This window comes from Thermobia domestica, chromosome 15, assembly GCF_964235325.1.
Source record: "Thermobia domestica chromosome 15, izTheDome1.hap1.1, whole genome shotgun sequence".
Classification (NCBI taxonomy): domain Eukaryota; kingdom Metazoa; phylum Arthropoda; class Insecta; order Zygentoma; family Lepismatidae; genus Thermobia; species Thermobia domestica.
The window spans coordinates 153245580-153317668 of NC_137468.1; the positions used below are offsets into that span (position 1 = coordinate 153245580).

Genomic DNA, 72089 nt, shown 5'->3' on the forward strand with positions numbered 1-72089 from the left:
GGCAGCAGTGTGACTGATGGTGTGTGACCTTGAAGTGTACCAAGTTTGAAGCTAGTGTGACGGTATTCTGGGAAACTACAGAGGTAAACATGACAGCATGTTTGGATATACGGTTAAAACAGCGGGCAGTGCTATAGTTTTTCACAGTAGAGGGTATTCTACCTATTGACATTCATCGTCGAATGGTACAAGTGTATGGTGCAGCATGTGTTGATGTGAGTACAATGAGGCGTTGGGCCTGAAAGGTCAAGGACGCAGATTCGAGCACCTCATCACTGAGCGATGAACCCCATATAGGAAGACCAGTGAGTGTGACAGATGATCATCGAATAATCGAACAATCACACAGTAGGAACAGTCCAATACTCTTTGGATCTCACGTGAAAAGATGGACACATTAGTCAATGTTTAGGGTACCGCAAGGTGTGTGCCCATTGGGTGCCTCATCTCTTGACAGAAGATGTTACACTTTTGACAACAACTTCTGCAGCATTACGAGGCTGAAGGTGTTGCATTTCTGCAGAGAATTCTCACAGGTGATTAGTCATATACCCATCATTATGACCCTGAAAACAAAAGACATGGAATTTCGCCACAGTGGTTCTCCAAGACCCAAAGAAAGCCAAGACAGTGCAATCAGAGGAAAGGTGTTCCTGATAGTGATCTGGGATAGCCGAGGTATTGTTCATTGTGAATTCTTGCACAGCAGAAAAAACGTAAACTCTGAGTCGTATGTGGCAACACTAAGAAGATTAAGGGCACAAGCCAACAGGGTTCAACAGGGAGTGGATGTTCTCCTACACCACGACAATGCAAGGCCATACACAAGCCACATGACTACAGCTGTTCTTGAAACCATGAAGTTCACTATCCTACCCCACTCATCTTACAGCCCTGATCATGCCCTTGATGTTTTTTTTTTTTTTTTAATTGAAAAAACATTTGAAGGACACACACTACACCTGTGATGCAGAAGTTGAGACTACTGTTCACTCTTGGATACGCTTACATGATCCTGAGCTCTACGCCGACGGAATGAAACGAGTTATTTATCGTTGGCCAAATGTATTGCAGTAAATGGCGACTATGTGGGAAAATAACTATATAATCTTGTAGAGAATTGTGTAAGCTTTCATTTGATAGTACATACTTGGCTCTGTGATATGTATACTTTTATGAACTTGGAGGCAAAAATTATCTGCATCTTCTCGTATTTTGCAAATATTACATTTTTTAAGACAAGAAAACTTAAACAGACACTAGAACCTTCTATGTCCACTGGAGATTTTTGCTTGTAGGGCCTACCTAAAACAAAGAAAAGACCAGAATACCAAGCCTGATATGTTGATTTATAGTTTACGGAATCAGATGACTTGACTTGCAACATGCCTTCAGTGGGATAGGGGTTGTAGCAAAATGAAAATTTGATTTGATTTGATTTTAGTTTAGCTTTCCTTTTCGTAGCGAGGCTATATGAGACGCTTACTTACAGCTTAACGTGAGATCCGAACCACATGAGCTTCTGGCGGGAATCGTACAAGGGTCTTCTTCTACCGCACAGGCGCGTACACTAACCGCTTAGCTACAAGGGAGCTTGGAATATTTTTAGCGGCCATTTTCACTTGACTCTCCAAATAACATTGCCACCTTTTCTCACTTATTACTTGTTACAGTTAATAGGACAAATACAATTTCAACGATATAAATCGGCTAGTCTCTTCGTCTTCACGTACAATTTTTCTGTTTTGATAACGTTTATTAATTGTAGTCTCCTTCGCCCCCTCCCTCTCTTTCCTACCATCATACCATAGTACGTTCCTAATCATACAGTTCCTTCTTAGCCAATGTCCAAATCCGTTTCTCTTCTTCTGCTTAATAATATCTAAAATTGTTTTTTCAACTCGACCCAGCTAATTTTTTTCCCATTATTCTCCACACCCACATTTTGAAAGCTTGTAATCGTTTTTCATCATTTTGCGTAATGTCCATGTTTCTGACCCATACAGTACAATACTCCACATGAAATAGTTTAAGAGTCTTTTCCTCAAATCTTTATTCAAGGTAACACAAAATAGTATTTTCTTCCTCCAAATCGCTTCTTTTGGCATTCCTATCCTTGCTTTTATTTCACGTTCACATTTCACATCATTAGACGTACTAATAATACTACTCAGGTATCGAAAACTAGCCGCCTGTTCTATTTTTTGCCCTCTTACTTCCATATTTGATACCGACTGCTTCGTTCCAATCACCATGGTTCTTGTCTCTCTAACATTTATTTTCATTTCATACTCTTCACAGTCCTTCCTCAAATTTTCTATCTTATTGGTTTTCTTTTCAGATTCTGTGACAAGCGTCATATCGCCTGCAAACCGAATTACACCTAATCATTCAATCGCCTACCGAAATACCCTTTTCACTCTCTGTTCTAGGTAGATATTAAATAATGTAGTCGAGAGACAGCATCCATATCAAACTCCCCTTCCAATTGCACTATCCTCTGTCATTACCTGTCCTATTCAACGCGTACGTAGTCCTTCCCCCCCTCACCATCACGCAATTCTTCGAAAACAATTTCAATCGTTTGTACTTCGTTTGCTCCCATTTGCTCCGCAGTTTCTGCGTTTGCTCCCCTACCGCTCCCGAGAAAATGGAAATTTAAACTGAGGGGCCAGAAAAAGGTAGTCCCAACCCTCGAATTAAAAACAGTCACACAGAGAAACAGATGGTCGCATTCGTTTGTACTTCGTTTGTCCCCATTTGCTTCGCAGTAGCTCCGTTTGCTCCCCTACCGTTCCCAAAAAAAATGAAATTTAAAGTGGGGGACCAGAACAACATGGTCCCAGACCCCCACCCAATAGCAGAGAGAAACGGATGGTGGCATTCGTTTGTACTTCATTTGCTCCCATTTGCTCCGCAGTTTCTACGTTTGCTTCCCTACCGCTCCCGAGAAAATGGAACCTTAATGTGTGTGTGTGGGGGGGGGGGAGCAACGTCGTCTCAGCCCCCACCCAACTAAAAATAATCGCTGAGGGGAACGGATGATGGCATTCATTTGTACTTCGTTTGCTCCCATTTGCTCCGCAGTTTGTCCGTTTGCTCCCCTACCATTCGCTAGAAAATAGAATTTCCAACTGGGGAAGCCAGAACAACATGGTTTAACCCCCCACCCACCCAATGGTAGAGAGGAACGGATAGTGGCATTCGCTTCTACTTCATTTGCTCCCATTTGCTTCGCAGTTTCTTAATTTGCTCTCCTGCTATTCCCGAGAAAATGGAACATTAAACTAGTGTTTTAGGAAAACGTAGTCCCAGCACCTCGAATTGAAAATAAATTCAAAGAGGAACGGGTGGCGACATTCGTTTGTTCTTGGTTTAGTTCGCGGTAGCTACGTTTACTCCCTTACCATTCCCGAGGAAATGGAACTTTAAAGTGGAGACTAGAACAAAATTGTCTCAGCATCCCACTCAAATAAACATAATAACATAGGGGAGCGGATGGTGGCATTATTTTTTCTTCGTTAACTTCGATTTGCTTCGCAGTTGCTCGGGTTGCTCTCCTAGTGTTCTCGAGTAAACAGAACTTAAACACGTGATCTCAGCCACCCACGAAATTGTTGTAAGAAATAATGGTTTGCGTGATTTGCCCCGAATTGCTCTGGAATTGTTTCACTTTCTTCCCTACTGTTCCCCGATTTTCAGGAGGTTGAGGACTGGGATCACATTTCCACACCAACCACTTCAAAATTCCTCTTTCTTAACAACAATTGGAGTAGACGAGCACTCAGAGCAATTGTGGAGCAAATATGAACCACCGAGATATAGCCAACATCCACTCTCCTGTACGATTACATACGTTGGGAGGGTGGCTGAGATCACGTGTTTAAGTTCTGTTTACTCGAGGACGCTAGGAGAGCAACCCGAGCAACTGCGAAGCAAATCGAAGTTAACGAAGTAAAAATAATGCCACCATCCGCTCCCCTATGTTATTATGTTTATTTGAGTGGGATGCTGAGACAATTTTGTTCTAGTCTCCACTTTAAAGTTCCATTTCCTCGGGAATGGTAAGGGAGTAAACGTAGCTACCGCGAACTAAATCAAGAACAAACGAATGTCGCCACCCGTTCCTCTTTGAATTTATTTTCAATTCGAGGTGCTGAGACTACGTTTTCCTAAAACACTAGTTTAATGTTCCATTTTCTCGGGAACAGCAGGAGAGCAAATTAAGAAACTGCGAAGCAAATGGGAGCAAATGAAGTAGAAGCGAATGCCACTATCCGTTCCTCTCTACCATTGGGTGGGTGGGGGGTTAAACCATGTTGTTCTGGCTCACCCAGTTTAAAATTCTACTTTCTTGCGAATGGGAGGGGAGCAACCGAACAAATTGCGGATCAAATGAGAGCAAAGGAAGTACAAACGAATATGACCACGTGTTCCTCTCTGTGATATTTTTTTTAATTCGAGGGGCTGGGATCATTTTCTTCTGGCCCCTCGAAGTTCATGGGCTCCTTTTTTTTGGTCCCTCACAGTTTAAAGTTCCATTTTCTTAGGAACGGTAAGGATGCAAACTTAGAAACTGCGGGGGAAATGGCAGCAAATGAAGTACAAGCGAATGCCACAATCCGTTCCTACCTCCTATTGATTGTGGGGCTGGAACCATGTTCTGGCCCCCCACATTAAATTTCTACTTTCTCGGGTACGGTAGGGGAGCAAACGGAGAAACTGCGGAGCAAATGGGAGAAAACGAAGTACAAACTAATGTCACCATCCGTTCCACTCACGATTATTTTTAGTACGGCGGGGGACTGGGACGACGTTGTTCTGCCCCCCCCCCCACTTTAAGATTCCATTTTCTCGGGAACGGTAAGGAAGCAAACGGAGTTACTGCGGAGCAAATGGGAACAAACGAAGTACAAACGAATGCGACCATCTGTTCCTCTCTGTGACTGTTTTTAATTCGAGGGTTTGGGACTACCTCTTTCTGGCCCCACTCAGTTTAAATTTCTATTTTCTCGGGAACGGTAGGGGAGCAAACGTAGAAACAGCGGAGCAAATGGGAGCAAACGAAGTACAACCGAATGTCACCATCCGTTTCTCTCTGCTATTGGGTGGGGGGCTGGTACCATGTTGTTCGGCTCCCCACTTTAAATTTCTATTTTTTCGGGAACGGTAGGGAAGCAAACGCAGAAACTGCGGAGCAAATGGGAGCAAACGAAGTACAAACGAATGCCATCATCCGTTTCCCTCAGCGATTACTTTTAGTTGGGTGGGAGGCTGGGAAGACGTTGTTCTGCCCCCCCACTTTAAGGTTCCATTTTCTCGGGAACGGTAAGGGAGCAAACGGAGCTACTGCGGAGCAAATGGGAGCAAACGAAGTACAAACGATTGAATTTGTTTTCGAAGAATTGGGTGATGGTGGGGGCAGGACTACGCACGCCTATTCAACACTTACTTGGGCCTGCGGTCTATCCATTCTAACCTAATTTTCTTTAGAATTTCCAACAACATTAGTCGAAAAATGTAAGAATCGCAACGCAATAAATAGAATAAGCAATTATGTTAATAATAATTATGTTTAGGGTTGTGTTGAACGTGTATGTCTGGTAGTTTTATTATTCAAAATGTGGTTATTTCGAGTGATGCCTGGCAATTATGAAGGGAGAATAGGAAAATAGTTGAAGAGCAAAAGCGTTATGTTTGTTTGTGTTAGTTCGATAGTGTTATTATATTTTTTAAAATAGCGAGGATAAGTTAAATAACGTTGAACTTTAAAATATAATGACTATCGAATAGAGACGATAGCCGAAACAATCAATATAATACATTTGAGAGTACTTTTAAGTAAGTAAGTTAAAATAAAGAAGGCTTTGCATGTATTCATTTCGATATTTTTCAATAAGAACATAGGCCATTATAGGTTTAATTTCATTTTTAGTAACGCGATTTACGATAGAGAAATGATGGTTCGAAGCGGTCATAATTCATATTTGTACCGTTCTTACATATATACAAAGATGTCAATTTCAATGTTTACGTATAAACTTTAAAGAAAAAAATACACGTGCAGATTAACAATGTGGGTGCTATGGTGTAGTGACTAAATATGGTGTTTTTTTCTTTTCTAATATCTTTCATAGTGGTTATGAATGTGTTATATGGCCGTATTTACATTTTTTCCACGCGGCACCCTGGTGCAGAATAAAAATAGCTGGCTATATTCCTGACTATATTTAATGTCATGTATACAACTTGGACTATTAATGCCTTAAAACATAATTCTTTTGGCAACTTCCGTGTAGGTTTACTTTTGGCGCACCACTCAAAATAATTGCTGAAAAAAAATATTCTTTCACTAATTTCCTCCTTATTGTCCCAGAAAAGATTTGCGATGGGCAACATGAAAATATTTCACTTGGCATAGATAGTATTCAAGGGGTCAACCAGAAGTAATTGTTGAAAAATTACAATTCTTTTACGATTTGTATATAAATATGGCTTCCGAATGAATGACATAAAAACTACAGTGCAAAAACACAAACCAACCTTTATTAGGTGGCTACCGGTACTATAAAATGGTCTTTAGAACGCACATTGTATTGGCGACTTTTGATTTTTTTATTAGATATGCTTGCATGATGGAATTTGTTAGAACAATAGTAGGCAAGTGGTATAGGAATAGGGTGTCAAAAGGCTCGTACCGATGGAATTTAAAATCTGTAGAGTGAAATACCGAGGGAGGGTGCATACGGAGAATTATGTAATAATGATGCTTACATTATGTTACTTCTCCCACATTACCTTAATTAGAGATAATAATGCATGTAGATACAACGCTTACTTTTTTTTAAGTTAGTGAATTTCACCCTATAAAGTTTCTACATATTGGCATCCAAGTTCTTTTGTTCTACTTGTAATATTACATAAAGTAAGCTTATTTACCCTAAAGTAAACTATCATAGCTTGAGCGAAAGTTTTAGTGTAGCTTTAATAGATTGTTTTCGTTTAGTGTAAATTACCTTAAATTTAGCAACATTACTTTAGTTTTTGCACTTTTAGTTATTTGTATCGTATGTTATATTATTTTTTTCTACTGCACAAAATTACGTGTCCAATATGTTACAAAGAACTGTAATCTTACTTTGTATCAAAATTATGATTCAAAATTTGCATTCCATCGTAGAGTAATAAAAATGAAACCTTATTTTTTTTTCTACATATATAGCTAACCAGCTTTATCAAAAGTTCTCATTCTAACTTTGAATCCTTGCACTAAAAGTGACTCGATCTTGATGTGTTGAAGAGGCAATAGCATAAGTTGCCGAAACCGTTCAGGATAACAGTTAGAAACGCATGTAAATATGAGACAATCATAGTACTTTACTTAACGTATTTGCAGTTTAACTATATTCTATTTAATTTCGATATCTATACATAACTGTTAACATTTTAAAGGTTCGTTCGGGTCACAGTACTTACAAAGAGTCTAAACCATGTTGCTTGATTTTTACATGCTTCTAATTTTCCACTTTCATCCAGAAATATAAATATTTTACGAAAAGCGTTGAACTTCCAAATCTGTTCAAACAATCAAATTTACTTCAAGTTTACACATTAGTAGCATATAATTAGTATCTAATTCTCGTGAAATTTAACTAGTAAATTTCAGTATTTGAACAGATTTGGAAGTCCAGTACTTTTGACGAAAATTTTAAAGCTCTGAAAGAAGGTGGAAAATCAAGCAGGCAACTTAGTTTAGACTCTTCGTACGTACTGTGGTCTAGACGAAGATGTCAACAGACAAGTATACATAGACATCGAAATTGATCGATCGGCACATAAATAAACCCTAATTATATTATGGTAAAATACTATAATTTTCTCATATTTATATAAATATAAACGTGTGTATTGTACAGGCTCTTAAACCTTAACAACTTACAGACGCAATCAATGGCGTAGTATATACGTGGCCATTGTGTTGTACATAATTATGTTTTTTTTTCTTTCTTTCTTTCTTTCTTAATAGTCAAGAGAGTTCTTTTGGTAGGAAACTGCAGTCATGGTTTAGGCTGGACTACTCTTCTGCGGTGAAACATGCATCAGCAACTAAGTCATTTGTGAAATTTTAAATTTTAGTAGAAGTTTTGATTCCACTATCGTGTGGTTACATTCTCTTAATTGTTTTGTTGACAAACAAAACAGTTCTTAAGTCTGTTTCAACCAATCTTGTGATTAATCCGTTAAAAAATTATTGATTAAATCAATCAGTTAAATATTTTGTGACTGTTTTAATGTAATTAATGTTGAATTTAAGGAGATAATTTTTAATCGGTAATCGTTAAAAAGAATCGTGATTAATCGTTAATTTCTTTCTCAGAAGCCATGTTAGATGAAAATTTATAATTTTTATTATGTTTTAGATTTATTGTTTATTTATTATAGTTATTAAATAATGAATAATTTAATTCAAACTAATAATTATGAGTTTTGTTTGAAAGAGCACGTTTTCATAATGGTAGACTAATTTTCCTATTCCTTTAAATTTATTCATTAACCCCTTGCGTTCCAGGTGCCATTTTACTATGTGCGTGCTATAATACCAGAGTTTCATTTACTGTTAAAAGACTGTCTAGACCGTTATACAGAGTATAGTTATTGTATCACGCGCACACACACATACACAGACATCCACACACACACACACACACACACAAATTGCATTGTAGAATATTTGGGTTGGAAAAGGGAAATTTTGATTTTCTGAAGGGATTTTATGCTGTTTCTGGTTGGCAACACTGACAGAAGATAAAAGGCTTTTTTTTTTCTTTCTTTCTTTTTTCGAATCGATCTCGAAATACGATCTTGAAGTTGCCAATTGTTTATCGTCAAAACAAACAATGTGTGTCGTAATTGAATGCTCCATTAGGACTGCCGTCTATTGAAACAAAAGTTTTTTTTTTTTTTTTCTGTCAGTAAGGTGCTGTTACCGAAGGAGAAATAGTAGAACTAAGTCGTGCTTTGCATCCGCTAAAAGATTTCATTATCTTCAATCTTAATATGACCCTTTTAAAGGATACATTTTCATGACATCCCCATGGATGTCACTCAGGGCCGTAACTTGTGTGTGGGGGGTTAGGGAGTAGGAGGGCAACTGCTCCCCAGGGAAGCTCCCCGCCGTTCGAAGGAGGCCTATTTTAAGACAAAATTTTCTTACTCCATATACTATACGAATATGAAACTATAAATGAAGCATCAAAGAAGTTCACTACATTACATAAACAAAACAGGACACAAAAGGCAAATGAAACAAAAATGAGTCGTGGGCCCATTTCAGAAAAAAAAAAAATGTCTAGTATTAGAAGCCCTAGAAATAATATTTATTCATATGGCTTTGAGATTTGTCAATATTGTCCCCTTAATTAATTTGTCATACATGGAACGGGCCGCATGATGTTAACAGACCTTATCGTGCGGGAGGGCCCACAGGCTCCGGGTCCTATAAAGAGTAAGAGAAGGATGGAAAGAGGGGGCTCGAGAATTAGAAAAACAACTTTTTCAAGGGGGTCCAAATACGTGTATTAATGCTTGCGCCTGCAGAAAAAAATCTAAGTTACGGCGCTGATGTCACTGGTATTTTGCAACGGAGTGTTTTATGACTTGCACATGATCGTCCAGTCAATAAAGGAAAAAATAGGCTTTTGTCGGGACTAATTAGTAACAAGCTGAAACTTTGCCAGTTATTAGAGCATCATAAGGGGAGTATTGCCTCAAAAGTCCCCAACTCTCCCACCTTTTGCTTTCCTCCCACGGCCATAAACATGCAAATTTACATACCTACATTGAAATGTCAATAACTCGATTACGCCAGCTCGTATTAATATGATTTTTTTAAAGTTAGTTTCCTCACATTACATTCTTTAAATTATGTCCTTATGTGTTTTTAGCTAAAGTAAGTATGTATGGCGCTATTGAAATGAATTGCTGAAAAAGTAGAATTTTCAATATAATGTTCAACATTTTTGTTATTCTTACTGAAAACCTGATAACGTTGCAACAAATTATTTAAAATAAAACTTTTTGCTTGTTTTATTAGCTTTAGTTTTATTAGCATACGTACTAATAGGTTTATGTGAGTGGGAACGATGTCCAGAGAGTTATTACCAAATAACGCAGGTGCGGAAAAGTCATCCTGCCGGGCCGGCTAGGCGCGCGCCATACCCCGGCTTTGACACTGTCTACCTTCATGCGTCAGTTTCAGTGCGAGATCTATAAAATCTGTATGTGCTAAGTGATTTTGTGCAGTGGAAGTGAGAAGTATTTAATGAGTATATAAGAGGTTCCTTTTTCTGTAAGGTTTTTAGTTTATAATTTGAAATGTAGGCATAGATTAGCATGCCCTTAGTATACTGTTTTGTTATCTTTAACTAGAACGTAACATTCTGATTTTTGTTTGTATACTCATAATCAATTTAGATTTTTATCTTTGAAAAAATTTACAGACAAATTTACGTTATGTTTAACTGCAAAATAGCAGTTTTCAAGTTCAATGCAAGCATTGAAAGGTTTAATTACTTCATGATTATTCACAGTCAATTTAAAAAATACGAGTAATATAAAATATGTAATATGGTTGGATAAAAACCCAACTGTGATTCATTTTAAACACTAAAATTCAATTTAAAATACTAACTCTTTATAACGTTTTGTGAATATACAATATTTAATCATTTTCGAGCTGGCAATATTACTATTTCTTTTTGTCAATATCACTTACCGTAATTAATAACAGGAAGTAGAAAGTATTGTTCCTAATTTTAAACGTGAATTTGCATATCATTTTAATTAATGAAACTTAACTGTCATTGACAAGAGGGTAGCAATAATTTCATATTGTTCCACTCTATTGTTCCACTGAGCAACATTAATAATAAAAAAAAAAAAAAAAAAACAAAGAATAATTTTGATTTCATTTGTATAATTTGTGGAAATGAAGTTAACGTGGAGACTGTAGTTGTAAAAATAGTGTACATTCTATTCATGAAGCTAGTGTACAAAGAAAAGCTGATGTGAATGAAAAGTTACGGAGAAGGAGTATTAAGAAGGTGTAAATTTTAAGAATACAATTAATTCAGGGGGCAGAAGGTCTTGACATTTTTACATCACAAGTTTCAAAAAATGAAACTTCAAGTGAATTCCAGAAAGTTGAAAATAAATGCATTGTTAAATCACGCTCTCGTATTTGCTGTAAGACCTAGATCGTTTGTGTCACCCATATGGACAAGCCTTGCTGTAAACCTACATCGATTATACGGTTCAAAACACTTCATAAACATATTTCATCGTTAGGAGTGTGAGCATCTTTACCATTAAGCCAGAATCTACCGAACATCGATCATTAACGCTAGCTCCTCAGCTATTCATTCAGATAGATTTCTCTAACATGTTTTTGATAATGTTGATGTAAATGTGTGAAGTCTTGATAGCAAAGGCACTTTCCGTACTATGAGAGGGATTCATTATGTTACGCCGGGTACCTGTGTCTAAACTTAGATAACAGTTTTACAGTTAAATCTTTTATTAACACCGCAACTATCTGAGAGTACTTATATCCAATGAAAAAGAGAAATACAAGTCTTTCTTCAATGGTCATTAAAGATTTCAGTGAGCTTCAACAAGTAAGATCTCTTACGGCTCAATCTATACAATATCTGTTTCCCCTCAACCTTAAATGACTTGTGGGATTACAGTCGTAGCCGGAATGGAGTGGATTTATGACTACTATAATGAGAAATTCGAAAAAAATATTGAACCACATATATTATGGCTGTATTGAAGTTGATCAAAGCAGAAAGTGAAACTAGTTGTAATGATTGATGGAGAATTTCTCATTTATTATATTCCTTGTACTTACGAAAATGTTATTCAAAACTGTAGCAACAGAAGACAGAATCGAGACCACCTAGCTAATAATTTTTTGGTCCACCTTTGCTCAGAGGACGGCCTGAACACGGCATGGGATGGATTCTGGTAGTTGCTGATATGTTTCCACGGAGATCTAACACCAAATATTCCTGATGGCATCCCACAATGAGCCCACAGATGTTGTTGCAGGAGTTATGGTACAAAGAGCTCATTCCGCAACATCCTATAAATGTTCTAAGGATTAAGATCCGGTGAGTTAGAAGGCCAATTCATATACTACAGCTCCGTGAAATGTTCCTTAAGCAAAGCAAGTGTAGTCCTGGCTTGGTGGCACCGTCCATTGCCTTCCTGGAAAATACTGTCTTCGTGTGGGAAAAAGGTCTTGCATTATAGAGTGTACGTGATTCTCTAACACCTGCAGGTACACATCGGGTGACTCACTGTGGTCCATACACAGCAACGCTCCCAGTCCATGCCAATAGAAGCATACCCAAACCATACAACGCCCCAACCTGCCCATACAATACGCACCATGCAATAAAATATAACTTTAATATAAATAAAATATTAACATATATGTTTATTACTAATATATACAGATACATGTATATATTTTAAAGCTAAAAGTTATATTTTCGTTCCGTTTGTCATATTTTCCTGGTATATTAGAAGGGTAAGAGTGCTGTTACTGGATTCGATTCTATTGTCAAACAGGAATGTTTCTCATTTCTATTGTCAAACAGGATTAAGAATTATTTTTTTCCCGTGATTCATCTAGATATTAAACAAAACTTATCACATACATTTGTATAGATAACAGTATTTCTCAAGGTAATTTATATTCAGGCATCTCTACCCGGTACCGCTTCAGGGGTTCCCGAATTTTAAAAAAGGGATTTTTGGAGGGAAATTTTTATATTTATCCCAAAATCCTTTTCTTCTGAACATTATGAACACATGCTCATGGTACCATTTAAAATCTTTTTTTTTTTTCATTCTGAAAAGAATGACGTATTAGTCATGATGCTGGGATGTATAGTACTTTGCTTGGAAACTTATCTTTTTATGTACGGTATGCCCCATTTTTCCGTATTGATATATCAAAATTCGGTATTGTCAAGCAGGATTGAGAAATATTTTTCCCTTTTAACTCTTCTAGATATTACTATCAAACTTGGAATACACATTACAAATAGATCAGTATTGTGCAAGGTAGATTATATTCAGGTACCTATAGCCAATGTTGCTCCAAAGAGCACCAAATTTCAAAAAAGGGATTTTTGGAGGGAAAATTCTCTATTTTACTCCGAATTTCCCTTCCCATGTACATAATGCAAACATGTGCGTGATACCACTTGAAAGCATGTTTTACTCTAAAGAGAATGATGCATAATCCATGATACTTGAACGAATAGTACTGAAGTAGTAGCTACTTAACTGAAAGTCAACATTTTCCTCAAAAAATGCAAGTTTAAAAGGGTTAAGGGGTAGAGAGGAAAGCAAGAGGGGAGGGGTGGGGACTTTTCAGAAAATACTCCTTATATCATGCTCTCACGTTCCTGAAAAATTCAGCTTGTTACTGATTTGTCCCGACACGAAACCTTTATTGACTGGACTATGAATGTCACTGGAACGCAAGGGGTTAACGTTCACAATTCTAGACCATTCTCACTAGATAGTATTGGAAATTATCACGTTAATTTTAATTTTAACCGTCCTTTTTTTTCTGACAGTAATTTTTAATTAAGCTGTTATATTTTCACAAGCTTATTTTTTAATTTCAATCCGTTATTATTTTTATTAATTTTTCTAGCTATGACATTATTGAAATCTGAACTTTTATTTGCTCTTTTAGTTCTAATCTCATGATTATATTCCTAGTATGATTTCGATATATTGCCTTTGACTGCCAAACTCTAAATGAAGAGCTTCTACTTTACTCATACTTTTATGTGTTATTTAACTTAGTCATTTTTCACTCAAAACACTAATATTAGCAACCATTTTTTAAAATGTTGGTGATACTACACACACACTAACTCACAACTGAGTGGTATCAACATAAACACAATCTAAGACGCTGCTGTTCACATAGGTTTCATACTATTTTAAAGGTTTCACTTCACTTCTCTTTCCTCTTTTTGATCTCCCTTTCCTTCTTTTCTAACCCATAGACAAATTGCTTCAATTTATAACCCATGTGTAAATGTGAAAAATCGTGTTACCTTAACAGTGTAAATTCATACAGGTTTGCATGTTGAATAAGGCTGTTTAGAACTAAGTCCCAGTCCTTTCCAAAGTCGCCTTCGCCCATTTTTAATGTTGTCTGTTTTGTTCTAATGTAATATGGCTCGTATAATTTTCTTTCTCCTGATGATAACGGTTTCTTAATAACTTTGACCTCCTTTAAACTATAAGTACTAATTGATTCTCTTGGATATATATTCAATAAAAATTCACTCACCTTGCACCATTTTATTTACAAATCTATTTCCTCTGTGTTTCGGTACATTCTAGAAACGTTCTGTCACTTTGAAAATAAAATACACTAGTTAAACATTATTTTCGTTCCTTTGTCTCCCCCCCCCCCTCCCTATAAGGCCATCGGTTTTTGGTTTTCAAATTTTCAGTTGCTAATATATATCTTCTTTGAGCAGTTTGTTTCATTCCTCCAGCAAGTTTATCATATTTATCTCTCGTAAGAATCTCTATACTCAGTACCCTCATTATCCACAAATCGCTACTTCTCTGTGTCATTTGATGATCAAGATATCTTTTTTCGGCCTGTATTTTGTTTCGCTCAGATTTAGCCAGTACTTTAGCACCCTATTTTTATGACTGAGTGAACTACGCTATTAGGTATCCCCATTATTTGTTTTGTGAATTTCTGAATTTCATTCGTGCTTTATTATCAGCGTAGCCCCAGACTTCATACTCATATAGAAATAAGGGCTACAGTAATGCATCAAATGTGCACATGGCCAGTTTCAGCGCAGGTTGTTGTGTCTGTTCAGGGTTTTGGGTGTTTGAATTTATTTATTTATTTTTGTGATAGCTGTTACTCTGCTCTGGTGGTCCCCCCAAGTCCAAGTGTGTGAGGCAATCTTTCGACTTCTGCCAGTTTATACCCCTTTTTAAATGCGATTACCTTGATTTGTCCGTATGTCTGCAGCGTATCACAATCGTATGTGTGCAGCGCAATAATCTATTGTTCTATACCGCTGCGTACTTAAATATATGAATTTGCTTTCCTTATCATCTTCTATTCTACCATTTACGTACCGGTACAATAACAAAATTACAGAGATTAATGAGTTTTTTTCTTTTTATTTAATTTTGAGTAACTATTTTATCTTAATTGCATCTCTTTAGTAGTGACGCAATATTATTTAGTTCTAATCTGTCATATGTATAGGTTATAACATTAGGTCCGTTATCTAGTTTCTTAGACCTAGCATTGAAATCACTCATGATTATTATATCTCTATTTCCCTCATCTTTCAAATTGTGAAATGCTTCTTTCTAACTCGTCAAAGGAATGTTCATTTGCAAATACGGAGTTTTGTGGGTGCTTATACTCGTATATAATTCCTAGCAATAAATTAATCAAATTTGACTGTTTTATCTACAACGCATCTGAACACTGTGCTATTGCAATACAAGTAACATCTTTAATTGAGCCCCTAATAGAAACTGTAATACCCGACGGCGCACGCCTACATTTGCTTACGTTCTACTTTATTTTATTGTATACTGTGTAACCTGGTAGCTGAAAGTCACTGTATTTTGTTCCTCATGTCTCCACACATGCAAAATTGTGGAATTGTCTTTTATAACGAGCGAAGTTTTTGTTTTCCATTTTCCCTGCTAATCCTTGAACATTTTTGACAGTATATCGTCAATGTTTTTGATTATGTATTATTTCTAGAATTGTATTTTTCCACTTACCTGCTGACTTTGGGATGATGACCACTCTAACCTGTGCCTTGTCCGTTGTCCCTTTGCCGCGCCGTGCTCCAGAATCCCTTGGTTCCCCTGAGACGTAACCAAGGTATTCGGATGCTGGCTGTCACCATTGGTGCTGACCTCATCCAAGTATTCACTTTTACCACTTTTAGTAACACCATTCACTTTGAAAACTACATTAAAAAAAAAAAAAAAAAAAAGCGTCATTGTTTCTCCGTCTATTTTCAGTTTGTTAAATACTAGTGTGGCAAAGTTTCCTTCTTTCCGTGTGTACACCTTGTCCGTTAATAGTTTCCGTTCCTGTGATATCCCTTGAGAAAACAGTTCGTGAATTATTGTTTTGCTGTGCTTCAACTGGATTTGGCAACCAACACTCCTTTTTTTTATGTATCTCAGAGATTTTACGACTCGACGGATAAAGTGTGGTCGCTCAGTGTCGTCATTATTTATATCAACACCTAATTTGTCCACTGTATCATTTCCTTCAAGCCTTTCCGCGATACTCTACCTTCACTCCACACTTCCACATTACGAAAGAGCACAATGTTCCTTTTACATTGATTTTCCAGATAGTCTTGTTTGAACTATGTCAATCTTTCCCGTAGTAAATAGTTTTCATCCTTTAGATGTGCTCTCTCAGAACTTGGAATGCCAACAAAGCTAATTAGATTAATTAAGATATGTTTAAATGAATCCCAAAGTAAGGTCCGGGTAGGAAATTTTTGTCCACGAGCTTTCACGTCGAAAATGGCCTAAAACAAGGGCATGCGTTGTTGCCATTATTATTCAACTTCGTCCTGGAATACGCTAGAAGGAAAATCAAAGATAGCAACCAGGGCCTAGAGTTGAACGGTATTCACCAGGTTATGGCATATACTGATGATGTAAATTTAATAGGGGATGATAGGAGAACAATAGAAAGAAATGCAGAGATCTTATTAAACGCTTTTTGCAGGGACATGGGTTTAGAAGTAAATGCAGAGAACTAAATACATGGAAGTGCGTTGGGACCGTAATACGGCAAGTTATGGATTCGTTAAAATATCAAATAATACTTTTGATAAAGTGGATACTTTCAAATATCTAGGATCAATATTAACAGACGAAAACCATATTCACGAAGAAATTAAATGTCGACCAAAAGCAGGGAATACGTGTTACTATTCGGTTCAAAATCTTTTGTCGTCGCGAATTCTGTCGAGGAATTTGAAGCTTAAAATATATAAAACGATAATCATGCCTGTTGGTCTGTATGGTTACGAAACATGGTCACTTACCCTGAGGGAAGAACATAGACTGAAAGTATTTGAGAACAAGATCCTGAGACGAATATTCGGACCCAAGAGGAACGGGAATGGGGAATGGCGGAAACTTCATAACTAGGTGCTACATAATTTATACGGTTTACCCAACATTGTTAGGGTCATCAAGTCTAGGATGCTTAGGTGGGCAGGTCATTTAGCTAGAATGGAAAAAAGTAGAAACGCTTTCAAAGTCTTGAACTGGAATCCTACAATCGAAAAACGACCTTTAGGAAAACCTAGGCGCAGATTGGAGGACAATATTAAGATGGATCTCGCAGAAATAGGAATACAAAGTAGAAATTGGATCCAGTTGGCTAAGGATAGAAGTCAGTGGAGAGCTTTTGTGAACGCGGCATTGAACCTCCGAGTTCCATAGGCCATAGAGTTAGTTAGTTAGATGTGGTCTTTCAGTTTGTTTCTATTCTGTGTGTTTTCTAGTCTACGTAGGCTGATCAATAAATACTGATCATCAGTGTTTATGAGATGAGTACAACAGCAAAGCACAAAAAACGAAACACGTCTGTGTAGTGGGAGAAGTAACGAATAGATCGAGCAAGTTTGAAGCCCATGACGTCAGGAATGTGACCTTGGCAGCCGTTCAAGCACACGTAGTTTGTTTCGCATAAGGCAACATGGAAGTGACACGCGAAGAACAGCACAAAAATTCTGTTGACTATCTTGCAAAGATGAACGTTCCATGTGTACGCCATCCTTCATATGGCCTTGATTTACTCCCTTGTGATCTCTTTCTTTTTCCAACTTCGAAGAAACGCCTCCTTGGAATGCGTTTCGTATCTATCTTCAGGGGCAGTAGTGAAAGCTGCGAAGGCGATTTGGAAAGATCTGTCGAAAAATGGCTTGCAGCATATCTCTGATGACTAGCAAAAACGTTGGGACACCTGCATTGCATATAATGGGGACTTTTTTGAAAAAGAGTATCAACGTTTGGAGGATTAGTATAGGTAATTATGTTTTATTCATTTTCATCATTCTTTATTGATGAGCCCTCGTATATTCCCTATCTCTTGCATCATCGGTTCCATGTTTGTAATTCTATCTAGGATGTCTTTTATCTTTCGGTCCATGTTTTCTTTGTTGCCTGGACGCTATGCAACATTTCCTATCCATAGTAAGTTAAATACTATCGCTAAGCAAATTGCCCTTCCTGCCAATCTTGTATTAACTGTAAATTCGCTGTGATTTACATACGCTTAAATTTAGTTCTATGCAGTGGTCGAAGTGAGACGGTATGCGGTGGTATGCCATACCGCCTCTGCTTTTTCAGTGATGAAGGCATACCTGAAAAATGGGTTTTTCAATGATTAAAACATACCGTCACTGAAAAGTAGATGCTAAATGCCTTTAATAAATCCATTTTTACACAGTAATTGACGAATAGTTTTGCACGTAAAAAGAGTTTTTTTCTTATATAGAAATAATTTCTAAGCTGACAACACTGGCATCTTTTTCCCACTTTTTTTTTTTTTTTTTTTTTAATGAAGTGTCTTCAAAGAAGTTCATCTATATCCTGTTCGGCGTACGCTCTAAACTCCGATAAACAAATATTTGTATCCTTCCGCTTGTGACAAATACGATTGGCTAGTGATGTATCACCCCCACTTCCCACAGGGAGGAGCAAATTATATACGTGCATTTTCACAATACTGTGTCGTGTTGTCCAGATACTTAGCGCAGAAGCAGAAAAAAAAAAAAAAGAAAAATCTCGAAAATTTTAGAAAAATGATATAAATTTTGCTGATAAGCAGTTATTGCTTACTGAGTAAAAGTTCCCCTTCTTGGTGTTTCACCACAACACTCGCGGAACCGGGATTCATGTGATCCATCTTTCAGACTTACAAGCAGAGCACGCCTCCATAGTTGAATTGGCGCCATAATTACTGCGCATGCCTAGTGTTTATTTTTATTGTTTCATTAGACACACTCGATTGCAGTATTATTAGATAATCCGTATTATATTTTAGTCATTTATAATAATGTAGCAGTTTTATATGGAGCTTCATAGTAAAAGTAATAATCAAATCATATGAACTATTTTGCGGAGGAGTACAAGTGTCGGTAGGCCAACACCAAATCAGCGAGATTTAGTTTCACGTGGCTTTCACGAGACTTAGTTTATCGCAGTTTAGAGCTTAGGCCGAACAGGGTTTAGTTTATATTTTGATGTACTATATTGAATTGTTTCTTTGTTGTGTTTTTGTTTGCCTTAATGCATATAAATGCCTTGTTTTGAGCATGGGCGGATTTAGGAGTTGTCTACTGTTGGGGGCAGACCTTCCGGGGATTCGGAATACCCCACAGTCGAGTGGGGGATCTGGAGTTTTCCAGAGAAAATTGTTAATATCCTCATTCGGTTTCTGAGCATTTTCGTGTAAAATTCTCTATAATACTTCATAAGTTTTTTTTTTTTTAATATATATATAGAAAAACAATCTTTTAGGCAACATACCCTCACTGCATTTCAACATTTAGATAGCCGGTATGTCGAGTCAAAATTGTAATAAAACATACCACCTCTGCTTTTCTTCCACTTCGAACACTGGTTCTATGGAAAGTCTCTATTCTAGTTCTCCAATGTGTTATTGAAATACCCATGGTACAGCTATATTTCTCACTCGAGTCACTAGGTGCGTCTGTTCTCTGTGACATCTCAAGTGCAACTTTTAGTAATGTGTTAGTTTGTAGTTAGAGGATGTGTAGTTTGTTGGAGGATAAGGTTGATAAGCACGAGATGTTCCTTTATACAATAAGCTTTTTGAAAATGTAATTTGATGTTTGTTTTTCTATACGGAATCAAGTCTGTCTTCTCACGTACACTCAATATGAATAGTAGATTAATATTTATTTTCCTTTTTCTCTTTACAGTAGATCAAGAATTCCATTCAATGTCAGCGAAAGAGTTGCAGGTTGTTCTAAACAATGGGTTGAGGATGCCAATGATAGGCTGTAAGACATTTCTTCTCTTTTGAGCATGATGTAACATTTGAAGTAAAATAATAAAATTACTTTCCTATAGCAGCAATTACATTCTTTTGTACAAAGGTGTAATTTTAAAGGCTAATTTTTTTTTTTTTTTATTCTTCGTAGTATACTTGCGTATGAGATGAAGATGAGAATAGGTTTTAGTTTGGTTTTCTTTCCTTTTGATAGGAACGCAAATACCTAAATTATGAGAGGAATCCCTGGCTGGAGTAAAAGAGTTAGCCACACATCATCCATTGAACGTTCGTCTTCTGGTCTGCCGTAAGTCTTTGTGGGTTTGAGTGTTCAGGGAGTTCAGTTAGTTGTTCTTTCAAGATGTAACTGTGCCAGACTGACTGTTATGTGTTGCGTTAGTTCTCACTTTTCTCGAAGCTGTTATTTGACTAACTTTTTCCTATTTACAACTTAAAATACCAAGTTCTACATGAGCCAATGAGACATTTTGAAAATCACACCAAATAAAATTCGCAATCAATACCAAATTTTATTATACTGAAATAGAAGTATTTCCTCCAATTTATTGTTACATATTTCACAAATGCTTAATGCGTTAACTTTCAGTGGTGCGGCATACGTTATACAATAATCTATTCCATACCTCACTCTTGGCAATATATGTGAAGTCGACTAGAGCTAGCAGCGTTGATAGTTGTGAAGATTCGGAAGATTAAGATGATGCATGCTTCACAAATACTTACAGCAAGAAGTAACAGGCGGTTAAATCCTGGGGTCGCGTTGGTCATCGTATTATGGCTTCCATCTTGTGGAAATATAACATTACTGTGTTCATTCAACTGTGGCATCACCAAATTCTCCAAAATGTTTAAGTAACTCATTCCACTGATAGTGGTGTCTTCAAAGAAAAGTTTTTCATACATCTTCTTTTTCGAAATGGCTCAGTAGATTCACATTACGGTTGTTTCGCATATCATCTGCGATGCCATTGGTCTCCTAGTTCGCACATTGTGTCTATTCACCTGTCTGAAAAGATGAAAAATTACTTTAGAGTCTGCGAAACAGTTAACTTCACATCAGGGCAGAAATTAAGACTCATATCTTTATATCGTATGTGCTCAGATCCTATTGCAATTGAAGCCTACATGGTTTATACTGTTGTCCGTTACGCGTAATCCACTGCACAATTGACTACAAAAGGTTAATCTCTAGACTTGCAAGCGTGGTGAACTTGCAGGATCTTCACTTGTAAACTTCTGTAACACACGATTCATAGTTTCTTCGTTAAGTCCTATATGTCCCGCTCGAGGAACTATGCACAGAAAATTGTCATCCGTGTCTTTCACCCACTACTTCATGATGGTATTGAAAACAGGAGCGTGTTTTAGAATTTTGCTGTAAATCGTCCTTTCTTAGTCACAACAAATGATATTCTTTCACATTCCAAAACACAGAATACCATTACCGTATTTACTACTAATGCATCGTAGCGGCACACTACGACGAGTATTTGCACGGGCTTTTCCGTGAAAAATTGCTTTAAGAGTTTCCGTGTTGGCGTTAGAAGTTACATGACCCATTGTAAAATTTAGTGCTGTGATTTTTAAAAAAAATTCAGGGATTTACGAATAAGCCGGTGTAAATGTGATCTCATTCGATATCGATGGTATAAAGCGACACGAATCTGTGGGTACTACGTAGAAGTTCGTTGAAGAACTTCGTACAGCTTTTTTGAATCAATAAGTGATAGCACTTATTTGTGTTTCAACAAAACTTGCTCAAGATGGAATGGGATAATGTTTTTCTCTATTTTTTACTACAATGATCAAGATTTCACTTGAAAATAGTTTCCTTTTGACGTCATAAGCATTACTTACTTAAAGATACTTTCTTTCACCTGGGACACATTTCGCTGGATGCGTTTTTTATGTAACTTTCTACATCTTCCTAACAAAATATCTTTTGTTAATTACACTATTCTTCTTATCCCTGTCTCTCTTTCTTCAACACGTACTATCATGTTACTTAAATGAGACTGGATGGTAGAAAGTTTACTCCTTGTTGAGAATAGGTATAGATTCGGTCTCAGATCATGTGAGGTTGTAGTGGATTTATGTTTTTGTATTTTACCGATATACTATTTGCTTTATGTTTCTGCTGTTTTCTTCCACAATTCGTTCAGTATCATACAGGGGCCGGCAGAAAATCTTACTGTTTTCAAATTGAAATTGTAGTTAGATTAACCATTTTACAAATTATGTTTTATTTTCGAATTAAACTATAATTCAAAGCGTTTTGCTTATAACAATTAGGTATGAAACATATCGCTCCTACTTTGAGAAAATTACATTTTACGAATGATTTCCTCCATTGACAACACATTCTTGGAGTCATAACTAGAAGCTTTGCACGACATACTGCAGAACGCGGTGTTGAATTGCCTGCGAAATTCACGCTGAGTAACGCTCGCTGAGTTATTGTTTTTAACAAACGTCTCCAAGGTAAATGCTAGATGTTCTGTGATCAGCGCCCCATTGCGACTGAAATGAGCGCCCCATTGCGAGCTGGCCACAATGTCTATCATGGTCGACCTCCACAATCACGTCTGCACAGATTTATTTAAAAGAAAGAAAGAAAGAAAAGGAGAAACAAAGCTTTTAACTATGTCAGTCGTGATTATAGCTCTCAGATATAGAAAAAATATCTGAAAAATGTAATTTCAAAACATAGGTGTTTCATAACTAATTGTTTTAAGAAGAACGCTGGAGTTACAGTTCTAATCGGAAATAAAATATAATTTATGAAATTATCAGTCTGGGCACAGTTCCAATTTGAAAACCGTCAGATTTTTCTGCTGGACCCTGTATAATGTATAAAGACCGGAATTTATGGTAAAATAAAACACCAAAAGTGGCAGGCAAAATGGCAAAATAAATTCCCAAAATTGCTCTAAAAATGGCAAAATAAATTCCAAAAATGGCACTTTATATGGCGGAAATGAGCATATTCATTTTACTTTTAAGACTTCGTCTTAGTATTAAAAAAAAAAAAAATAATATCTATTCAGATTATTAAAAATAATAGCAAAATAATGATGAGTAAAATAGTAATTGCAAGTATTACTAATTTCATTCATGATTTTGGAATTATGATAAAACAGCAGACACCATTTAAAAAAAAAAGAAAGAAAGAAAGAGGTACGTAGTACATAAATATTAGTAGTTTTTGTAGCACAGGAAAAGCTTAACAGAAATATGCTTATGTGTGCGTTTATGAAAAAGAAACGTCTAACAAATGATCATCTTAAGTTTACTTTGGCTCTCGGGAAAGCAGTCCTGATACACAGCACATAGTTCACTTCTTGTTGCATGAAATAACAAGTTTTGTTAAATTTTCCAACGTAAGATTATGTCGCCTTAAGATTCGTTGGAGACGCGAAAACGACCTTTCAACATTACTAATCTGAAAGGAGCATATTTAAAGCACGCGACAACAATGGGATTCAAACCCACATCAACCGTGCTCTCACCATCCAAAACTTTGGCATAGTGAGAGAGGAACAGTAGTTAACAGAGCAGCACCAAGAAACAAACAAGACTATATTCCTTTAACTGAAGAAATCATTTGACATCGCAGCATCTGCTACGTTTTATTCTTTCCAGAAATTTGTGGGACTCAGTTGATCAATAATACGGTGATTCGGCCCCTGGGGCACACCGGTTAGAAACCTTAAATTCTAATCTGACTGAGTGACAATGCGTTCTGATCTACTAGTTGGCAACATGACATGCGTTTACCGTTGCAAGGAAAAATTAAAAAGAAGCAGTTAGGAAATGGTAAATACGGCAATTAATTTAAGAAATGGCATTTATCAAAGAGTTTTCTTAAAAATGGCAAAATGTGGCATTTATGGTATCTTGCCATAACTTCCAGTTTTTAGTAATATATAATTCTACCATTAGAGGTGTTCTGAATTCGGACACCTGATTGCTTAAATGCAACAAGAGTTCTGGTGTGACTTCAAGTGTGATAGAATGTATGGGTTTTCAGGGAGTGAACTGGGTAGCGTAGTATCAATGCATGGGCACGGTAAGCCGGAGACTCACGTTCAAATCTCGGTTCGGTCATGCATGTTTTCCTTCTTTGTATATTTTTCATTATTGTTTAGTGATCATCTGTCTCCTTTAGCTTACAGGTGTAACTGCAGACGTTAATACTATTGTTTGTAAGTACCTCAATATTGAACAAAACAACTTATCTTATCATATCGTTTGTAGAGTAAATGTAATTTCTGCAACATTTCAGCTAAAAATCGTCAGCCCTAGTTACAAAGATAGGCTCAGCTTGTTGACGGTTTTAGAGAGAGAACTGAACATTAAGATCTTAAAAGTGCGTTGTGAAAGGAGTTGAAATTGAAATTAACACTTAGGAATTCGGCACTTGATACCCAGTGTTTCCAACTATATCGTGCTTATTCTTATTCTGCAAATTGTAGTTATCCGACAGTGGTATACATCATCACACAGAATGAAAGATCTCACGACTGGGCTGCGATTCAAATCCGGGTCTCTGACTGCTAATGCGTTAACCACTATGGTACTCATTCCGCTCCCTGAGCAACCATGTATTCAGTCACTCTTAAAGTCAGCGCTTAGTCGTTTAGACCTCTTGGACTGTACCACAACTTCTGTTGTGCTTGGAGAATCCAGCGTTTACATTACAGAACAGCTCTGATAGCCTTTTTGAATTATGTAAAACATCTCTTGCTGAGATGCCAAATTTTTGCCTCGACAATTGGGGTTAAAAGTTATAAAAAAAAAGGTATATAATATTTCCTCTGGGATAGGTTAATAATTATGTGAAGTACAGGAGATATATATATATAAATGAAACAAATTATATTTTTTCCCTCAGCTGTTGGAGTTGAGTTGATTTGAATTTAACTTCTCTTTCAGCAGCGAAGCTATATGAGACGGGACCTTCTGATTAACGTGGAATCCGAACTACATGAGCTCCCGACGGGAATCGAACCCGGATCTCCCACGCCAAAGGCGCGTACGCTAACCATTTAGCCACGTAGGAGCTCTCTCATCTGTTGGAAATTTATAGGCCAACTAAGATATGAGTAAGAGATAACTCATGACTTCTAGCTGCTTCCCACGTATCTAATTACTCATAGATTAAGTATTTTACACTCCATGCCCCATTGAGATGTTTCCGCATGTCACATTACACTGCCACAACATCTGCTTCAACTGACTTCGACACTTAGCAAGCATTGTACATACCAAACACTACAACTCTTTCACCTGTCTTAAATACTTGTAAGAGAAAACATACAAACAGCACAAAAGTAATAGACCTACCTTTACTGGAACCAGGACAGTGCAATAGCGTTGAAGAACTCCGTGGAATAGGCTAGTAATATGATTTATTTTCTCTCTCCAGAGTAAAAGAAAAGGAGAAGAAAACTATATATATATATATATATATATATATTTGGGAATTTCCTTTCAACTTCGAGATAGCACTAACACTTCATATCTTCCTTCATCTCGAGATAGCACATGCACAGATAATTACAAATATCACTCACTCTTTTATAATTTTACCAGGAGTTTATATATACAGATAGCAGATATTCATTTCACATATATTTTTCCAGACACCTGAACCGTACATAACATTACACTGTTCATGACGGCAAATTGAGTTTCTCATTTCATAGATGATCAATTCCTCATTTTTAAGTTGTTAATCACACCACTTCTTGGAGGCACACTCTCTTCATTACGAGTATGTTGAGTAACAGCAAAATAGTTCCCAACTGTTGTCTGTTATAAGTAGTAAGAACCTTTCCATACTCTCACTGAATATGATGTATAAAGTTGAAACTGCACAGAACTTAGAGCATAATAATGAAGCCCTTCTCGCTCTGATATAATATAGGATTGTGCAGTTTAGTATTGGGAAACTCAATAGTATTAATGTAAGGAGTATCTCAATTTAGCAATTCTCGACATGCATGTGACACAGTTTAAAGTTACATAATTCGTTGTATACAGGTACAGTTCACAACAAATCAGAAGCAATATTTCTTAAATTTATTATTTACATTCATCATTTGTTGCATATTGTTGGTGACTATTTATTTCTCTATAATTGTCATTAGGAGGTTCACTGCGAGTGATACGAACACTGAACTGGATGATGAACGTCAACCCCACACGAATTGTTTGTGTGATTGTTCGGGTAATGAAAATGTACTCTAACCTCGTATCCTCCAGGGTATACACTGCTTGTTTTTCGGTCTAACACTCTTGATATTGCAAAATAAATATCACGGATGTGCCCTGTCACTATAAGGTCTGAACAACTAACACAAAATTATCTCATTTCTCTTCGATCTAAGCATGTTCTATCAGTTCTCCTCTTCCACGTTTGGTTTTAGCAAACCCACTGGAGTAGATTTCACTACCATTCGCTTTCTATGTTTCAAAAATCACATGGCCATCTGTTGTGCTGGTAGCTACGTGGGGATGTCTACCCTAGTTCTGATAACTCCAGCTGCATTCAATTTATGTTCAAATAATTCAATCACAGAATTACTACATGGAATCCAACTGCTTAATCGTTTTCTTGGTCATTTAAGTTTCAAAATGAGACCACTCTAATTTATCTGAGTTACTTAAAACAGAAGAAAAATAACATTTCTACTACACTGTAGAAATTTCACTGAGAGTAACTCTTTCAGCCCTTTCCTTACTAGTGGAGACATCTAGCGGAAGCAAGGTTGTAGTCTACTAGAGGGTTAAAGCACCTGATTTAAGTGCAACTCAGAGAGTAACCATTGTTTTATACATATTTCCAATTTGATGCATCGAGTTATACAAAGATAAATACAGAGCAACAAATAGTATATATCATATGCATGTTTCTAAAACAATATATTTACATTACAAACCAAAAATATACCGTGGCAGCAGTAGACAAACATGGTTGTTCCAAATGCAGGTAATCCCCCTGCGGGAGCTGGCAGATTGAAAGACTTCCTTTATTTTATAATCAAATACGTAAAGAATTTGGAAAGGATGTGTCGGATGGGAACACGTTACAAATTGAAATTCAGTATATTCCGGTATTTTCCAAGAATAAAATATGTCACATATAACTTCTTGTGTCAATTTGCTACCCTAGTTCTTCACAAACAATGACAATATTTTGAACGAGTGCACTGTTCCTGCAAATAATTTTAGGCTCGCTAGAGCTGAACGGTGAAATAGACGCTTTCGTACTCAGAGATTCAATATAGTTTTTTTTTTTTTTTTTTTTTTTTTAAAATGTGAATGTATCGCCTATGGCCCCTGTGAATTTAGCATTCAAGTGTAAGAAGAGAACTCTGTGTAGAAATAAAGGCTTGTATGCGACATAGCAGCGACAAGGCCTAAATAGCACAACCCAATAATACCTCCTTTTCGGTATATGCTAGTACCTGTAGTAAGCGTTGTTCACTTTACTGTATTCTCGGTGAATGTGGATAAACGAGTTGGCCACTCCTTCTCAAAGCTATGCTCTTAACTTCCCCCAGCTTAGAATGAGAGAGAAGAGGAAATCTCTGGGTGTACTTCTCTCTGAAGCTAGTGTATTCTATTACATTGAGATTTCAATATCTCAGCTATATTTTCTTCAATTAAATTCTATGTCGGTAATCATTATTATAGCTGATAGGTGCCATATGCCTTCCTGATGCAATACTCGATTTAATATGTATACATATTAATTAATAAAATGAATATAAATTCCCTACATATATATTACTTTGGGTAGTAGCAGTCATATGTAAAACCTTTAAGTACTAATAATAAGAATAAGAATTTAAATATTGATATGCGAATACTCTTAGTTAAATACTGATTAAGGAGATAATCTCTTGATTTTCATATTGATATGCAGATTTCCTAACAGAATCATTCTGCATTTCACAATTATGTTGTATGTTGAATAATTGGAGCAAAGAGGTGCATGGTAAGCCGGAGACTCGGGTTCAAGTCTCGTTCCAGTCGTTTTGTCGTATAGGGAAGACATGGCGTATAGGGAAGACATATCTATGTTCTTAAACTATTCTATATTATAATTATATCTATATTATTCTATGTTCTTAAACTTTTTCAGCTCTTCCTCAAGAAATGTGACTACTGTGTTAAAAAAGATAGCTTGTATGTAAAGTGGTTGGTTTGGCAGCATTGTAAATGTTTGTACTTCAATATCACATGTGTATTTGTAAGTGATAGTACTAGTATATAGCTGAGTAAGTCCAAACAAAGGCGATGAAATATCGTGGTAAATAATAAATATTAATACGTTGAATGTAATTTTCAATAAATAGTATTATTCTTTCAATGTTAGTAGTGATAATGATTCGTCTAAGGTGCATAGCATTGCATTGTTTAAAAAATCCTAACTATATATAAAACTACATGAACTGACATAAAATAACGGGTACTTCCGGTTGACGTGTAACGTTAAAATTTGGCATGATTATAGATTTTCGGTACTAACCTACAGGAAAATTGCCAAAAATGAATATTTCTAAGTCTTAGGGAAATTTCCCATGTTATTTAAATGAGCGTTTTTTTTTTATACATAATCTCATATTTTAGGTACTTGGAATTGGAATAATAATTTGAAAATCAGTATGCTTGTACGTTTTTGTTATCGTTACCTAAGTAAATCACCAAAAATAAAAATTTCGAACTTAAGTGTGCTTTTATGGGCAACTGAAAACTCTTTCCCATGTTATTTATATGAGACATCCTCTACATCCCAAAATGTTTAGGCACTTCCAGCCAGGGTTTGCCCAAGTGAGCCCACCGTGTTTTTTCGGGTTGGACCCACCTGAAAAAATCCATCTGTTTTAGCTTTTTGTTAGAATATTATTGGTACAACTAAGGTGATCACATTGAAAGCGATGTTTGTCAGATTTTGGACTTCCCTTGGGCGAATTAGATGCTTTCAGTTTTGGGTATACAACGTTCAACATAAGACCTTCATAAAGTTCTGAAAGCACTGAATGAATAAACAAAACTTACCTTAGCTTGAGATAATTATAGTACAAATTAATGTATGGGTTATGCTTATAGCCTATTTGAAGTAAAATATGCAAGTTCATATTTTAGAAAATACTTTCCATGAATAGTGTGCTCGCCGACTCGGCGACAACGGGTTTAAGGCCATAGGTGCCGGTGCCGGTACTACCAGTAAATATGTAAATACATTAGTAAAACTACTAATATTATTTCTTACCTTTGATGGTAACACAATTATTCTTCAGTAAAATTTGATTTCCCAACAACAACAGTTTAGTTCAGTCATTTGTTGCTACTCTTCAAATAAGAATTCTGTTGAATCAACACCAGCAATAACATAAAAATTCTTGTTAATTTTAAGAAGCTTAATGGTGTTCCGAAGACTATGTAACACGTACTATTTCAAGTGCTGAATTCAAACTACCGTACTAGTGGAAGTTTCGATGCACAGTAAAGAAAGCTGCATTAAAAAATTTAAAAAATTAAAAAAAAAAATAAAAAAATCGTGAAAGAAGTTCTCGGGAAATTCTCGCAATTGAACGCACAAAGCATCGAAAGTGAATACTTCAACAGTAAAACTATTTATTTTACGCTGGAAGATATTTAATTTAAAACATTTTGAAACATTTACTTTATACAATATGAATGATATCTTTGTTAATTTTTAAATTAAGTTTCGGAAAGAACCGTCTTGCAACAAGTGCTCGGGAAGTTCCCATAATTGAACGCACAAGTATTGGAAGTGGACTTCAACAATAAAACTATTTATAAAGGTAACCAAGAAAGTTCTGTCGCTCTTTCACCCACCAACTTCGAACATCCAGACGTACCTGGAAGATCAAAAATAATCCCCATCAGCATCGACGACCTCCTGCCAACGTTCTGGGAAGGCCATGGATTCCATCGCGGTAGAACTTGATGGGCCGTGAAGCGAAGAAGGTATCAAGTGCATTTTGCACCTTCACTAGGAATTTGAACTGGCGTCCTCTAAGGTCATTGTCAAAGGAATGGAACAGGTGATAATCGGACGATGTAATGTCCGGGGAATATGGCGGATGCAATAGTTTTCCCATTCAAGGCGTATAATGGTGTCTCGGGTCATCCTAGCCACGTGGGGCTTAGCGTTGTCCTGTAACAGGAGGACCCCTTTGCGATCCAGAATTGCTGGATCCAGAGTTTTGAGTTTTTCTTGAACACGACTCAACTGCTGACAGTACGGAGTTGCAGTGATGCTCTGACCAGCTGATAGCAGTTCCCGATGCACGATGCCGCGAGCAGTCCACCAAACACACAGAAAACCTTCTGGTGCAGTTCTGTTTGGCTGTTTTGGAACCGGTTCATGGGATGCTAACCAATGGTGATGGCGCACTGGAGCTTCGTACAGGACCCACTTCTCATTACATGTCAACACCCTGTCCAGAAATGGCTTCCTCCTCAGACGAGACAGCAAAGAAACATAGGTGTCTGCTCGCGTTGCCTTCTGGCCCGGAGTGAAATCATGTGGGACCAATCGACCCAACTTGTAGTCCTTCTCAAGTTGATGGAGGTGCTGCCGAATAGTTTCTCCACTCACACTAAATTGTAGTCCCAATTCCTCACATGTCTGACCACTGTTCGCCTCAATTGCTGCCTGAAAATCTTCATTTTGTACATGTGTTGGTCTTTCAGCACGTGGTGCGTCTTCGAGTGTTTCGTCACCGTCCTTAAACTTGTTAAACCAGCGCTGCACTGTCCGCGTAGTCACGACACCCTCATCAAAGGCCTTCCGGCCCGCTGCAGCGGCGTTTGACCCAGTTTGAACTCGTACAGCATACACGACCTTATGACGCTCTGCGGAGGTCCCATGTTCACTCTGTCCTCACACAAGTTCACGATGTAACTGAACTGTCACAACCAGACATTACGTTGGATATACACACATCAACAACTGATCTTTGCCTTTTCTCCATTCTCATTCAACTCACGGTGTAAGGGCCAATTGAACACAAATCCTCATAAAAAGCGACGGAACTTTCTTTGTTACCTTTATATTTTACGCTGGAAAATATTTCATATAAGACATTTTGAAGTATTTATTTTATAAAATATGAATTATATCTTTGTTTTAAATTAATATATTTGGTATTCATATTTGGCGAACGTCACTGAGGGTCCTGGAATGACTCGGTCTGCCTTTGTTCATTTCTCTGCCTGTACCACACACACACACTACAGGGTACAACTTTGGTATTTTAAGTTTAAATTTTCAGGTTACAACCGAGAGACATTCTAAATTTCCTGTTGAGATTTTGGCGGTATACTAACGTAAAATTTCAAAATGGCATTTTTTTTTTCTTTTTTAAATAAAGTATCCATTCTACAGGGTGCAATATTCGGACTTTTAAGTTGACATTTTGAGGGTAGAAGCACAAGATATTCTAAATTTGCTATATAGATTTTCTCGGCGATCCAATGTAAAAATTCAAAGTAGTGGCCATTTTTTTTCTAAACAGCAGTGAATAGAAAATTGTTGCAATTTGTGGCAACGCCAATCTTCAAATATAAATCACATTTTACCCCCAAAGACATTGAAATATTTCGAAAAAACCCAATTAAACCTGAAAATATCCGAAAAAACCCATATGGGTCCAGGTGTTTTTTTAAACGGGTTTTATCAAACCCTGCTTCCGGCAGGATTATAATGATGAAATTTGGCATGATTGTAGCCTTCCGGGACTAACTCGCAGGAAAATTGTCAAAAGTGAATATTTTTAGTTTTTAAGAACTCTAAAAGGAGGGATGAAGAAATTTCCATGTTATTTAAATGGGCGGTTTCTTGGGATACAAAATCTTATCTTTTAGATAGTTCAAATAGGAAAATAAACTTAAAATTCAGTAGAATTGTGGGTTTAGGAGGTGCGAGGCCGTAGGCCAAGCAAACATGGGGTCTGGGGGCAAAGCCTCCAGGTGGCCAAATCCAGGAAACATCAAGAGCAAATGCACGAAATTCACTGTTGATGCAGACGTGGGGATCTGAGGGAAAAGCCTAGCTAGCCAAAGGCTAGTTTATAATTCTAAAGCTCTTCTTTTATCTGTTAGATTTTTTTTTAACACGTTCACAAATTCATATAGAGATTTAATAGAATGTTTTGTTAGAAATTATATGTGTTTTATTTATTTCTAATGAACTAAAAGATAACGTTAGGGAATCAATTTGCAAATACTAAATCAACGACAGAAACTTCAGAAGTTATGTTACGTTTAAATTAGACTGCTGGAAATCTGTATTGGCAAAAGTTGATAGGAAAATGACTCGTTGAGTGCCAAGAATTGAAAATACGAATTTGAAATATTTTATGTGTAAATTTACAAGAAACTTCAGAAATGAAAATTTAAATACTTGCAGCAATTTTTTAGATTAACAGTCTTCTCTGCTGGTTTGGTGGCTATTGTGTATCTTTAGTGCTCGTGATCCCGGGTTCGATTCCCTTCATTAATCATCCGTCTCTTTTAGCCAAAAGAGCATAACCGTGGACGTTAAATTAGAAAAATTTGTTTCATTTTTTTAAGATTAACATTTCTTTCAAGTCTGCTGCAGGGTGTCTAATGATATTGGAAATACTTCAATTATACTGGATTTAATTTTGATACTGGAAATGCTGGAAATATACTGGAATTTTGATTCACATACTGCAAAAATCATGAAACTTGTAATTTGTCAACAACACCTTTTTGTAATTGTTTTAATAGTCTTAGAAACAATTTTGTATCCCTTGAAATTGTAAATTTTTCCAAAGCAGGAGCGGTATACATTTTGTAATTAGACACTAGCAGCGTTCACCCCGCTTCGCTGCGGTCACCCCGGAACGCAATAAACTTTGTTACTTAGATAATTTTTACTTTTTCGCTTTCAAGTGATATGATAAAAACCATAGAAGATTGCAGTAAATGTTAACATTATATCGCCTGTCATTTATGTTAACCCGCCCCGCTTCGCTGCGGTCACCCCCGAACGCAATAAACTTTGTTACTTAGATAATTTTTACTTTTTCGCTTTCAAGTGATATGATAAAAACCATTATAACGCCTGTCATTTATGTTAACCCGCCGAGTGACACGGTCATGCGGGTTGCATATACATACGTTTATTTTTATACCTATGATGAACTAACAAAGGATTTGTACGTAATGGACACCTGAATGGTCAATTATCTCAAGACACTGGTAATTGAAAATTAAAGTGATATGATAAAAACCATCTAGGGTCCAAATCCTAATAACCCCCCAAAAATAAAAGAAATTGGTTCAGCCGTATTAGCGTGATGAGCGGACAAAGGATTTTGTACGTTCTCTTTTATATATAAGACTAGCAGCGTTCACCCCGCTTCGCTGCGGTCACCCCGGAACGCAATAAACTTTGTTACTTAGATAATTTTTACTTTTTCGCTTTCAAGTGATATGATAAAAACCATTATAACGCCTGTCATTTATGTTAACCCGCCGAGTGACACGGTCATGCGGGTTGCATATACATACGTTTATTTTTATACCTATGATGAACTAACAAAGGATTTGTACGTAATGGACACCTGAATGGTCAATTATCTCAAGACACTGGTAATTGAAAATTAAAGTGATATGATAAAAACCATCTAGGGTCCAAATCCTAATAACCCCCCAAAAATAAAAGAAATTGGTTCAGCCGTATTAGCGTGATGAGCGGACAAAGGATTTGTACGTTCTCTTTTATATATATAGATTTAATTCAATGGGTGGAGTGGAGGACTGTGAGGGGAGTTGGGAGAATCTTTTAAAAATGTTAAAAAATCATTGTATTTAAAAAAAAATCAAGGCTAACTAAATTTATTAAAAATAAAATATTCTTTTGATGGTAAAACAATTGCAAACCTGAAATCATCAAGAGTGTGGTTATTCCTAAAGAACTTTTAAAAAATCATTGTATTAGGTACTGGAATTTTGCTGATAGTTGTACTAAAGGTAGTGGAAATATACTGAAATTTTGAAAATTAAACTCAGTAAACACCCTGTGCTGCTATTATTATTTTTATTATGTGAAATATTGTGATAGGTTTGTATTTAAAGATTGTTGACGACTGTAGTGATAGGAGGTAAAGTAAGGAATTTTATAGTAACTTTTTTTTTGTAGGAGAGTATTTACAGTAATTATGTATGTGTTATTTTTTGACAGATTACTTTGTCGACTAACTTGTTGATTTTGCCTCAAAAAAAAAAAAAAAAAAAAAAAAAAAAAAAAAAAAAAAAGCTTTTTTGGTGGGAGTACTTAAACAAGTTTGAGTCTTTGTGCACTATCTCATTGCTATCTGAAAACTTCTAATCCGCAAATATAATTTCAAAGGTTCACGCAAGTGAAAGCCCGATAAAGTCAAGTCTGGATTCTGTGGTGGAAGTCCTCCAACATCTAAAGTTTTAGAGCTCGTAGTTTCTTTTACTTAGTTACCACACTAACTAGTCTTCCACTCTGGTGTTCGTGGCTGAAGTTTTGCCTTTTGCTTTTATGTCTTTGTACGTTGTACGTTTTTGTACACTCTCTGTGATTTAAATAACTGTCTCCGTACTAAACTTTATTTCTTCTGTAAATTTCAAAACATTTCATAGTTAAAAAATAGTTATATTTCACGGTGCAAGTTAACAGTGGAGTGGGCATGTTGTATGACCTATTACAGGGATATATACCGCTGGATTATTACGATTCCTATATGGCATATAGGTAAAAGATCCCTTTTCGATGCATTAGAATTTATTTCCTGTTATGTAATGGAAGAGAGTGAAATGAAATCTTTAAGTTTTACGTCCCACGGTTATACCGACTACGCTAAAGAAGACGGTGATGATAAATAAATGAAATAATGGAATGAAGAAAGTGGGAGGAAATGGAAGAACTCCGAGGAAACCCGCGCACACGGTTTTTGTCCACCACACAAAGCTCACTTGTCGCGAGCTGGGACCGAACCAAGGACCCCATGCACCAGGGGTGAACGATTTACCACTGAGCCACCACCCTGTTATGTAATGGTTTTCCCTATTTTATTATGTATTTTAGTCTTTAATATTACTGTCATTATTTTTCGAAACATTTACTTTTATGGTGAGAAAATTCCTTAGTTAGGTCAAGTATGGTAACAAGGATTATTAATTTATAATTTTCGTAACTTATTATTTGTTGATTTAGCTTGAAGTAATTAAATAAGACTTTATTTGTATGTCTGTACATTTCCTTTCGAATAATTTGTTCGTGTTTCTCTTTAAAGTCTTCTCTGATATTTGACATGAATGGACAGCATCATAGAATCAATATCTGATTATTAACATTTTATTACCATAAGAATCTTAGAAGCGAAAATCTTTCTTTCCTTCGTGTTTCCGAGTGCACAATTTTAAAGCATTTTCTTTCAATTATAATTATATATTACCGGTATGTTATCGTTGTACGCAAATCTTATGTATAAACTTCAAACTTCTCAGTGCATCACATTACTTGCTAATAGTAAACAGTCGCACTAATAGACGTCGTTACGTGCCCCATTTTTAATAACAACACAGTGCTGTGTATAACAAATCCTTGAATCTATCGCTCCATCTATAACTTTTGCACCACCCGACCGATCTCGATCAAATTTTCAACTTAGATGAGGTTTGGGCCTCGGATTGTTTTTATCATTTCACTTTGACGGGGATGGGGGAAGATCTATAAAAGTGACCGAAAATGACTGATATTAATGTCGAATCCATAGTTTTTGGGGTCGTTGAGATAAACAGTGACACTTCCGATGCCGTTTAAGTCCAAATTCAGCCTCACAACTTGGAAGAGGGGGAGGAGGGAGATATATAAAAATGATAAAAAATGACCGATATCAGAGAGCGATTCAGTAATAGTTAAAAGTGACTGACTAACGGAACATTACTAATTTTTGTTATTTTAACCCAGCGAAGCGAGTAATTGACGCTAGTACATGAAAAAATAGTTGTATGAATACCAAGGAAATACTAAGTCTTGGGACGAACAACTAGTACATGTAACGTAAAAAGGAAAATTTATTATCACGAATCCCTGTATCCATTCTTGCTAAGTGGCTAACACTTGTGCCTTCTGAGCACATGATCTGGGATCTGCAGCGGCATTAAGCCTCGGATGCAAACCCAGGAAATTTAGGTCTCACTTTAAGCTATTGATACTGTCATATATGACTTCTGTGCCGAAAAGAGATCTTAAATTACAATTAATCAATAACCAACCATGTATTTCGCGTGTAATATTACCACCAACACCTAAAAGGAAATGTTTGTTTTCCATTTAATTTAAAAAGAATTCTTAATTTAGTTCACGTGCTCTATACTGTTTAATGCAAACTGAAATAATTTTTTAAAAGTGTTTGCTGGCTTCTTTCAACACTGCTCTAAGATCAGCAGGGAAACGTTACTGATAATCATGTGGCCTTAATGCTTGACCACTGCGCATGCACTAGTTGACATGGTGACTAAAATAATATAGAACAACCCATTTGCTCCTCCCATCGCAGGTATTCTATGTCACATGCTTCGTTGTCGATGTACTTACGGTTTGTAAATTATATGGATGTAAGATATGGGCCTATTTTCTGCTTGGTTGTAGTGTGTATGCATATTGAAATAATTATGTTGTAAATAAATTAAGGTTTATTGGAGATATAATTGTTTAAGAATGTATCGTAACATTAATGTTTGTTCCTTTCTCGTTTCAGTTGGCACATACTTAATCCAGGGCCGTGATATAATATTTAGTGTTGTGAATGAAGCTTTGAAAGTTGGTTATAGAGCATTTGGTAAGTTATTGCGTCTACATATAAAACGAGTATATTTTCAAACATCTTTGCTTTAAAACATACATAGGATATAATTGAAACTATATCACACATTCTAGTACATAATAATGTAGTTCACATTTTAGATGCTGTTATGATTAGGATTCACATTGACCTTGAAATCCGGGAAATGCTTCAAAATATGCCATGAGTTAGGGGAGTTGCTACTTTTTTTAGAGAAGAGTCAGGGAAAATGCCCTCAAATTTTACGAAAGTATTCAGAAAGTTCCTATTATCCATCAATGTTAATTATTATCAGAGCTGCTTACGGAATATGTGGGGAACACTTCAAACAATCAATTCGGATTCAAAAACAAGATAAAATTCAGATGCTACAGAAGAATAAAAGTTATATTTGTTAGCTGAAGATAACCAAAGAAGCAGGCCAGGTTATGATATATGTGTACATTTTTATGTTTATAAGTGTATTCAGAATACCAAACTGTGTAATTATCTTGTGGTACTAATATTTTATTGTATTCCAGATACAGGAAATTAGACCCAAATACTTACAGTAAAAAAGTAAGCTAATACTATATTTTTAGAAATAAATAGGAAAGCGTTGGACGGTTATGGGGATGAGAAGGCCGATTTAAGAAAATAAAAAAATAAATTTTTAAACCTAACCATGAATGCTAGTGTTCGCGGGTCAAGGAAAATTTAGTTAGTACTTTAAATACAAGGAAATCATATCAGGATATCAGTATGAATCATGATGATGGTACGGTAACAGTTTGTTAAATTTTCTGTGTACTTTTCTCATTTTCTATTTCAATACTATCTCAATAAAATTTCATTTGAAACATTTTTGTAAAAAAAGATCAAGAATTACTACTAGACGAAATTGGTACACACTGTTTCATGTCTGCGTTTTCGTAACTACATGTTAACTGGCAGTGTTGTTTGTAGTTAGTTACAGTCATACCTCTATAACAAGATTATCGAGGAAGAGTTTTCGACATAGATTTCGGTGTTTTACATAATTCTAGCACCTTACAAGGAAAAAAAAAAAACACTGTTACATTTATTTTTCCTGTCCTTTGTAATACTTGTAACTCTGTGCCTCGAGAACGAAAGAACTTCCGACAACCATTTTCTAGATTCAGGATCAGTGGTGTTGGTTTAATCTGTCGTTTTTAATGTCTGTCGATAGCGTCGTCAGAAGTCTACTTCTGGGCGGAGGGGAGGAGAATTGACGAGAAATCGATTTTTACGAGAGTCGTCCAGAAAATAAACCACGATTTGATGTTTTTGTTGAATTTGATTGAAGTTATTTTTGTGGTATCAGAATTTATGAATCGAATTTGTTGATGGATGTGGTATTCGAACTGGGAGTGGTAGAAATCAACCATTTCCAATTTTCACGTTAACCGCTAAAGAGCAAAAACGGTAATCCATAGCTAGAAGCGGTTTACTTCAGTTGATTAAGCGCCCGATGAATACATTTCATCTCCATCCTTAATTCTTTTTTAACACTGGAAGTGATAGAAATTCATTATAACTTCCGGTGAATATTTATCTGCAGAGAGCAAAAGTAATATAATATAGCGAGAAGCGGCTTTTTTAAAATCTATCTAACGTTTTAAGAAAGATAGCATCTTCTCTCTTAACTTTCTGTTCAAAGCGGAAGTGACAGAAATCAATCACTTCCGGTTATAACATTGACTGCTGTAGAGTAAAAATGGTACTAGATAGTAAGAAGCGGCTTTTTGTATTCAATTAAGCGTTCCAAGAATATATTCCATTTCCATTGTAATATCTCTGCTATGACCGGAAGTTGTAGAAATTTAGTGTTACTTCCGGTTACGTTATTAAATTGAGGAAATATCACACCATTCAAACCACATTTCTTCATATGGTGCTTGTTAATATTCAAATAATAATCTTTATTAACATAATGTATAGTTAAAACAAAAGACAGCATTATGTATTTGTCATTTTATAAGTTAAATGCACTCCTCAGAATTCAGATAGTGATTTAGGAACATAAACAAAAATCGTCAGCATTTAGTTTCTATCCAGGAAAAAAAAATCATTAAACGAGAAGAAGACCTGACAACAATTGAAATAAATATCCATCAATCCAACAAACTAAAGAAGGACAAGAAACAGAAGAACACCACAGTTAATATACCCCTTCGTAATAAATTGGCTAAGTATTAACGTTATAAAATAAATATTTATAAGTTTTAAACAATTCTATGGCAAATTGAAAAAAAAAATGTCATTATCAAAGCTTAACGTATAATTATCGTTTAACATATACATTTAAGGTAATAACATCATCATCACAAAGTACCTGTTAGAAGTGAAAAATGTTTCCATAAACTAGCACAAAATTACATAAATCTTAATAAAATACTTCAGCATACGATGGGATGCTGAAAATTTCCTGACTTTGCCAAGAAAAACAAGTGTCAGAGGTTCGAGATTACATATTTATTCATCGTATTCACCATTGTGATCAATACACTTTTGACAGCGTTGTTCAAGCTTTTCTAGTCCATGTAATAATAATAATAATAATAATAATAATAATAATAATAATAATAATAATAATAATAATAATAATAATAATAATAATAATAATAATAATAATAATAAAAACTTTTCATTGTCCCTCAAGTCAGCGCTCAGCAGCTTATGTAACGTTAGAAATCTTAAAACGGTGACCAGGTGTTTTTTCAGGCTGGGAAATAGAAGGGGCCAAATTTGGAGGTTAAGGTGGGTGGTGGACTAATTGGGATTCCAGGGTGACCAATTTTGCAGCAAAAATGTTGGACTTGTGTACGGGTGCATTACCGTGCAACATCATGATCCCTTTTGTGAGCTTTTCACTGCGTTTCTTCTTAATTGTCTCTTTCAGCTGGTCTAGAAAATTAGCATAATACTCTCCGATGATACAGGCGCCATTCGGTAGGTAGTTCACCATTATTAATCCATCTTTGTTCCAGAAAACGACCGCCAGGCTGCCAATTTCTGGGTGCGAAACATTTTTGGGGTGGCGGAAACAACTATTGCGCCATTTTTTGACTGTTCCCTGGTTTCGGGATCATAAATATGGAGCCAAGTTTCATCCTCTGTCATTAGTCTAGCTAAAAAAGTCACTCGTCTTTTCAAAATGGGCCAAAGTGGGTTTGGATGCATCGACACGTTCCTTCTTTTGATCTGTACTCAAAAGTTTTGGCACCAATTTCACTGAAAGCTTGGGCATGTTTAAGACTGTAGTAATAATATAACCAACTCGCTCCCTAGAGATGTCCAGTGTCTGGGCAATCTTTTCTGGCGGATATTCGACGGTCCTCGAGAATAAGTGCATGGACAGCACCGCATGTTTGCTGGTCTGTTGAAGTTGGGGGGCGTCCGCTGCGGGGCTCATCTTCCACCGTGAAATGGCCAGTCGTAAAACATGATATCCAGGATTTTACACAGCTGTATGAAGGACATTTCTCCCCCAGTGTTTGGCACATATGAATTTCCTTTGCAGACTTTTCTTGGAGCTGGGGGCGCGGTGGCTCAGTGGTAGAGCGTTCACCTCCGGTGCTTGGGGTCGCTGGTTCGATCCCAGCTCGTGCCGTGTGGACTTTGTGATGGACAAACACCGTGCTCGTGGGTTTTCTCGGGGTTCTTCCGTTTCCTCCCACTTTCTTCATTCCACCATTTCACTCATCTCTCATCATCACCGTCTCCTTTAGCTTAACCGGCATAACCGTGGGACGTAAAACTTAAAGATTTCATTTCATTTTTTTCCCTTGGAGCCATAAGAACTTCTTAACAGTCCTCAGCTCCGACAAGTGAAACTTCCTTGTGCCTCTTCCATCTCATCTTCTAAATGTAGTGGCCAAGAGTTTTATTTGTCTACTTCAATTTAAAGGGAACAAAGCTAAGAACTTTTCAGCCCCCTCCCACGTAAATTCTACACAGCAATAACATTTTCAAGAGAATTTAGTGCAAGGAATTATCATGATCAAATAAACAGGTAGTGCAAGATGAAATTCTGATAAGTGAAATGGAGTTTCACGTAAGTTGCCCGAATCTTCTGATGAAGGTGTCATAGTATGGAAGCGGTACAGTTGCAGTAAATATTAGTTGGAATAAATAAAAGAGTACGTTAGCAAATTCTTACAAATAAGCGTCAATTCATGTCCTCAAATAATTACCTTCTTTGTAGTTTTAGTTTGTGAATTCTATGATATATCAATCAAACTCAAAGTGAACGTTAAATATAGTCCCTTCCGATTGTAAGCCAATTTCGCTACATAAGATGCAGTAAAATGTATTTATTTATTTATTTATTTATTTATAGTAGTCCTCTACAGAGCCTAACTCTATATACAGAAGAACATAGGTATAGTCATATAATATGAAATACACACACACACACACATATATATATATATATATTGAAAGAAAGATATAAAAAAGACTATACATGTAAAGAAGGAAAAATACAAATTAGATAATAAAAACATATTAGTAAATATTAGTAGTATAAATATTTTAAAAAAAAATGAAAAATGAAAAAATATTCTCCAGTATAGGTTCAAAATTCATAGAGATAAGACTTCTTACTTAATTAATTGTTATTCCATACATAATGTCTCCTGATAACAGAAGTCGAGATCCAGAATTGATGAAACCAACTGATTGAAATTTTTACAAGCTCTAGCTATGAATAACTCCTGGTGGATTGTAATATGAGATCTCGTTATGTTAAATACTAAATTCTTACGCAATGGTCGTTTGGTATATCGAAATTAATATATTGGGGTAAATTACAATTATCTGTCACTGAGTTTACTGTTTTATACAAATATATTTGTTTAATAAGAAAACGTCTACTGTAAAAAGAATGCATATCAAATTTAAGTCAAAGAGAGGAATAAGAGATCTTATGTTTAGTTTATGATATAATTTGAAATAAAGATGTTTCAAAAATTTTAATTGGACTCGTTCTATGCTATTTGCTTGTACTTTATGAATAGGATCCCGAAGAACACAACAGTATTCGAACTTACTCCCCAATCATTGCTATAAAGAGGTGTTTTAAAGCTGGGATATTATGTAGATCTCTTGTTCTTCTTATCAAATACCCTAGAGCCGTGTATGACTCTACAATAATTTATTTATGTGGAATTTAAACTTGTGATCTCGTTCATGCAAGAACGAATTACGAAAGTAATGAAAAACCATAGTACTTACTTAATAACATCTCAAATGCTGATTTTTGACCAAAAAAGATCATATTATTCGTCAAATAATTTCAGAACAAATAGTTTTATATATATATATATATATATATATATATATATATATATATATATCATTACTTGAAGATAGTAGTGTCTTTGTTCAGAAGAGAAAGGCGAAATGGAAATAAAATGTAAAATGCCCTTAAGGTAAAAGGGTAATCCACTTTAAACGAACTCAACGTAAAATCACAACAGCACTTCATATTTATTAGAGAAAAAAATGGCGAAACACAATTTTGCTCTGACGATTATATGCCTAAAAGGATAATTACACAATATAAGACATCAGTCATTAATAGCGTCTGCAAGGTGATCACGAAAATTGTTCTTTTTTTTTCACGAACATCTGCGATTTTATCCGCCATCTGCAAAGAAAATAAAAAATATATATCTGTATTCACGCAGACCTCTTAACAATAAGTCATGAGTGGATTTTCTATAAAAATTTACATAGTCTTTTCAGTATCATGTCAACAAAATTCTGGCCCTTGATTATCACTGACGAAAGGATGATCGTTCGTCAAATTAAGAACAAGAAATAAAGCTCCCTCACTCTCATGGTAGAACATTTGTTTTCGGTATACATGTTTGTAACGGGCTGAGTAAATTCATTTTGTGATCTACTGTATATATTTAAGAGTAAATATTGATAGTGTATGTTAAAGCTTAGTAGAAGCTTCTTGTGTATAATTTCAGATACAGCAGCAGTATACAGAAATGAGGAGGACCTAGGATTAGCGTTGAAAACTTTTTTACCGAAATACAACCTTACAAGAAAGGACATTTTCTTGACCTCCAAATTAGGTAGGTTATTGATTGATTTTAACTAGATAGTACTATTAGTTGAAGGGACTTTACTGTTGAAAAGAAACTCTTATCTTGCATTATGAATGTTGCTACTATTTGTGATTCCAGTTTCACGATATTTTGAATGGAATCATGAATAGAAGCAACGTTCGTGGTACAAGGTTAAAGTCTATTGTATTTAGCGAAATGCACCCTAAAACATGTCATTAATTGTAACTTCACTGCTTGTTATAAACTTCTGAACATGGAAATTTTAGTGTGACGCGTTGACATTTTTGTTCTTATTTTTTAATGTATTGACAGAACTATGAATGCATTAAAATATTATAATGGAAACAGTACAATTTACAAATCCATGCAAGAACTAACAGTAACGTTTAAAAATAAATCTTAATGGTTTAGATAAACTTAGAAGAGAGAGACGAATTTAGTGCTACGAAAACAAGGAAAAAGTGGAAAATCCTGCATTTGGTTTGCAACGTGTGGACGCGCGTTGTCATGCAACACAATGACTCCAGCGGTCAATAAACCAGGCCTTTTGGTTTTGATGGCTCTCCGTAACTGTGTCAAAGTCTGACAGTAGCGTGCGGCGTTGATTGACTGTCCTGGTTCCTTGAAGTCGAGCAATAATGGTCCATGACAATCAAAGAACACAGACGCCATAACGTTCCCCGCAGACGGTTGCGTCTTGAACTTTTTGGGACGTGGAGGTGAGGGGTGTTTCCACTGCATACTGGAAGACTTTGAACTCGGTTCAAAATGATAGCACCAAGTTTCATCCTCAGCAAGAATGCACAGCAAGAAGTCGTTACCTTCCAAATGGTAACGTGACAAATGTTCAATGGCGAAACCCATACGCTCCAACTTTTGGTCTTCCGTCAACACCCTGGAGATCCACTGCGCGCACACTTTATGATACTCCAGACTTTTCACAATTTTCTGAGCAGTACCGTAACTCATGTTTAACCCGTTCGCTATGGATTGAATACTAATGCGTCTATCCGCAGCTGTAGCCGCATTCACCTTTTCACGCGTGTCTTCTGTGGCAACAACATGGGTTTGACCAGGACGGGGATAATCAGTGGTTTGTTCACACTCCTTCCGAAATATTCTGGCCCAGTCCACCACTGTTGTTTTGGAGACGCTTGCAGCATCACCATACACGTCTTTCATACGCCGGAACACTTCAGCTGGTTGGAAACCTTCGGCACTCAGAAACTGGATGACAGCACGCTGGTCCTGTTTGGACGGATTGGGAATTTTAAGCGCCATCTTTCATTGTTATACCTGCAAAACGGAAACACATATTAACAGCATTCCTACACACAGAGACAGTAGCCATTACACACTATTAAACAAACAATATCCTTCTACATACTATACCAATAATACATAGAACGAACGGGTTTCAGTTGATCGCTTCTTATATTTTTAATTTTTTTTCTGTTTTAGTGTCTGATTTTGTAGCACTTTTTTTTTGTGAAATACACTTTTTAAAGAAGTTTAATTATGAATATTTACTATACAATATGTGTTGACCATATTGTAACGGAAACAAATAGCCTCGCTGCTCCCCCCCCCTTTCATTCCTCATTAAACCATAAGCATTTATTCATTCGTTATCAGTTTAGGAATATTACTTTGCCACTCTTTGCAACAATACAAATATCTCACCTGTCGAAACACATGTTTGCAGTAAAGTGACCGTTCTGTATTGGGTAAAAGTAATATATATTTTCTGACCAAAACCTGTGGTATTGGTTCACATACATTGCTTTTGTGAAATTTTAATTTCTGTGTAGTAAAATATGATTCTAATGTGGGATGGTCGGCTTGCCATTTAAAAAAGCTGGTTGGTTCAAGTTCACCGTCCCTTTCTAGCACCGAGGCTATATGAAACGTAGACCTACAGTTTAAGGTAAAATCCGAATCACCGTAATGCGTTCAGATTTCAAGAGTCTTCAATCGGAAATCAAACCCGGGATCCGTGCACCAAATATGCACATAATAGGTAGCAAGGAAGTCTCATCTAGGAAGGGTTTCACTGTGCAGATATAATTCATAGGAAAACTGTCGTAATCAGATCAGGGGGCCGCGGTGGCTCAGTGGTAGAACGTTCACCTCTGGTGTATGGAGTCCTTGGTTCGATCCCAGTTCGCGCCAAGTGAACTTTGTGGTAGAAAAACATTGTGTGAATGGGTTTTCTCGGGTTCTCCCGTTTTCTTTCACTTTCTTCATTCCACCATTTCCTTCATTACTCATTATCACCGTCTCCTTTAGCCTAACCGGCATAATCGTAGGACGTAAAACTTAAAAATATTTCATTTCGTTTTAATCAGATCAGAAAGAATATCTGAAATAACATCCTGAAAATAAAGTAAATATAAAAAAGAAAATTAAGAGAGTTTAGATTCTGCCTTACGGCTTCGTAACACGCTTCAGTGTCAACAATATTCTGAAATGCTAATGAATCCTTTAGCAGTTTTATTCTGTATACGCAGCATTTATTTGCTATATAATCCTCAATTTCCGTTTTCGGATAGCAAAATTTATTAGACTACTTAATAACAGATGACGATGTTGCAGAATCTTAAGCCTGCTAATGGTTTTGACCGCCAAGAAATGGGAAGAAATAGTGTTCTTTTTCGTTCTGATTTTGGTGCTTTGCTGCTTACAGAGATGAGATAGCATGGACAAGTATTTTCTGAAACTGACGATTCCTTTGCATTTGTTGTCAAAGGTGGAAGGGAGAAAAGAAGAAATGTACTGTAGCTTTTTGTAATTAGCAGGTTGAAATTTTAACATTATCGTAGTATGCGAATGTCAAATTAAAATGATATTTATTACATGCGATGCTTGTATATTGCAAAAATAATTTTCACTATATTTTAGTTAGAAGATACGGACTAATACCGATGAAATCTGTACGTACATAATAATCAGGTATTACAGTGGAAATGCATATGTTACAATCTATAATAGTTTTTGCTTCAAAATATATTTACCTTCTGTGAGTTGCTCACTTTTTATAATAGAAGCAATGATGACCAATATTGGTAGGTTTCACTGTATTTTCAAAAACGTAGGATTTTAGGCTTCTATTTAAATGGTCTACTAAACTTATCTAAATAGTAAAAGCAGTAAATAATGAAGTACAGTAGGTACAGTATAAAATAATGTAACATTATAAATCATGGTATGCACTTTATCGCTATAGTAATTAACTGACCGTAGTACTTCTAAGTTAATGTTATAATTAAGACATATTGTTCAAGTAAACTATAAACTGAATTAAACGGCAGAAACTTTTCACTTTGAACATGAGATTCTGCTAAGAATGTTAACTTCATTGTGCCCGAGAAATAAACTATTGAGGGTGTTAGTACACCCCAAAGTTATTCATAACCTATACTGAATGCTTCAGTAGTTAGAGGATACTAATACCTGATAATAGCAAAAGTCATTTTCGTATCGTGCACTGTATCTTACTAATGGTTATAACGACTCACCAAAGGTAGTCGTCAACCTGGTTCGGCTAATAATATAAGTAGATCTTGAGTGGTAGTATTTGTTTACACATTAAAATATCTTCCGTGATTACATTTACTAGTATTCTCACCTTTTATATTGAAATTACAAAACGATGATACGTTTTAAACAATTTTATTCGTTGATTCTCTTTGAACGAATATGTACATAGACTGTATTGCAATCGTACATGTTTGTTAAGTATCTATCAACAACTACATAGCAACTAATTATACAATAATGTATATATCTTATATATTTTGAAAACATTCTTCTTTTGTTATTTTTAAATTAACATTATATTTGGTATAGTGCTTATGTAGAAGCACTTTCTGCCCGATAAATACAAGTAATTATCAATTTATACAAAGTATCTCGTTGTATAAAAATGTCGCCCGACGATGGGACTGAATATAAAAGTTACAAGGGAGCTTGGTTTTTATATTTAAGAACCACTGGTCCGTTTATAAGAACAATATTCCATTAATTATGTCCTATACATTTTGATCAACCCTCGTATGTATATATAACATTATTTAGTTTCCTTTACATGAATACATTTATACTAAATCTTTTATTTCATTAATACTTATTTTTGACAATAAAGTTTCAACACAAATTAATATAATGTAAACAATTTTTGTGTTTAATCAATCATGAATTAAATTATAATCCTTCACATTAATAAGAAAGAATTAAAATCATTGGAAAATTATCGTTGGTTAATGAAAATCAAAGAAAATTAAATTGAATAAAAATCAAAAATTAAACGCAACCTACGTTCGAGCGAACAAAAGGAAGAAAATAAATCTATTTCTACACAAACAGAAGACACCCTTTTATATTTTTTTTCTTAGTCTCCTTCATTCCTATTTATTTGAGCAAGAATGTCAGGCGCGACTAACTTTTTCACTAGACGCATCCATTTTTCTTTTGTATACTGGGTAGGTCTCCAAACCTTCAACTCATCTATATTACGAAGTCCAATTGACGTACCCGTTTTAGCGTTCAACAATTCAAAAACTTTAGGGTTTATTTCCTTAAAACATAAATAAGGACCTGAGAAAATGTCACAAAATTTGTAAATCTTCTTTAACAACACATTACTTCGTGGATGTTGTTTAACAAAAACTAAGTCATTGACATTGATCCGATATTTTCCTTCTTGCAAAGACTCTACTTGAGAATTACGTTTCAAAAATTTGTTATGTCTTCGGATTTTTACCATATTCACTAAATTGGAAGAATCTACGATTGTTGAATCTTCTAACTTGACATTAAAATGTCGTTCCACAGGGAAAATCAAATCAGAACCGTTATGTACATTAGGAACATTATTATATTGACAAGCAATATCATCTAATTTTGGAAGCAGTTTCTGAACGATTTCCTGAGGTATGCCAGGTATAGTCAACGTTTGGTTTCTAAAATCGAGCATGACACGCAATTGAGATAATAAATCTAAACCCATAATTAATTTTTCATTCAGTTCCTTTATTACTAGAATAGGGATTGATATTTCAAAACCTTGAATAGCTATTGTCACACGAGTAATTCCAGCTACTCTCTTTTTATGTTTACCGGTAAAATCAACTATAATAAGATTCTCAGCCTTTTGTAACTTAGGATTCGAATAATTACTAGTAATTGCTTTCCATAGCGAATATGATAATAAAGAGGCGTTTGCTCCTGTGTCAAGTAAAGCTTCAGTGCTTAACCCATTGATTTTGACAGGTATTTTAGCTGTACTGTATGATTTTAAAAATACAAAATTTTCTTCAACATCAAAACCATCATTGACAGTATCATCTTTGGACCAACAACGATTTACTACAGGCATAAATTGGTACTGACATCTATTAACTGCTATTTCCGAATAATTATTTACAGATACGTCATGTAAAAGGTCGTTTTCATCATTAACATGAACATGTAAGTTGGAAGATAAATATTCATAAGAATCAATAGCTGACGTGAGTTTGACGTTATCGCATAAATTTGAAGATAAATGTTCATGAGAATCTATAGCTGATATGGGTTTAACCCCTACCACATCAGCTGCAATTAGTTTAAATTCATACTCGTGTATGGTTCCAATAAAGTGCATTGTACAGCACAATCATGATTATGTCCCGTATTACTGTTCTGTACAGGAATTACATTAATATCTGGATTTTGATGCGAAGTGCCATCTCTTAACCCCCGATTACGTCTATCCACGTAGTTTACTGTATTCCTGGAATTTCGCCATGTATTTCGTCTATTTCTGAACCTGTTTTGGGTATATGGTCTTACATAAGGATTGCCACGACTAATTAGGTTAGGCGGATTCCCTACATAGCTTTGTCTATTTTGCTCGTTCTGATTGCTTGAATTTACTCGGTTTAGATTGTGTTCCGTATCGTTCACACTACGGATATTTAGATTCCGAACAGGTACAAAATGATCTGAATTATTTTTACTTTTACCTATTCCTGATTGTTGATTCAGAGCATGGTATTGAGTTTCATAACATTGAACAAGCATTAATAAATGGTTAAAACTCATACACTGTGTAGAAAATAGGATCTGTTGTAACTTAAACGGTAGCAAATTTCGAATTGATGCTATGATTCTAGATTCCGATTGCAATGGATTTACGACTTTTAATTCGTTGTATGTATTTACAACAAACTCGACAACAGATTTGTGCAAACGAGGATTGAAATGTTGGTTTCTAATCGTGGCATCTCTATTTGCAAGCAAAAAGTCATTTTCGTAATTTGCGATTAGCGCTGCTTGGAATTCCTCATACGTACTAACGTGATCTCGTACTGCTTTAAACCATAAAGAACATGGTGGGAGTAATAAATGAGGGATTAGTTTCATATATTGTGATCTATCTATACACATTATATTGCACTCGTCCTGAAATTTTTCTAGGAAAGAAGTAGCATTCTCATAACATTTACCACTGAACTTACTCATAGCACGTATTTCACTCATCTTGACGCTTAACTTTACCTTCCTTTTATCATTCCGTGTTCTTGTTGAGCGACAATTCCTACCTATGGCGTGATGTGTAGTTGCACCATCTCTTTTCCGCCCATCTGTACTCCTCGGATGAATTTCTTCCAAAATAATGTCCTCATCAGATACGGGTGAAGGCGAAGTCATCTCTTGTGAACAAGGGAATTCTACACGATCATTATCCATGTTGTTGTGGTATGTGTTGTCCTGGATCTGTGGTGTCCTGATTTTCTCTTGTAAGGTAGCTATCAACTGAGTATTCACACGTATCTGGTTGGAGTTATCCATGACCTGAATCTTTTGTTGTTGTACAGAAGAATCTATTACTTCCAAATCCCTTTTTACACCACTGACTTCTTGGATTAGGTGGTTTTGATTATCCTGGCAATCCTCAGATATTCTTTTTAACTTTTCATCAAACTGCGAAGTGATGTCATTCATTGCCTGAATAATAAATTGTTTCGTCTCTTCTGACTTCTGCTCCAATCGCCTGTTGGATTCCTCGGACTTCTGCTCCATCGTCTGCTTTAATTCTTCATATCGTCTGTTGGATTCCTCGGACTTCTGCTCTATCGTCTGCTTTAATTCTTCATATCGTCTGTTGGATTCCTCGGACTTCTGCTCTATCATCTGCTTTAATCCTTCATATTGTCTGTTGGATTCCTGCTTCATGACTTCCATATCGTCTTTTCGGCTTTGTTCTTGCCGCTGTAAGACTAATAAAATTCGGTCTTCTAATGTCATTCCTGGTGCTGCATTTTGTTCACCGTTATCACATTCACTGGTTTCTTTCTGCATTGCCTCACCGTTCATTTTTCGTGTGATTATTCTACCACTTCTAAGTCTTGTCAAGTTCGTAGTCATTAACCTTATTACAAAAGTAAATTCACCCTTACTTTACTTCGGAATATGAATTTGCAAGAATCCCGGGTTTCGGCACCAAAATTTTTATAACGACTCACCAAAGGTAGTCGTCAACCTGGTTCGGCTAATAATATAAGTAGATCTTGAGTAGTAGTATTTGTTTACACATTAAAATATCTTCCGTGATTACATTTACTAGTATCCTCACCTTTTATATTGAAATTACAAAACGATAATACGTTTTAAACAATTTTATTCGTTGATTCTCTTTGAACGAATATGTACATAGACTGTATTGCAATCGTACATGTTTGTTAAGTATCTATCAACAACTACATAGCAACTAATTATACAATAATGTATATATCTTATATATTTTGAAAACATTCTTCTTTTGTTATTTTTAAATTAACATTATATTTGGTATAGTGCTTATGTAGAAGCACTTTCTGCCCGATAAATACAAGTAATTATCAATTTATACAAAGTATCTCGTTGTATGGTAAAGTAAGTTTTTTGAATTGAACTATTCATAAATAAATTACTACCAATATTTTGCTTGTCGTCAATGGACTTTTTTCCAAATTAAAAGTAAACTGTAAATAAAAGTAAAGTAATAAAAGTAAATAAATAAAATAAAAAGTAAAAGTAAAATACTTTTTTCTTTGTTTTTTTCCGTGATTCATCTACTTCATCTTCAGTGAACTGATAGGACAAAATATGAATTCATAATGAGTGAAATAAAAATCAAAATAATATAGCTTCCTAACTCTAAAATTAGTTCACAAAGCCATTTCGTGATACTGGCCAGTTTTCTAGCACAGACAGTTCATAATATAGCATTTCTAGACATATTAGAGAGGCGTGATCTCGATGTGCACGTAAATTTTCTGTTACTCTACTTCGTGAACTAATGAGCAAAATGCCGTGTTCCTAAATAAGAAAATACTTAAAAGCTCCGCGTAGCGTAGTCGCTAACGCTCTCTCCTTTGGTGTAAACGGTCCGATGTTCAATTCCCGGAGGGAACACTCGACCGAAAATGTGTAAAAGGTTTTTTAGGCCTAAGTGAGGCTTTCCTCATTCATACCAGGCAAATGTCGGAATGATATTGTCCCAAGCCACTTCCTTCTCATTCCTTTCTTCCTCTTCAATTCCCCGTGCAGTGTGATCGCCGAAGGGTGTCATTTCTATGTGACGGGCTAACATTGCCATAGATGCTGAAAACCTAGAAATCTAATTCCTAATCCTAAGAGAATACTTACTTATGGAGACTACAGAATTCGTATCATACAATTTAATAAATTATTCCTATCTCACAATCCGTTTGAAATTGAAAAGACGTTAAATCATTTCGACATTTCCTGTTGTTTTCGTCGGTAACGTAGAGTAGCATAGAAGAGTCAAAAGAATGTGAATCATGGGGATATAATCAACGTTGAAATTTACACAAAATTCTATAAAACTTACTATTTCACTGGATAAGAGAGGTGTTTTCCATTTATTTGTAAGATATTGCAGACAAATGACTTCGTATCAAGAATATTATAAGGCATTTCTGTACCTAACCTATTCGTTCTTTGGCAAATACTGGTAGATAGGTGTTGTTATATATGGAGGTATAATAAATGAAAAATATCTGTCTTTTGATCTTTGTGATAACTGGAGATGCACAGTATTTAAAGCTGTGTCTTGTGTTGCCTGTAATTACCTTCAAAGTTCTAGAAGTGTCTTTATTTTGCCTGTTACATACGCTAAATATTATGTTAATATGAGTAAGAATTTACGAATTGTAACCTAATTATTTTGTAAAGATATATATATTTGTTCTAGATCCCCGTGACCATGGTAAAGGCAACGTTCGGAAAGCGGTGAATCTGTCACTTTCTAAGCTAGGAACATCGTATCTAGATTTGTACCTCATTCATTGGCCTGGTGTTGGGAAGTATCACATAAATAGTCCAGAAAATAAAGTGCTACGAACCGAAACCTGGGACGAACTGTGTACACTTCATCAAGAAGGCCTACTACTCTCCATTGGCGTCTCCAATTACACTGTGAGGCATCTTCAGGAATTATTTGAATCTAGTGCCTTAAAACCAGCTGTTAATCAGGTGAGGGGCTTTCTGCTTGGATGTTTTATTGGTAAATTAGTAATTATTATATGTACAACAAATAACGATTGTGAATTTAATAGTAGTAACACTGTGTGGAAAGAGATTAGAACTCTACGCATATGCTTTAGTTTGTGCAACTTTATGTAGAGCCTGTATTAATGCGTCGATTGTCAAAAGCTGTCGGTATAGCGAGTGGTAAGTGTGTATACGGTTGAAAGTAAACAGTATGTCTTGTACCATCATAATACATGTTCACAAAAGTAGAACAGCCATACTGTGAATCAAGATCAGGTGGTCCATGGCAAAAATTCTCAAGAATTTCACCAAATTTTGATGTGAAGACTGTGAAGCCGATGTCTTATTCCAATGGACTGTTGGTACTGCAATATGGCCACGAACGCAGAGGGCTGCCCATTTCTGATGATCAGTTTATAACCTCACTCATCAGTTCAATTGATTTTACTTATTTTAATCGTAGCATATACTTATTAAAACTTACTACTATTACGATGATAATTCAAATAAGTAGACATTATTTTGATCACTTAGGAGCACTGTATTTCCAAATAATTGATAATTGACTCTTAGCAATCCCATGCACTCCTGACTTATATGAATTATAAACTTATTGTTCAACTTATTTATATTAAACCTATTTATAAACAAAATCATGGTAACGGGAACTGTTTTCATAGCAACCGGATTACGACATATAAACAAAAATTGAGCTCTAGCGGCAGCAACATAAAACATGTTTGAAATGGAGATTATTGATGATATATTTTATAATATTTCTTCTTCTTCTTCTGCATCTAACACGTAGCTATTGCCAGTTAAAATAACATTTTTGCCTAACAAATAAAATAAAATAAAAGTAATGAATACACGTTATCATTGTAAGATAGGGTTAATGCAGGACCTTTTTCCAACATAGATGGACTTTTTAAATCAGATATTCTTACCACTGGACCTTGTTATTCATCATTTTTTTTTTAATTTTTATTTTTATTTATTTATTTTAATGAAAGAAACATTTTAAACATTGCAGGGTTTATCGGTGTAAACACTATGATTTATACAATTTTTATTTTTTTAAAATTTTTTCTTCAAGGTTTACTGCTATAAATATATACATGGTATATAAAGGGTGAAAAATGCTCGCTGAAGTGAGATTTGAAATCCGTGTTTTTGGGTTACTGTGTCTTTGCAGTAGCTGTTACACTACCAAGTCCACTCCGATTGGAAGAGGGATGGATTATATGAGTGTTCAGTGAACGGACTCAGTAGCGTAATGACTAAGGCATCAGCATAGTAAGTCGGAGAGCTATTTTCGTATCATGGTCCAATAATGCATTTTTTAACTCTTTGTGTATTATTGTATTCGCACCTATAGAGATTTGGTATACAGTAGACTCCCGAGCATCCGGTCTAATGTGGTGGAAGGGCAAATCGGATAGCAAAAAAGCCGGATAGGCCGGAGTTCACTGTAATACACTTAAAGAAACATTAACCATACTCCAGGAACAATTTATGGATACAATACTGTACGTACTGTACAGTTATAATCAGGAACACCGGCAAGCGTACTGTATTGAAGTGCTTTACACACTGACGAAACTATGATCTCGACAAACGAAACAACGACAGAACGCTGCTCTTCTCTTGTTACAACTGTGTATTGTGCACACGATACGTAGGAGGATCGTGGCAGACGCCCGCTTCCAATATCTTGGTAGTATTGCAAATGCAACCTTGCCTTCCTCATTTAATTACTCTGAAAGAAAACTAGGCCGGATAGTACGGAGGCTGGATAGTCGTGAGCAGGATAGACGGAAGTCTACTATAATATAAATCAGTTATTTTCTCAACTTGTCACATATACCTCAAATGTAATTAATAGATCATTTAGCCTTAGTGCATTTTTTTTTTTCTGCAATCAACTGTAAGTACCACTCTTATAGTGTTACGAGAAGCCCATAATCACTAATTCATTCAAGTTTTGCGTGTTATATGATTGACAAATGTAAAAGAGAAATTCCTATTTTACTTCGGTTGGATTCAGCCAGTAGACTGGCATAGTGATAAATGTAGCTTGAAGAGTATTAGTGTAGTATTGAAAATGCCAGTCGTTTTGATGGTCTGATGTTAAATTTTTCGTTTTCCTTTAATCATAAGAAACTAAATGCCAGAATGATGCCTGACTTTTTATTTTATTTATTTATTTATTTATTTTTTTTTTTTTTAAATAATATCTTGCTCCTAGTTTGGATCTTACATCTCACTTGTTTGAACTTTATTCCCTTTTCACTTCACTGATTATTAAGCTTCGATGTGACATATTTTAATAAAAATTACTACAATCGAAGAGCTTTTTAAGAAAAGATATGAATTAAAAAACAAAAGACTATTTAAATCAAGAAAATTGGTTAAAAAATGTATTCCTTGAAAAGAAAATATTATAAAATCCACTTTTTACAACCTGGTTCCCTGCAGTATTGCTAGACATGCAGTCCTGTTACTCCAAACAGTATAGAATATTTTCTGTGTTAGCTCCCTGGCTATTTGCATTGCCATATTTTTTTAAAATTTTGTATCTGTTCACTATGTACTATGTTGTAGATAACGATGACTTCTGACAGTTGAATAAAACATGTGGTGCGTTGGAAGCGCTGTTGCCAAGGATTGTGCAATTATATAGACAGCAATTGTGGCCGGAAACTTAGCACATTTGGCAAAACAAATTGTATAATCGTGTAATGTTCCGCATTTAACAGCATTACAAGTTGTAAGATATCATTCATGCTATTATTTTATTTCGTTCCATTCGCTATTTGAACAAGTTTGGTTTTCTGTTGAATGTTCATACAGTTTTATGTGACTTTCTAAGTTGAATAACCTTTGGAATTTCGAAAGTGGCAATAATATCCTGAAGGTCTTCCAATTTTATGTCTGGAATTAGAATGAAAAAGAAATAAAATTACGCTTCACAAGTAATAATTTTAAATTAAAAAATTTGAAAGACGAATTTATTGTTAAAATTATGTAAAATATAAATAATTTTGACGTTTTGATTGTACAAGCTTTAAATTTAGTTAAATTAACAATATTGTGAATGTAACTGGTACAAATATCAGTTTTTAAACAATTTACGCTAAGACAAGTTCTAGTTATTACTTAGAAGTTTATTATTGTGCTTACCACTATGCATATGCCAATCAACGTGCAGGTATTTAAGTAGTACCGGACCCAAATGACTAGTACTTAACTACAGGATGTCCAATATATAATGCAACCCGGAGTTTGGGATAGTAGAACTTTTGAACCTGAAGCGATATACAAATGATGGTTATACCAAAATGAAGCCTTGTTCATGCATATATTTTTAAAATAAGAAGCAACGATTGAAGTGCACCAGGAACCACACAGTATTGCCAGATGTAACTGATTTTTTAAATTATTTTGTTTTATTTTATTTTATTTTATTTTATTTTATTTTATTTTATTTATTTATTTATTTTTTACAAAGCACGTAAATTGACTCATAACTCATACGTATGGATGTTCTGGCGTTAATTTTCAGCTTGTATGTTTGGAGTAGCTTGGAAACTATGGAGCAGAAAAAAGAATTTTTCATTTCCACCGATAATTAATCGGATGGGGCCTCTGTGAGGGGCAAGTAGAGAAATCGCAGTGTTCATAAATTAACACTCTGAATTGACAACTTTCCTGCTGATGTTTCTGTGCATCAAAAGGTGTGTTAAGAACCTCTGAAAACAACGAAAAGAAACTGAAACTATCATGATAAAATTTTTACTTACAATCACCCGCTAACACTGCTATTCATTTCTATTGAGAACATTAACACTTCTACTCTTCGTAAAGAAGTTCCTGCCAACATGGTGAAACATGTGAACCAGGGTTTGAATCAAAACGGGCACTTCCAGCATCTGTTATAGAGCTAATAACTCATTTCGTGATAATAGCATTGTTGCCGAGTGCATGTAAGTAAAAGTTTTATGATGATAATTTCAAAGCTTCTTTTTCATTGTTTTCAGGAATTGTATAATGTAGACAGATCCTTAACACACCTTTTGATGCACTGAAATATCAGCAGAGTTGCCAACTCAGATTGTTAATTTATGAAAACTACGGTTTCCCTACTTGCCCCTTACAGAGGTTTCATCCGATTAGTTATCGGTGGAAATGAAAAATTCCTTTTTCTGCTCCATAGTTTCCAAGTTACTCCAAATAAACAAACTGAAAATTAACGACAGAACATCCATACGTATGAGTTATGAGTCAATTTACATGCTTTGTAAAAAAATTGATTTACACCTTCGGTTACATCTGGCAACCTGTGTGGTTCCTAGTGTGCTTCAATCGTTTCTTCCTTTTTTAAAAATATATGCATGAACAAGGCTTCATTTTGGTATAACCATTATTTGTATATCGCTTCAGGTTCAAAAGTTCTACTATCATCCTGAAGTATCATCCTGAGGTATTCTATATTGGACATCCTGAAGTACTTGCATATCGACGATAGTAAAGTCCAGTGCAAATTTTCTATACTCGCAATTAAACGATTGAATTAAGGAATCCATGATTCAACGCTGAAACAATATAAATAATCAGATACTTAGCACAAATATATTATATATGCAATTCCTTTAAAAAGTAAGTAACTATCAAACTAAATAAACTAATTAAATGAGGAAATAAATAATATAAAATGAAATAATTTACAAATATAAACGACGTAATGATAATGTAATAAAATTGTCATTAATTTCAGGTTGAATATCATCCACATTACGTACAAACGGATCTCCTCAGGTTTTGCAACGAGCATAATATTCATTTGCAAGCTTACAGTTCATTGGGAACTACTCATAGTAAGAAGCTTTTGCAGGATCCGAGTGTGAATGAAATCAGTAAAGAATTAGGAAAAACGCCGGCACAAATACTTCTGCAGTGGGCACTACAACAAGGGATAGGTGAGTATGCGTTAACTTAGTAAGTGTCTTGAGAAGCATAGGGTTTGCAGAAGAGTTGTAGTCGTTTACCTTTTATTAATGTATCTCAACTTTCAACGTAGCAATACTATGACATAACTCTGCATTCCAATGTGGTATCCAAGTGAATGCTTCATTGCTGCTTCTTTGTCTTAATTCGTCTCTGTTCCATTCTCTGTTTGATGGTTTATGGGAAGGGGTCTTGGTGTATGTGCTTCAATGTTGTGTGAGAATTCTTTTATTATCTTCTGCTAAGTTTTTGTTACTGGAGAAACTTACCAGACATTTTTAAGTTTTCAAGACAGTCGTCTCGTCGTTAGCTGTCAGAGTATAAAGAAATAAAGTTAGAATCAGAAAGTATTGGGTCATGTATACAGAATGGCTATGTTTGAAGTACTGGAGAATAACCTGATCTCTGCCATTTCTTTCTTTCTCTATTATTTTTCTAACTCTCTTTTCCTATTTACTCAGACAATGAGACATCAGTCTTTTAAATGTAAAGCTTTTCTCTTCTCCGTAACCTTAAACAAACCCCTTTCTTCCAACTTTGTTTACATATTTGAATGAATCCACTTTCTGGGTTTCTGTGGTATCGCATCAAAACTCATTGACATTCTTGCAGCGCTCGAAATTTTCTATCAGTTTCTGCCGAAGCACACAATCTGTCATCTGTATATATAAAAGAAGAGATGCTGACTGAAGACCAAACTCCTTATACTAGAAACTCGAAAATTTTGACAGAATATAAGATTTGTGACGTAAGGAAGAATTTTTGAAAATGCGATGTAAAAGGGAAAGAGGATGGGGGTACAATTATTATAATAGTGTATTCATATCTTGGAATTCGTTATGGTTAGGGACAGGGAATTTAATATTTAGACTTCTCGTTCAAAATAATTACATATATTCGAGCTAAGCTAACATGGAAGAAAAGAGAGAGAGGAAAAGAGAAACGGGTGATTGTAGCTATTATTGTAATAATGTGTCCATATCTCAAAGTCCTTTAAGGTTAGAGTCGTGAAATATCGTTTCTTTAAAGTTTTCATTTAAAATTAATAAACATATGTTTCAAACCTTTGTGATATTTGACCTAAAAGGAAGGAAAAGGGGGAAGAAAAAAGGATGTGGTTGCATTATTATAATAAGATGTCCTTGTCTCGGAATCCGCTGAGTTTAGACGCATGAAATGTCGTATTTGGACTTTTCATACAAAATAATTAAATGCGTTTTTCAGCGTTTTTAGAAGGTTCACGTAGAATGAAAGAGAAAAGGATAAGGTGGTTCAATAAGATACTCACACGAGGTATTCGATTTTCATGCGAGGTTTCTAGTTCAAAGAATTTTATATGAAAGATGAAGAATGAACAACTCAAAATATTGGTCATCTTGGGGGACATCTGCTAGTTGAAATAGAGTTTAACACACCATCCGCAGAAATATCTTCAGAACCCTTCCTCCAGACTCATCTATGTACAGTCCGCGGCATAAAATTTGTTACAAAAATTCTAAGTCCAAATGAATAACAAACTCTTGCCCAGTTTTCTTATGCATTCCCGCAATACATGTATCAATCGATTAGTTGCTTCAAGTATTTATTCCAACTCCTCCCCGTCCTCCACCTCTCCTTGTCTAAAGCAGTGTGTGTGACGTAGTACACTCTTTACATTCAGCTGAAAAAGAAACAGGAATCAAAGTTTACAACGTTATAGCTTTAAAACAGTCTTTTCCATTCGTTTGTTCTAAAATATTTTTAAGAGCCTAAATTAAAGGAAAGTCACACAATCTTCCCAGAGCTTCATAAATATCTTTAGTTTCATTCTAATCTTTCTTTAAAGAGTGCAAGCTAGTAAGATACTCCCTAAGAAATCTATGGAAATTGCCAAGAGCTCTAAAATATCTACGGACAGAAACGAGTTTTATTCAATGATTCATTTAATTTCTTTTCAGTAAGTGCAAGCAAATGTTTCAGGGGCGTCATTTGGGCAGGACAGGAGGATGTAATTCCCCCTCTCTTGAGCTTCATAAATACGTATTTTTTGATCAAATGTATAGTAATACACTAATAAAAAGTGAAAATCTTATGTCGCCGGAGAATCTCTTCCCCCCCCCCCCGAATAAAGTCTAAAAGACACTGGTTTTAACAACAAACCTATAGAGCTACGATAGCACATTGCTAAAGAACTTACATTTGGTTTCAAGAGTCGAAGGTTTGATCTCAAGCCATATGACTTCCTGGATGACATTGAGAGAGAGAGAGAGAGAGAGAGAGAGAGGGATTCAAGTATGGAGACAGAGAGGGATGATTTGTATACACAGATTTAGAATTGGGGAAAAAATGATCGCACAGCATTCGTATTATGACGAAAATTCTGATTTTGTGAAAGATAAGAAGGGAAGTTTTCGAACTGCGAGGATCACATTAGGCAGTTGTCGAATTAATGTGGAGAACTCTTTTTAGAGCATCAGATGATTACGAAAGGAGAGAAAGATCTTCAGAACTGAGGAATTAAGATTTTAAAATATCTGATTTCGGCAACGGGTTTCGAACCACGAACCTTGTGGTTATCGAACCATGACTTTATCCATTCTGCTACGGAGAATTCTATTACTGGTTCACATACGTTTCCCTTAGCTGCGTTGAAAGCTACCTTAAGGGGATATTCCAAAAGTTGACTCGGTAGATGCGCCTTTCAGTTAGGACGTAAACCTCTTGTAACTTAGTTACAATGTGCAAAATGAACTTCCTCTTCTTCAGGACACTTTTAAAAGCTTTAAAATTTGTTACTATTGTTTTAATTAATTGTCCTTCAACTTTATTTTATAATTATTTTCTATTTCTTAATTATAACATATTTTCTATTTATATTGTATTCTATGTTACACGTTTATATTTTATGTCTTACCTTTAAAAAGGAGCTTTTGACAATTCAGAGCAGCAGGGACATACACAGGATGCAGGCCTTTGCAATCAAGAGCTTTTGCCCCCACGAAATCACTACTTTTTTTTTTGTAAATTATATCTAATTTTAGAGATGATGATAGCAGGGGCGGATTCAGGGGAGTGCGTTCGGGCGATCACATCCCCCAGAATAGGGAACTTTTTATTTTAAAAATAAAACATATCCTAAGTACTTTTCATCTTTGTATTATAAACTTAAATTAAAACCTAAAGTAGATAGGCCTTACTACAGAATGCAGGAGAGCTACTTCTTCTTTTCTAAATTTGTTTTTTTCTTTTCTTTTCTTTTTTTTTTTTTTTTTTTTTGCAATCCGCTCTTACCTTGATTTGACTTCGAATGACCGCCCTTCCCAAACAATCATCCTGGATCCGCCCCTGGATGATAGACATTTTAGTAAAATATGCCCTCAATCGCTGAAATAAATTCCTGTCAAGCTTTCGATCGCTGAAATAAATTTCTGTCTACGGCCCTGCAAAACAGTGACAATTTTAGGGAGTGATCAGTTAGTAATGCCTCCCTGGAGCAACGACACTTCCCCAGAAGTCATATCTCCGATAATTCAGAATGTGATTTGTGCATTATCACTTTTCACTCTCAGTGTCTTGAAACGCACCAAAAAGGAACTGTTCTGAAGTATTTACTGGTTCTCCCTATGACCCCATTTCAATATGGCCAACCTTGGACATATACACATCTAAAATATCACCTTTTATGTCAGTGATCCCGAAAACTATCCATTCGACACAAATATAGGATATTTTCGATTCTTTATTCCTGTCACCCTCCCATTGTCAACTCGAAGCCAACCAAGGCTTATTTTGGACTTACGCAGCATCCACAGTGTCACTTTTCATCTTTGCATATGAATTCGACACTAATTTCGTTCGTATTTGACTACTTTTACATGTCACCTTCAACTCTTGGTAGGGATTTTTTCAGTATCTCGCCCCCACAACTATGGAGAAATTTCAACCAACTAAGTATAATTATAAATTATCATCTGAAACACAACAGTACGGGTGATCTTTTTCGCAGAGGAATTCGTTAACTACTGTTTCAATATCAATGTATTGGCTTTTTTTGCTCTGCATGCTGAAGATTGCCAAAGAGCTAAACTTCATTCTGTACTATTGTGCTATGAATACAGTGGTTTAGTTCACTGAATACTCGCTTAGATGATGCTCTCGTCACAGGAAAAGTGATATACAGTTATAAAAGAAAAACGAAACGAAATATTTAAGTTTTACGTCCCACGTTATGCCGACTACGCTAATGGAGACAGTGATGGTGAGAAACGAATGAAATCGTTTAATGAAGAAAGTGGGAGGAAACGGGAGAAATCCGAGAAAACTCATGCACACGGTGTTTGTCCATAATAAAGTTCATTCAGCGCGAGCTGGGATCCAACCAACAACTCCATGCACCATAGGTAAAGTTATAAAAGAATAGGCGTCTAAACAAATACGGAACACTACTAGTAATGAGAGTTGTATAAGATTAGATTTTTATTTATTTCATTCTAAGTTGAAATTTCAATCAATCTTGATCTTCATTACTGTTCGAAATCCGGACCAACCAGTATTCCCTACTAGGGTAAAGATTAATTGATCGCCAACAGAAATCCAAAATCCTCTGTATAACCCCACGTTCCATTATTCCATATACACAATTAAGAGTCCAGCGTAACCTACCAGTTAATGAGTTTTCTTCTTCTTCTTCTTCTTATTTTTAACACCTCAAAAATATAGGCTCATAATTGAACCACTGATTGGAAAAAGGGAATAAGTACATAAAAATATTTTTTCCACTTTTAAGCTTTTCTCACCAATTGCAGTGCTACAATACAAGATTCTTCTTCTTGTCTTAGAGTTTGTCAGTTCTTTTGCTACAATTAATCAGTTATACACTTGTTGAAACAAATACAAATACGCCTCAGGAAGGTTTTTTAGCGTTTCTGAAAACTTAGGTCTGATGTACTTATTCCCTTTTGCTGGAAATAGTTGCTGCAAGGACGTGATAAATCTTTTCGGTAGACTTCACAGTCTATAGCTCCTTCACAACTTCCTTTTCATCTAAGGCTAAGTAGTTACATTTTACACATTGAGGAAAAAGTGTGAAATTAATTAAAACCCTTCAAAGTGGAGTTACGAATCTTCAATGGACCCCATTTTGCTGTTGGCCTCGCTCAACGCACTCCCGTCACTGTTCAGGGTGCATGATGGAGTTTTTCCCTTTTAGGAATACTTTCTGAGACAGTACTAGTTTTATATATATATATATATATATATATATATATATATATATATATATATATATATATATATATATATATATATATATATATATATATACAGCTGTTTCAATTGAGTTGTATTTGCTAGAACTGTCGGTTAAAGGAAACAAAAGATCCTATACTCAAACACAAATCATCTCTCTAGAAGCTCTAATGGAAAACGAAACGAATCGTCGTAAACATGTTACGTTCTTGAAGAGGAAAACAGCAAAACATTGATTGCACAAACGTGTAATGGTATCATTTGCTTGCAAATTTAAAACTTATAGAAGTTGATGGCTTGTTAGATGAGGGGTTAGTGAACAGGATTTTTGTACTGGTGGTCCAGGGTTCGAATCTCGTCCGTTCTTCTTACGTTTTTTTTTTCTTTAAGCTACACTGAGTTTGTTCATTCCAATTCTTTAAGCTTGAATTAAATCTAATACCAGTTAGTGAATTAAAAGTAGCTAACATTATTTTCAAAGACGAGACGTTATTACATGCTTGTCACTAGCTCACAATACACAACTTTGATATAAACTCTTGCAGCCTTCATTTAATTCATTTCTTGACGTGTTTTGTTACAAAACTCATGAATCGTGGCGAACAAAATTGCTTTACCAGATAATGGTGACTGCTTTGAAACCAAATGACAAGTATGAGAATTAAACGTATCATATCTGTAGTTTGGTGTGGAGAAGAAACCAAATAGCGAACGAAAGGTTTAAGAACAACCACGTTATTAATATAAACTATGCCAAAGATTATTGACTTATATGATTTTAAAAAATCGAAAGAAATTTTGAAAGAACGAAAAATACTAACTTAGAATTTTGTAACTGGAGGCAAGGAAATCTAATTTAAACATACTAAAACATACCATTTAGCGCAAATAGAGCGTGGATCTGTGCTCAAGGCGCTAGCTAATAATCTGGAGGTTCTCAAGTCGGAACCATGTGTGAATATTTTGTTTAAATTTAGAAGTTTTGGTGATCATTAGTCGGTGATGACACACGTTTAATTGTCTTAAGGTATTTGAATATTTTGATCTTTCAATATTTGAATGATCAAATCTTCAATAATAATAATAATAATAATAATAATAATAATAATAATAATAATAATAATAATAATAGTTATTATTATTATTATTATTATTATTATTATTATTATTATTATTATTATTATTATTAGCAAAGTAATTCAATAACACGTTAATATCTTTAATTATTTCTCGATAACTACTCGAACTTAAGACGTCCTCGAATCTAAGTCGCACCCCGATTTCGCTGGGCTAAATTAAAGAAAAATAGTAATATGTTATGGTTTTACTATTACTAAAGCACTCTTTGATATTGGTCATTTTCGATGATTTTATGTATCCCTCTCCCCCCTCCATGTTGGGGCCACGGTATGACAAAAATTATCCCAGGCCCGAATGTCATGTACGTTGAAAATTTGATCGAAATCTGTTGGATGGTTCAAGAGTTGTTCTATTTATTTTTATATATTAATCTCCCCTTCTCTTATCCTCTCCTATGTTCTACCGTCAAAGTGAAAATATTAAAACACAAGTTTCTAGGCCCGAACGTCGTCTATGTTGAAAATTAGATCGAGATCGGTCAGGAGGTTCAAGAGTTGTTAATTTTATTCATTTTTATAGATATCTCCCCTCCCCTCCTCCTACCCTACGTTCTACCATCAAAGGGATATGATAAAAACCACCCCAGGTCCGAACCTCATCTATGTTGATAATTTGATTAAGATCAGTTCGGTGGTTTAAGCGTGATGAAGTCACCAAGACAGCATTTTTATTTTTATTTTTTTACATAGTCCCCCTTCCCCTCCCCTACTTTGTGCCGTCAAGGCAAAAAATGAAAACATCCCAGGTCCGAACCTTATCTATATTGAATGTTTGATTGAATGGGATCAGTCGGATTGTTCAAGAGTTATTAAGTTTTATTCATTTTCATATATTTACCCTCTCCTTCTCGTCCGCAAGTTCTAATATCAAAATGAAATAACAAAAAGCTTCCCAGGTTCGAATTTCATCTATGTTCAAAATGTGATTGAGAACGATCGGGTAGTTCAAGAGTTATTCACCACCGAACATTGTCACTTTTATTTTTATATTTATAGCTGTTATGTATCTTGCCCCTCCTCTCCATCCTCTACGTTATTCCGTCAAAGTGAAATGGTAAAATCCATCCCTCGCGTTAATCGAGACGGGGACATATAGCCTCATTGCTGACGTCCCCATTAATCCCCCTACTCATACCCTTTAGTGTGTTTAAGTTAGTTTTTTTTTTTTTGTCTTCAGTTGCAAATTTCTAAGTTATTTGTCTTTGTTTCAAAATTCTCGCATTTCTTGTATGATAATACAAGTTAATAATCTTTGACTTGTTTTATATTAATAATCTGAGTTGTTCTTAAACCTTTGGTTTCCAATTTTGTTTTGTCTCTACACCAAACTACAGATATGACAAATTTAATTCTCATACTTTACATTTGATTTCAAAGCGGTCGCCATGAACTGCTTAAAAGCAATTTTTCCGTCACGAAACACCCAGCAGAGGGCGTACGATATCGTCTACAGCAATGAGAGGAAACTCCGCCTTGTTACGTGACGTCACATAAAGCACGTTCCGTTCAAACACCTAAGCAAAGCTATCATTTTGCTTCTGGTGTGAAAATGGCTCACTACGAAGCTTCTGTTAAAAGCAGCGTGATTGCTTTAATTGAGCATGCGGGCATGAACTATAGCGGGGCAGGCGCGAGATATGGCGTTAACCGTGCTACAGCACGGAGGTGATGGAGGAGATATGAGGAAACAGGAGATGTAAGACGTAAAAGAGGAAGTGGGCGACAAAGAGTTTCCTCTGCCGAAGAAGACCAGAGTTTAATTACCCAATGCCGTGAGCACCCTTTCATGTCTGCCCGACAGTTACGAGAGGAAACCAATTTCCCAGGCGATGTTACGACTGTCCGTCGTAGACTTAAATCCTTTGGTTTGAGATCATACAGGGCAGCTGTTAAGGAGCGACTAACAGAAGACCACATGGTTGACCGTCTGGCGTTTGCACAGTTAAATATTGCACGTGTGTGGGACGAGGACGTTTTCAGAGACGAAAAGATATTTTCCAGTGCACAGTTCGGGCCGAAGCGTGTTTACCGCCCCCCTGGAAAAAGGTATGCCTCTGAATACGTTTCCCGTTCTGGTCGAATGGGACATGTAACTGTCCACTGTTGGGCATGGATATGCAAGGCTGCAAATTTCGGAGGAATCTACAGGATTCCTGGTCGCCTAAACGCCCACAAGTATGTGGAACATCTGGATGAAACGCTTCCGGAAATAAAAGCTCATGTAGGTGACGGCATATTATATTTGCAACAGGACAATAGCTCGATACATAATTCAAATGTGGTTCAGACATGGTTGCAGAGGCAACCTGATGTCGAAATAGTTGACTGGGTTCCTCATGGAGCAGATCTGAACCCTATTGAAAATATGTGGGCCTCTGTTACAAGAACATTGCGGGAAACCTGGTCGAACAATCCTCCACGAACATCTAATGATCTTTGGGAGCGTGTTGAAGATGCGTGGTCGATCTGTTGCACCCAACGCTATATCTCTCGCCTGGTGGATTCAATGCCACGGCGTATGGCAGCTGTAATCGAGTCCCAAGGGGACTATACACACTATTAATAAATGCTCGCCCACAACACCATCAGCCCTCTCGAGGGCTACCTAATTCGACCCACTTATTAACAAAATGTTATGAAATACATTACGCGACACCAGTGAATGTAAGTGTCTCAGTATGTTCTGCATTAATAAAGAGGCTAACGTGCGAGACTTGGTGGCCGAATGGTATTATGCTTGCTATGTAAACCCAAACCGCCTGTAACAGTGGTTCGAATCTAGTGAAGAAGACCCCTACTTTTTATCACCAGGGATATTTGCAATACGCCTTCTGCTATGTCCGCCTTCGTACGGTCTATTATATGACACATAATGTGGACCGCCATAAGTTTTTACTTAGTAAACAATTTATAAATATATGAACAAATACCTAGGTATATTAGAGTAACAAGGGAATATAATACTTTCGTCCGACTAACGTCGCTCTACAAATGTTCATTGTATTACACCGGAAGATGAATTAAATAAAGATTGGAAAATTTGATATAAAAATTGATACGTAATAAGTTAAAGACAAAATATGTAATTATAATCTCATATTTGAAACTAATTTCGACTACAATTAATTCTCTACCTGCTTTCATAAATAATCCAAACCAACCTTCGAGGTTTGGAATGCACAAACTAAGTGTAGCTAAGAGAAAAAAGTAACAAGAAGAGCATAGATTCGAACCCACGACCACCAGCGTAAGAATTCCTTTTACTAACCCTTCATCTATCAAACCATGACGTGAACATGACTTTTGTAAGTTATAAATTTGTATCCAAGAAACACCATTAAGCGTATGTGCAACTACTGCTTTGCTCTTTTTCTCTTCAAAAGCGTAACATGTTTAGGACGATTCGTTTCGTTTTCCATTAGAGTTTCGAAAGAGATTATTTGTGTTTGAGTATAGGATCTTTAGTTTCCTTTAACCGACACTTCTAGCAAATACAACTTAATTCACACAACAGTTAAAAAAAAAAAACCTCGTACTGCCTTAGAAAGTATTCCTAAAAGCAGAAGCTGCATCATGCATCCTGAACAGTGACGTAACTAACGACAGTGCGTTAAGGGAGCCCAGAGTAAAACGGGGCCCATTGAAAATTCGTAATTCCACTATTTTTCCTCGATGTCTAAAATGAGACTACTTTAGCCTTACATGAAAAAGAAGCTGTGGAGGGGACTGCGAAGTCTACTGAAAAGATTTATCACGTCCTTGCAGCAAAAACTTTAAGTTTTCGAACAGTAATGAAGAACAAGATTGATTGAAATTTTAACTTAGAATGAAATAACTAAAAATCTAATCTTATATAACTCTCATTGATAGTAGTGTTTCGTATTTGTTTAGACGCCTATTCTTTTATAACTTTACCTATGGTGCATGGGGTCCTTGGTTCGATCCCAGCTCACGCCGAATGAACTTTATTATGGACAAACACCGTGTACATGAGTGTCCTCGGGTTTCTCCCGTTTCCTCCCACTTTTTTCATCAAACAATTTCATTTATTTCTCACCATTACTCTCTCCATTAGCATAGTCGGCATAATCGTGGGACGTAAAAATTAGATATTTCGTTTCGTTTTTCTTTTATAACTGTATATCACTTTTCCTGTGACGAGAGCATCATCTAAGCGAGTATTCAGTGAACTAAACCACTGTATTCATAGCACAATAGTACAGAATGAAGTTTAGCTCTTTGGCAATCTTCAGCATGCAGAGCAAAAAAAGCCAATACATTGATATTGAAACAGTAGTTAACGAATTCCTCTGCGAAAAAGATCACCCGTACTGTTGTGTTTCAGATGATAATTTATAATTATACTTAGTTGGTTGAAATTTCTCCATAGTTGTGGGGGCGAGATACTGAAAAAATCCCTACCAAGAGTTGAAGGTGACATGTAAAAGTAGTCAAATACGAACGAAATTAGTGTCGAATTCATATGCAAAGATGAAAAGTGACACTGTGGATGCTGCGTAAGTCCAAAATAAGCCTTGGTTGGCTTCGAGTTGACAATGGGAGGGTGACAGGAATAAAGAATCGAAAATATCCTATATTTGTGTCGAATGGATAGTTTTCGGGATCACTGACATAAAAGGTGATATTTTAGATGTGTATATGTCCAAGGTTGGCCATATTGAAATGGGGTCATAGGGAGAACCAGTAAATACTTCAGAACAGTTCCTTTTTGGTGCGTTTCAAGACACTGAGAGTGAAAAGTGATAATGCACAAATCACATTCTGAATTATCGGAGATATGACTTCTGGGGAAGTGTCGTTGCTCCAGGGAGGCATTACTAACTGATCACTCCCTAAAATTGTCACTGTTTTGCAGGGCCGTAGACAGAAATTTATTTCAGCGATCGAAAGCTTGACAGGAATTTATTTCAGCGATTGAGGGCATATTTTACTAAAATGTCTATCATCCAGGGGCGGATCCAGGATGATTGTTTGGGAAGGGCGGTCATTCGAAGTCAAATCAAGGTAAGAGCGGATTGAAAAAAAAAAAAAAGAAAAAGAAAAGAAAAAAACAAATTTAGAAAAGAAGAAGTAGCTCTCCTGCATTCTGTAGTAAGGCCTATCTACTTTAGGTTTTAATTTAAGTTTATAATACAAAGATGAAAAGTACTTAGGATATGTTTTATTTTTAAAATAAAAAGTTCCCTATTCTGGGGGATGTGATCGCCCGAACGCACTCCCCTGGATCCGCCCCTGCTATCACCATCTATAAAATTAGATATATATACAAAAAACACACACTCATAGTCAACGTCTTGCGAATAAAATCAGAAAAAATAAACACACTGCTGAACAAGACTGCACTTATTTAATATAAAAACACATTTACACGTGACGTTTCGATCTTCTAGCCTAGATCCTCATCAGACGTACACTCGTACGTAGTAGTAGTTCGTAGAGTGCACGTCTGAAGAGGATCTTGGCTAGAAGATCGAAACGTCACGTGTAAATGTGTTTTTATATTAAATAAGTGCAGTCTTGTTCAGCAGTGTGTTTATTTTTTCTGATATACAAAAAAAAAAAAAAAAAAAAAAAAAAAAGTAGTGATTTCGTGGGGGCAAAAGCTCTGGATTGCCAAGGCCTGCATCTTGTGTATGTCCCAGCTGCTCTGAATTGTCAAAAGCTCCTCTTCAAAGGTAAGACATAAAATGTAAATAATAAACGTGTAACATAGAATTACAATATAAATAGAAAATATGTTATAATTAAGAAATAGAAAATAATTATAAAATAAATTTGAAGGACAATTTAAAAAAAATCAATAATACTTGAAAGTAAAATATACTTTTAAAACAATTTTGCGTTTATGCAGGGCTACAAACAAGTGAGGAGTGCCATGTAAATTTAGTAACAAATATAATGTTGGAAAATTATTTCGAATTAAACTAGCTGTGACTACATTACTTCAAACTTAAACTTGTGGCATATACAGTATGAGCGTAGCTCAAATAAAATAATCAATAAGAATGGTCTTGATTGGAAGCTCGGACCATCCACGTAAAAGTAACTTACATTAACCATTCACCTAACAGACAATGACGCACAGGGCTTGGCACTACTTTATCAGATGGTTCTATCAAATGTAACTTAATTAAAACAATAGTAACAAATTTTAAAGCTTTAAAAAGTGTCCTGAAGAAGAGGAAGTTCATTTTGTACATTGTAACTAAGTTACAAGAGGTTTACGTCCTAACTGAACGGCGCATCTACCGAGTCAACTTTTGGAATATCCCCTTAAGGTAGCTTTCAACGCAGCTAAGGGAAACGTATGTGAACGAGTAATAGAATCCTCCGTAGCAGAATGGATAAAGTCATGGTTCGATGACCACAAGGTTCGTGGTTCGAAACCCGTTGCCGAAACCAGATTTTTTAAAATCTTAATTCCTCAGTTCTGAAGATCTTTCTCTCCTTTCGTAATCATCTGATGCTCTAAAAAGAGTTCTCCACATTAATTCGACAACTGCCTAATGTGATCCTCGCAGTTCGAAAACTTCCCTTCTTATCTTTCACAAAATCAGAATTTTCGTCATAATACGAATGCTGTGCGATCATTTTTTCCCCAATTCTAAATCTGTGTATACAAGTCATCTCTCTCTGTCTCCATACTTGAATCCCTCTCTCTCTCTCTCTCTCTCTCTCTCTCTCTCTCTCTCTCTCTCAATGTCACCCAGGAAGTCATATGGCTTGAGATCAAACCTTCGACTCTTGAAACCAAATGTAAGCTCTTTAGCAATGTGCTATCGTAACTCTATAGGTTTGTTGTTAAAACCAGTGTCTTTTGGACTTTATTCGGGCGGGGGGGGGGGGGTACCTCGATTGCACCTTGTAACAAATTTTATGCCGCGGACTGTACCTCGTAAAGAGATGGGTAGACGCATAATTACCATTCTGTCCGCGAATTCCGTCCGCCTTGTGATAAAAACCCTACTTCGCTACCAATGGCGTCGGAAGTCTCTTTTATCTGGGGGGCAAACTTATTTTGAACTACTGTCTTGAAAATAGATGCGGGAATATAACATAGGTAAGATAATACGAATATATGTTCGTAATGTAACAATAATTGGATTTGGTTGAACAATAATAATAATAATAATAATAATAATATAATGGAGCTGTAAACAGTTTCATGGGGGTAAAATTTCCATCTAGCATCTTGGTTACATCTTGAAGATTAATTACTTCAGTGCCAGTTTTGTGCTGGATTTTGGTACGGTGCAGAAAATTTCAACCACTTAAATCACAATTAAAAACATATAAAACAGTAAAAATTGTACTACTTACAAAAAAAAAAATAAATAAATAAATAAATAAATAAATAAATAAATAATAAATAAATAAATAAAAAAAAATGGTTGTTTGTAAACTACAATTTTTACCATTTTATATACATATTTTTAACTGTGTTGGTAATGCCCACATGAACATTATTCGGACAATGAAGTTCACTTTTCTAATGTGCTCTGAATTTGTCTGCGGCTTTTTTCCAGTTCTTGAACCCTATGACGAGAAAAGTCAATTCAGGTCCTTGCATCAGCATTTTACCTGTCAAATGTATGCTTTATACAATCAAAACACAAAACATAATCTCTGACTGCATCATAATGTAACGAGGGAATGTATGAAACCATTCCGCGCGACAAGATCAGCGTGCAGTTCGTGAAAAATTGAAACCCTTAATCGCCTGAGTTTTATTTTCTAAATCAAGAATTTCAAACTTTTCCCTTTGATCCGTTACACAAGATCTTTCATTAAGTTCTTTAGGCATGTCCTGTATGGGAGTGTTGGGGAATTTGTCTGGCTCTTTGCTCAATTTGCTGCTTGGATGTGTTCGTGGAATTCTGTACTTCAAGTGAGCCACATTGCAGAGAATTCTAAGATGAACTTTGTTGTGAACTTTCTGTACCTATGCTGGCACTGGGTGTTGCTGAAGTTTTTTTCATAAATAACAGGAAGACTTGTATTTTTCGAAACTTTC

General features: G+C 35.7%; 1 protein-coding gene across 3 annotated transcripts; it reads left to right on the plus strand.

Moving 5' to 3' along the window:
* The first annotated feature begins 5673 nt into the window (after positions 1 to 5673).
* Positions 5674 to 57696, plus strand: LOC145671925 (putative oxidoreductase YtbE). 3 transcript variants are annotated; one of them, XM_081741133.1, is made up of 6 exons: positions 5674 to 5845; positions 20076 to 20156; positions 36973 to 37053; positions 43041 to 43148; positions 52384 to 52664; positions 57460 to 57696. In XM_081741133.1, the coding sequence occupies exons 2-6, from the start codon at positions 20096 to 20098 to the stop codon at positions 57679 to 57681; spliced, it is 753 nt and encodes a 250-aa protein (XP_081597259.1). In that variant the 5' UTR covers positions 5674 to 5845; positions 20076 to 20095; the 3' UTR covers positions 57682 to 57696. The 3 variants fall into 3 exon arrangements, with proteins under 3 accessions (XP_081597259.1, XP_081597258.1, XP_081597260.1); XM_081741132.1 differs by having other exon boundaries at positions 5674 to 5841; XM_081741134.1 differs by having other exon boundaries at positions 5674 to 5841; positions 20079 to 20156.
* The last annotated feature ends 14393 nt before the right edge of the window (positions 57697 to 72089 follow it).

Coding starts and splice junctions, on each gene's coding strand:
- LOC145671925 (XM_081741133.1), top strand. CDS start 20,096: ATGTCAGCGAAAGAGTTGCAGGTTGTTCTAAACAATGGGTTGAGGATG. Junction 43,149..52,383: donor TTTCTTGACCTCCAAATTAG/GTAGGTTATTGA, acceptor TATTTGTTCTAG/ATCCCCGTGACCATGGTAAA. Junction 52,665..57,459: donor TAAAACCAGCTGTTAATCAG/GTGAGGGGCTTT, acceptor CATTAATTTCAG/GTTGAATATCATCCACATTA.